This window comes from Rhea americana, unplaced genomic scaffold (assembly GCF_003343005.1).
Source record: "Rhea americana isolate MKP2758 unplaced genomic scaffold, rheAme1 scaffold_214, whole genome shotgun sequence".
Classification (NCBI taxonomy): Eukaryota; Metazoa; Chordata; class Aves; order Rheiformes; family Rheidae; genus Rhea; species Rhea americana.
Genome location: NW_028186299.1, coordinates 1,382,704 through 1,454,792, shown reverse-complemented (window position 1 = coordinate 1,454,792; position 72,089 = coordinate 1,382,704). Strand labels below are relative to the sequence as shown.

At 35.7% G+C, this 72,089-nt stretch overlaps 1 protein-coding gene across 2 annotated transcripts; it reads right to left on the bottom strand.

Annotated features, from left to right (window-relative positions):
• Positions 1 to 12,281: 12,281 nt before the first annotated feature.
• On the bottom strand, positions 12,282 to 53,540 carry SLC6A15 (solute carrier family 6 member 15). 2 transcript variants are annotated; one of them, XM_085304953.1, is made up of 12 exons: positions 53,343 to 53,540; positions 42,249 to 42,716; positions 31,817 to 31,974; positions 31,231 to 31,357; positions 28,840 to 29,021; positions 27,276 to 27,386; positions 24,068 to 24,309; positions 23,770 to 23,962; positions 22,649 to 22,841; positions 19,592 to 19,751; positions 15,380 to 15,542; positions 12,282 to 13,769 (listed from the first exon to the last, which is right to left on the bottom strand). In XM_085304953.1, the coding sequence occupies exons 2-12, from the start codon at positions 42,535 to 42,537 to the stop codon at positions 13,398 to 13,400; spliced, it is 2,190 nt and encodes a 729-aa protein (XP_085161079.1). In that variant the 5' UTR covers positions 42,538 to 42,716; positions 53,343 to 53,540; the 3' UTR covers positions 12,282 to 13,397. The 2 variants fall into 2 exon arrangements, with proteins under 2 accessions (XP_085161079.1, XP_085161080.1); XM_085304954.1 differs by lacking the exon at positions 53,343 to 53,540 and adding an exon at positions 52,651 to 52,667.
• Positions 53,541 to 72,089: the final 18,549 nt, after the last annotated feature.

Genomic DNA, 72,089 nt, shown 5'->3' with positions numbered 1-72,089 from the left:
CTACAGGGATACTATTTCACTGAATACAAAAGCCACCAAAACTATGGGTATCAGTCTTCCTGTGGCAGAGTTTTTCTAAGAAAGAGATATATATCCTCCCATTAGGCAAATAATCAGACCTTAAGGCAAGATTATAAAAYCTGATGGTTCTCACCCTGTCTCCTGAAATGCTTATTTTACCAGAGATACCCAGAAAAAACATAAAAAGGGATATTTTCACAAAAATTTCAGTACCAAATGAACATCTTCCTTCCACAAAGAATTTCCTGCCTGCTACCAGCCTGTCARCTTTGAAAAATGATTACAAAATCACAAGCATTCCTTGAAACCTGCACGTAAAGCTTTCCTTTTATTCTGCAGCCCTCTGAATAAAAGCATCCTTCCCCTGCATTCCCCATTCTACTGTTTATGTGATGCTGACTTTGAATTAAACCCAGAGTAGAACTGCCAAATTATGGTGGTAAGCTGCTTGAGAAGAACTCCAACTAATGTCTGTGATGTTTGCTTTTTCAAGTTCCCATTCTGAATGGGGCAGCATTATGCATCGTTCTAATCYACTCTATACCTGATTACCTCAGGCCTCTTTTTGTAAAACTGAAATATTACGCACCACATTGCATTGAGTGGACTGCGGGCACATTGATGACTATGCTTAAGATAATAAGATAATAAGTCTGCCCAGAATATAGTGCTGCTGTAGTGGAAAAGAAAGGATCAGTGAGATGAACAGCTCCGAGGCCTTTCTCCCATTGAAAGAGATAGTTTTCATGAGGATTGACTGACATCTATCTTTGTAGCTGATATATCTGTCTCCACTATCTATCTCCCAAGAGTAATGTGAGGTTTTGCCAGATGCATTCTACAGATTGGAATCACTGCTCCTATCAGCAGATCTTCAGACTAGGAAACYTTAACAGGATACAGTGAAGGAAGAAGAACAAAACATTTTGCCTTTTAAGGGACTCACCTACAAGAAATGGAAAGATACTTCTGTTAAAAATGTGTTAATCTCTGCTTTTATTAATATTATGTTTTGAACATAGAAGCAAGCTTTTGATTGAAATATTAAAAATTGCTTGAATTTCCTTCTGCCTATGAAGAGGCTTAAATTTTAATATTCTTCAGATCAAATTATTTTTAATGTTTTTGCAATGACTAGTTTCATCATTGTACTATTCTGCTTCTGATTTAGTAGTATCAGTATAAAATTGGAAAAGTACGTCAATGACTTCTGCCCTTACCAAGAGAATTTCTGTCACAACAAGCCACAGTCTAAATCAAAATCAAAGTGAAATAAAATATGCTCACAATTACAGAAGTACAAAACTTGTTTCCTTCAGAGTCAGGGAGAGCATATATTCGTATGTCCAGGTGGCCCCCAGTATAGCTGGCTTAAGAGAGAAGCAGTTTGAACATTACCTGAGACCCCAGGCCATGAGAGTCTACATTAAGGCTACGTTAAGTAAGTGGTGGAGAGAAAAAGTCAAGGGAATCTCTATTGCTTGGGGATCATCATGAGTCTCATACTGGCTACGTACTCTAGCACTTTACTGCCGCTGATCCAATATAACTTTTTTCCACTTGAGTGCAGCTATAGTTTTTTTGTTGTTTTTTCTCCTTTTCCCTTCTTTAATACTAAATATATAGTACTTTCATTAACTAGAATAAGAATACTCAGCATCCTATTTTAACTGTCTTCAGTGGGTCAGTGAAAAATTTAGTGATATAGCAATGTTACGATGCAGGTTGTAACATATTTCTATTTTATGGAGAAAATAACAGATAGAGACTAATTAAATGATGTCACACAAGAAATTTATCTCAAGATTAAGTTTTTAGCTAGTATTCCCTAATGCATAACTCTTCATTTTAACCTTAAGACTTTCATTCCCTATAGTTAAAGCAAATTTCTCCTCCGAGTTATTAAAAGCAATTGTGTCTATATGCTTGTTGTGTGTGTAAAATGGGATTCAAGCTTGCAATTTATGCTTGTTGTGGCATCACTGGTGCTCAGCTATATGGCAGATCATTTACCTTATGTCACAGTCCCACATATACATCACATATAGCATCTGTTGCCATGCCATCTCATTCTCCCAGAGGATAGTCAGGTAATTACATGTCATTAGGATATGCCAACATGCATTTCAATTTCCTACTCTTAAAGAGAAAAGCCTCATTAAAGTTTTTACACCTTAGGAGCAAAAGCAGTGAGGAAAAAGAGTAGTTAAAATCCTCATTCAAACTAAATAATTGTCTGCTCTTGCTGTTAGTTCAAAAAAGCTGTGAAGCAAGTATAGAATAAAACCTAAGGGAAAGACACGGGCCAAAGACTTCAGTGCTAGCCAGATCCCCCTAGCCCTGTGAAACTGCACCAGTATTCAGCATTTCCAATCTCTGCAAAACCCACTTTAAAGTAAGGATGCATTTTTTACTCTTGGCTTCAGAAGAAGGAAAGCCTCAGGTCCTTCCTTTCCTTTCCAATGAGATTTTTGGATCTAGATCTCCCATAGACTTCATCTGTGATCTTTCTGCACTTTCTGTTCCATGCAAAATAGAGAATGTCAGGTCCTATTTCATGGGAGCAACCAACGTCAGAGAAAAGATAGGAAAAAATGTCCCCAAAGACAGGCTTCACAGTACTGGGAGAGGGCTAAACTGTCCTTGAATTCTGCCAGGCTTAAAATGCTCTAAGATCTCCAGTCATAACCCAGGCAATCTGGGAAGTCATGTGCAGGTTGTGCATGGCTCTTTGGTCATGTTTAGCTTCCAAAAGTGCTCAGTTTTTGTATGTACTCTTTGAACTCTTTGTTCCTCTCTCCTGTAGGCCAGTATGTAGCCCTTTCAAGGATAGTGTATTTGATGGGAAGGATCTCATCTACTCATCAGCAGCATCTACCCCAGGAGAATCCTCTCCTGTGTTGGTTTGGAGGCTTTTGCACCACTGCCAAATATGAAGGAATTATAACAAAGATTAAAAACTCAAAATGTTGGTGACAAACCTGTCTTCATAGGAATCAGTGCCCAAACCCCTATTTTTATTCCTAGTTTTTTAAAAGGGATAGAGACACAAAGTTGAAGTYGGAGAAATATGATGTATACAGGCATCTACAAATAATGCTGATTCTCCCCTGTAACATATACTTCTGGCCATTTTTTTTTTTTTTACAAATAGAATTATGTAGTTTTAACAGTATCTTCCAGTGGATAGAACTGACTCTTTCACATGGAAAGGGAATGCTTGGAAACACAAACATTCTTGAATTCTTTCTAATACCATTGATGGTGTAGTTATATTAGTTCAAGATTGGAATGTAAACCTAAATTAGGGGCCATAGCACTGAAAATGAAAAAAAGATACTGGCACATACAGTACAATTTGGCTCAAGTATGTGACATGGGAGCCAGGATGCACAGTACATGAAAGATTCAAAAWGGAAAATCTTCATCATAAATGGTTGCATAGGGACACATTTTCACTGGGCCTTAAGCTSTGTGACACATATTAAAGTAAACAGAAGTTTAAAGTTTAAAACTCCTGTCCCATTTTCAATCTTTCCTCATGGTAACATATACAGAGCATGAAATATAGAACAGCAGACATTTTCCTCTTGAGATCAGCAGTTGATAAATGAGAATTGCTTGGTTTATAAAGTGCCACCTGCATAACTTTCTTAACATCACACAAGCAATAAAAAAGTAAATTAATAGATGGCTTAATTTTTCAATTTTGCAGGGATTTCCCCCTGCATTGTTAAAATGAGAAGGAAGAAAGGAATATAGCTGAGTATCSCCTTCAGCATCTCATTTTGTTGTTGCTGCATTTTTCTCCCACTTTTAACAATTAATTTGCCATAAATCTTATGGGGATAGGCAGGCGCAGGCTGGAGAGGAGCAGAGCCATACTACCCCACAGATTGCTTCYGTCATAAAAGGCAGTTGTAGGAATGTTCAAAATCTCTGAAACCCGATGGGTTCCTTGGCTTTTGTTCTATCAAGCATTAAAGAATTACATCAAGGTCTCACTACAGCTGAGCTGAGCAGAGAGCTCATTTCTCCTTGCTCTGTAAAACGCAATCCTTCCGGAACAGTATCTCTGTCTATATCTACACTACTGTGCACCAGGCCAGACTGTGAATTTTAAGCCACAATGCTTTTAGAAGGATTATTTAGATTATTTAGAAATAGAGTAGGCAGATTGAAAGAAGGGACAGATTGTTTCCATGTGTGTGTTGTGGRGATATTTCTGGTTTGGTACTGCCTTCCACGGTGGGGTCTTACACCTTGGCCAGGGGTCCTGAGATGTGCCAGCAGTATGAATAAAGAGCTGTGGGGATCTGTTTGTTCCCTGAGAGGCTAGGTTTTGAAAAGGGATGATCCGGTGCTCTGCACTGTTCTTCTCTGCATGTGGTATATGGGAGTGTATACAAAGAGAAAGTATAAAGACAATTTTTTTCCTCTATGTTGCTGTTTTCTTGTTCCAAGCAAACAGTACTTACAAAATGGTCTTCCTTGCTGATACTCAGGAAGTTAAAAACACTGGAAATTTTTGTTTCTTTTGATTATATTAAACCAAACTCTATATCTATAGGCCTATATCATTGAGATAATTAATATTTGATCACTACTTTTCTCTGGCTTTGTGTTTTTCTATAACTTCATCTCATAGTTCCCCTTTTATTGTCCAGCAGTGAATGCAAATAAAGCCAAAAAAATGCATTGTATTGCATAAAATAACTATTATGGATCTATAGTTTTTCAGATGAATGTTTACCAAAATGTTCACTAACTTCACTAGCGTAGGGTGTCTTGCTGCCTGAAGTGATCACAATATCCTGATTTCAGTGAGTTTCTGGCTATTTATGCACTTTCCACTGATAATATATTACTGATACRCTGATTCACCGCAGGATGCTAAAACATCCTGGACAACTGCTCCTGAGGTTGCTGAGACAGGCTATATTTATGSCTGTGAGAACAATGTATCACTTGTTGGCATTTTTCTTCAAATCTTCTATCTGAAGAAACTGAACTGTCTGGCAAAGCTGCTAACCTCTTTTGCCTTTCCTCCTGATGATGTGTCTTCAAGCAATAGCTTTGATATGTTGTACAGCAAGCAAATGATTATGCATAGAGCTATTCAGACCACTGAAGTGTTACATTTCATTACAGATCTCTTCATTTCTAAACATGCAGTGTGAAAATTTGTTTCACCACATGCTGAGTTTCTCGACTATTTTGCCTGGACAGCACTCAAGACTTCATGTATATATGTAAATATGCTAGCAGTCAAATGTAAAATCCTGCTTAGACACATTTAGTTCACCTTTGAAAAGAATGGTTCCCACAGTTAAAATAAAATTAGTCATTTAGTATGATGGCTGTAGTGATGATAGGTCAGCAGCACACTCATTACATTGAACAGGCAAACCTACCAAGTCAGTTCAGCAGCAGCAAAAAGCAAACTGGATTAAAAAGCTCCTACCTCCTGCTTACGGATACTTGCACACATTTCTTTGTGTTCTGAATCAAAAAAAAAAAAAAAAAAAAAAAAAAAAAAGGCTTCTGCTGAGTTACTGAGTTGGATCTGCTCTGTGGTCTGATAAATGCCAAAGTGCTCAGAGGTGAGAGTAGGAAGATGAAAACTCCCTCCTCCTTGTGCTCATCACCAAATTGCTGGATTTATTCAGTATCAACTCTTTTTACTTTTTAACATCAGAATAGCCAACAACAGGTGCTTGGCCTAAGAATCATTGAAGGTATTTCAGAAAACCAGGGTTTGATCCCTGGGTCCTTTACAAAGTCAGTGCAGAGAGATGTAGCACATGTATACAGCCTGTGTGTAATCCAGACCAGATGCATTCTGACCTGCGTGACAGGGCATAAGCATTTACTATGCATCATAGAAATACAAGGTCAGCTTCTATGCAAATTTTTATGATTTGATTCACATGTATGTGATAAATTCTGTTAGGCTGCTTCTATAAGTTTCAGGTACTTAACTGTTAAGTGAGTTCTGAAAGCTGCTGATTATGCAATGAGGAAACAACAGAAATGGACAACTAGAAAAAATTATGTGACGTTGCGGATGGAAGAGGTTGGAGAAAGAAGTGTAAGAATTGCAGTTCAATTGTTTTTTGCAATATGTACTTTTTAATAATTATTAATAACTCATGATTTTGTGGCACCAGCTCTCTAGCAATCAACAGTCCCTGTGTACATTAATTTTCAACTATTTGTTAAAATTAAACTATGTAAGACTCTTAAGACCTTTGAATATTTTTACAGTTGCTTTTTTGTTCATTCCACAGTTTTCTTGGGGAGAAATTAGTATTTCTAAGATTGAAACTGAAAGTCTGTATTACTTTCTTCAGGGGCCTTGCAGGTTAAAGCAATCCCCACTCTCAGCCCTTCTTTCCCATCTCTGCACCACCAAATCCATTTTGCCAGCACAGCTGTTTGTGCAGCCAAGGGTGAAAATAGGAACCATCTGAGAAATTCTGGTGCAACAGAAAGGAATCTACAAAATCGAAAGGAAGCTTGTAACAATGTGAGAATTAAACTATATGAGACACTAACCTTGTGCTGGGACGTTTACAGTGTGAAGGGAGGTCTTGTTAAGCGGACCCTAGAAAATCTGAAGTCTGGGGAAGATTTTATAGTTTCTCATGAAGTTTCAAAACATATCTCAAGAAACCTCTTATTTCTCTAATTCAGAAGACCCCTTTTAATCTAATGGCCTTACTTTTAGCCATTTACCAGTTGCTACTTTTAGCCATTTACCAACTTCAAGACTCCTTACAGAATAATATTAACCTGATTTGAAAATAAATCTTCTTGATTAGTAAAGAGAGACCCTACAGGGGTGATAGTTCTATCTCTCTATCGCTCTTCTCTCATGTATGTATATAAACACTCCTTTTTTGATGTCTTGTAAATAGTTTTTCTTCTATGTTTTTACTGCCTGAGGGAGAAGAGAACATTCCTAACATCTTCCTTAAATCTAACATCCATGTTATTAAAGACTATTTTTTTTATTCCAAGTATTTGATAGTTAAACAATAGAAACCCACAAACATTTTAATGTCCCATCTATCTGGCTTGGCAGTTTCTCCAGGGTACCTCAGGTTCTCCTTTTTGCAGATTAAGGAATTCTGCCACAGTTAAATCCCCAGACAAAACGCTGCCCATTTATAGATATAACATTTTGGAACACTTAACTGTCCAGATGCATTGCATATGGAGGCTGGGTATCTGGTTTCCATCCCAGGGACAAGGCAATAAAATGCATATCATTTAGGTGCTTTGAGTTTTTGGCTAATTTCAAGTCTGTGACTAATGACTGGACTATTCATATCTTTGACACTAGGCAAATGCTCAGATTTACTCCAATGTTAAATCACAGCTATACAGTGGTCTACAAGTCAGAAAGTTTAGCTTACCAAATCTCATTTTATGTCACCTCATATCCTCATACATTGAAGTTTCAATGCTTTTAAGTAATTACTTTTCTTCTTAAACCTTAAATTCATAGCAGAATTTCTCTGCTATTTTACCCTGATAGTTTTATCTTCAATTCAGATAACTAAAATAGATTCAATTTGGAAGGTCACATTTCTCAAACATCTTTCCTGACAGCATCTTAAAATGTTTTATAAAAAACAAAAACCAAGCTTTTCAGTATGTCAAAAACATTTATGTACTTAAGAACAAACTGATTCTGAAGCAAACCAAGTCTTTCCTCCTAGTCCAGTTTTCTCTTGTCCTGATTTGTTCTTTTCAAAATCTCCCTCCTCTCTCTCCTCATATGCTACAAAACTTCAGTCACCTCTGATTCATACCTTGCTTTAATAGCTGTAACTGTACACTATTTCTTCTAAAGGCTTGATTGCAACATACTTCACATGGCCACCAGATTCTATTTTCTCCCTAAAGATCCCATTTTCCACACATCTTTATCTTTCTGGCCACTTAATACCTGTTCAGTTTGCACTTTGTCATTCATTGAGTGATGCTTATTTCATTGATATCTTCTTCTCCTGCTTTTCCTTCATTAATGAGCTCCATTTTCAGTTCCATCTCCTCTCACCACTCTGGGACTTTTTACACTTTCTTAGTTCCTCATTCTTTCAACTTCAAACCTGACCGTCCCATATGCTAATATGTTTCCTTTTTTGGAAAATCTGGAAATCAACTAGGCTTTCTTTAAAGCAAATTTCTTTCTTCCTTCTATTCCACTATTTTCTTTGCTAATCAGCTCTACTTCTTTCAGTTAGAGAGAGATTATTTTATATCCTCGGACATCTAGGATATTAGCCTTCAGATAAATCCTTTCACCAGTGTTGATGGAAAACATATTTTTCCACATCTTGAACTCAGATTGGATATGAAACATCCAGATGACATCTCAAAAGTAGAAAAAGGTATAGGACTGAATAAAAAGGGAGAGTGTCTACATCTCTTTTTTCACTGAATAACTTCTTTATTTTAACATCATAATTTACAGACTATGGCATGGGAGCTCACCTGACTGGTCTGTTTACTTTCTTGGGAAGAAAACAGCAACAAAGWTTCATTAACGCAGATTTGAGACAGAAGTGTCCTATTCTAAGATTCTCTCTCAGTAATAAATAATGAGAATACAACACAGATGAAAAATGTAGTACTTCTGTCACTGTAACTACTCAGAGCTTCACACCATCTTTACTGAAATGGTTGAGCAGCTGCCCAAGGCATGTCTTAGCTACACTACTTTTAAAATACTAATAGATATCGCAGTACTTGCTTTCTTCAGTGGCAAAGTTACAGACTTGAATCATATCAGCTGCTGACTCTTCCCACGACTCCATGCTGTCCCTCAGCTCTTGTCTACCTCATTGCGTCTTTCAACTTTTATCTATGCTAGTGAAAAGCATTGAAGTCTTTAACATTACTGCTGTTAGTAATATTATTATAGACTGACACTGTGTTATTCCACTAACTAGTCTGCTAACTGAAGTTATTTGAAAAGCGACCTATCAACAAAAGAGTGATTTGAGTGAGACACGTTAGAAAATTACTAACTTCAACATATTGAATCAAGAAGTTGCTTGCCCTTGAAACTCAAGTATTTTGGCACTGGGATATCGACAGAATGTTGCTGTTTTTCTTAACATTAAAGTTAAGTCTTTCTTATCTTTGATAGAAAAAAAACCCAAATATTAATTAAAGCAGTTAAATGTATAGAAGATTAACTTAGTACTAAGTTTTGACTATCAGAGAGAGAGATTTTGCTCAGTTTGAAGAATTTTCTGTTTTGGTTGAGTACAAGTAAACATTCTCCCCTTGTAAAAAGACTCCTGGACATGTCATTTTACCAACACATATGAACAATGAGCACCATCCAGTGGCAATGGAAGTAAATCACATCTAATATGTTTGATTTTTTTTTTCTTTAAGTCACAAAATCTAACTAGGCATTTAAATGTTTATATTAAATTTCCTGCATTTTTAAACTGGTATAGCTACATTTTTGTTAATATTTCAAAGATGTTGCTGTATGGATGCAAATTCAACATCAGCTAACTGGTCCCTGTTGCTCCCTAAGAAGATTATAATTGTCCGGTCTCTTTTTCTTCTCTGCACTCTGTGAGACAGCATGATAAAATTTTGATACATCAGGAAAGACTAAAAATAGGCAATGAGACTGCATGATCTCTGGCCTGCAATCCACTGAATCTGAAAAGCTCTATTGAAAAGTATGGAGGTAAAGGCACGGCTTTCATTTATGCTGTACCAATGCAGATCCATTCTTTTACCTTCCTTTGGGGAAATCAGATCTCACAAAGCATAATGGTTTCAGAAACCTTAGACCTTCTGCAATAAATTATATTGGTATATTTTCACTTTCCACGTGGATGATTTTGTTCTTAGGCTACTTCTCATTGTATAAGATATAAATAGGCTTTTCTTTAATTTTAACCATGACTGCCTTTTGCAATGATCTTTTTCCTTAACAAAAGACAAATTAATTGTGGTTATGCCTGACATGAAACAAAAACATTCTGGTTTTTAAGTAGATAAATATTTGAAATCTTCCTTTCCTGCCTTCTACTCTTGTTATCGTCTACTCTTTTTTTTTTTTTTTTTTTTTTTTAACTTCTTTTTATCCATACAGGAAGTAGCAACCTGCTTTTAAGTAGAAGAAGATGTAACAGTGCTAAAATAAATTTGTATAGCATGACATCTCCAAATACTGTAGACACAGGCACTGCAATCTCACGTGCCATTGGGTACATCATGATTCTTCAAAATCTGTCTTTCTGGTGCTTATTCTGATAAGAATTGTTTCTTTTGTTTTACCTGTTTTGTGATTTTATTACAACTCATAGCAAAAACATTACTTTTTTAGCCCTGCAAATAAGTCAACATATACAAATAATGAAAAAAAAAGAGTACGGTCATGATCAAATTCCCAAATGTGTGAGGTCTTTTGATTTAAACTGCAGTTGTATATACACTTTCATACTTTATTTTTCAGTGCTTTTTTCATCAATATCAAAGGATTTGGATATTATATTTACACAGTAATTATTTTTAATGTTTTAAAAGCTTCAATTCTAGCTATTTTTTGACTGGTCCTCCTTCTTTAGGCAGGAGAGATGTTGCGTGTTTAGTCCATCAGACTAAATCAGACAAATTCTTCAGGTGACAATGAACTTCTGCACTTCAGACCGCGTTCAGTCATGGTTGAGATTAAAACATAACTCTGTTATCTGGCAGTAGACAGGAAGATATGCATTCAGAGATTTCTCATGCCTGAAAACTTTAATGAAGCTGGGGTGAGAATTGCTAATGGAAGCTATTAGGAGGCAAATGATAGAGAAGCAGTGGTTTAAATGAGTGGAAAACTTAAATAGTGGTTAGAAGTGTTCATGGAGGCAGGCAAAAGGGCAGAAAAAAGACATACATTTCCCAGCAGAATAATCTTCAACAATCTATGTAGGCGGCATTATCTTCCTTTGTCATCCTTCAAACAGAAATAGTTACTGTGATAGTGAGATCTTGCTTACACTTTTTTTAATAGGTGTTTGTGTAGTAGCAGCCATTTGGCCTTCCCTTCACATTTAAACCTAGGATATGCATAACCGAAAGTATGTGTCACTATAGCCAAGTCCTCTGTGGACTGGTCACACAGGGGATCCAGAACAAGTACTCTGAGAATACGCTTCCTTTAGGGGTGGGATGTAACAGTGGAAATCTGCTGCCGCTCTGTCAAAGCAGGAGTATTTTGCACGTGCTTCCTCTGTGTTTTCTAACATTCTGGCACATTATGTACCTACTACCACTGCCAACCGATCAGTTATGAATGAGCAGTCTGCTTAAATCATGCCAGCCCTCTGCCACATGTTCCAATACAAGCATTTTAGTGGACTACTTCAACCCCCTTTCTACAGGCATAATCTCACCTGTGATAGATAAGCCTAGTGTAGGTTTTCTCTCAACCATTGCTATTAGCCCAACTGTTGTTAAGAAGTGGAAATGGTTTCAAAAGATTCCAGACCAGAAGAAAACTAAGAAAACTAGCTCATTTTATCAGATTACTGGATTTTTTTTTTTTTTTTTTTTTTTTTTTTTTTTTTTTTTTTTTTTTTTTTTTTTTTTTTTTTNTTTTTTTGCTTTGTTTAGGATTTTTTATGACATAGCTACAGTATGTGCTGGAACAGTTGTTCCACATGTGGATAAGCAGAAGAGCACTTACTTATCAGCCAGTGCAGACAGCATTCTAAATCAGCATTCACAACTTTCTGCCCATGTCAAAGGGCAAGAGGTTGGCAATAAGACAGGRCAGAGTCACACTTATATTAAGGATCTGTTTCAGTTTTTGACCTCTTAAACAGAGTTAAACTGTAGGGAGGGAGAATAGGATAGTGAGAAATCCATAGCTGATCATGGTTCTGAGACTTGTACTTTACTCAAAGTAATCTTGTTATTAGGCTGATGCTAGGGCAATGCAACTAAGTTCTGCCCTTTGCTCATTAAAGGTAGCAAAGTCAAAAATTTAAAGCTCGTTCGAGCTTTCAGTGTGTCATGGCAGGTAACAGYGCTACATGAGCTGCTGTATTCATAGTAAAAGTCCTTAGCCAATAGTTTCATAACATCTGACTGATTTAGCATGTTTCAGGTTTTTTAATCATCTCCATTCAGCTGGTAAATGCTACTCTTTCAGACAGTCCAAGTGATGGAAAAGCAAGCTACGTTGTAATAATATTATGGAATTACAGAGAAATACTTTGTCAGTATCTTTATTTATAGGTTAAAATGTAACGCCATACAGTTCTTAACAATTACAGACTGAAAAAAATTATCTGCATAAAACAGAAGCAAACAGAAGGAGACTAATTAAAAAAGCCATCTTGCTTCAACTTTTGAGACGATTACACATAGAATAATATACATATTTACATTACAAGTATATTATATAAATATAATATATATGTAATCTTGTAACCACAATAAATATCAAGAAGGTCTTTTTTAGGCACACAGCATAGAAAAAATGCAGAATCTGCACAATCCTTAAGATTCTTGGAGTGACTCACTCTTACATTGTTTTCACACTGAAAAAGCAAATATTTTACACAAAATATACAGATACAGTTTTGCAGTCCCCAGTGAACAGGGAGTCCTTCCTTGCCTTCCCATAAGTCTACTCCTTGATTTTCTAGTACTATTGCTCTATACAGCTATTACATAAGAAAATAGTTTGCAGGTTTGTTTTTTACTCAGCTAATAGCCTAAGTAATTATCAGTGCTAACAAAGTACAGCATATCTACATAAGGTATATACAAATGTGTGCAGAAACACAGGTTTGGTGAACTACTCCAGAGCTCACTTTTAATACTGGGGAATTAACCTGAAAGCAGAAAAAAAGGATTTCCAGTGATATTACCTCAGAAATATTATTGATGGAGATATTCTCTGGAGATACTCAAAGCCTGCCTGGATGCAACCCTAACATGCTCTAGGTGACCCTGCTTGAGCAGGGAGGTTGGACTAGATGATCTCCAGAGGTCCCTTCCAACCTTAATGATTCTGTGATATTACATTATTTGAGTAAGTGGCACCTGGACTTCAGAGATAGAAAGCTTTAAATTTAGAAATTAAACAATTTTTTGACTATGCTAGAAGATGTAGGCTATCATTGATTTTGTATGTATGCTCTTCAGTGCAAATGAAAAAACAACAATTAATCCAAGGGSAGTTTTCTCAACCTGTATGTACTGTCCTGATATTTTAAAGACTGTCACTATGAAGCACCTGAGATCTCACTCTAGTAAGTGAAGCCAACCACTTCTCTTAGGAGAGCCCTGATCAGTGAGAGGAGAAACAAAGAGAAAGCATTTTTCTTCTGCAGTTACAAGTCAGATTCTGGCATATCAGGCATATCTGCCATTAAATATCCAATACCATAGCGCCCATTTGGAGCAGTGTCCAGAGTTGGTGATCCAGTCTGTTTTCGATATATGCTTTTGCCAAAATTTGGAGATGGTACTTCACTTGGACTCTTCCCATGAATCAGACTTGTATTATCTCCCTCCAGATTAATAGGCTCCTTTATTATCCGGCCTCTTTTGTAGGATACAGCTGCCAAACTACCAGAGCTGTCATCAATAAGGTTGCAGCGGCGCACCATGAAGACTATTGGGACAGGCAGTATGGCCAACACCATYAGAGATATACAGATAATCATTCCCCATGTTGGATAGCTGTGGAACTCTTCTATAGCCTGGACAGTCCAAGAGAAAAAAAAATATTAATGTATCTTTGTTTAAAAATGAGCAAATCTGCAGTCCTTGCTAAGGCTTGCAATTTTCAAGTGCATATCCATCTTTTTGTCACCTTGCACTCACAATTTAGGCACAACTACAGTGAGCCTAGCTGCTACTAAACCTACATCTTTAAGCTGATCAACGATTGCTATTTTTCTGCCAGTGAGCACCATCAACAGTGGCAGAGTGAACATGTCCMACAGTTCGAGATGCTCAAAGCACTAAAGTGGCATCCAAATCAGGATTTTCAAATTAGGCATTCTGCTACCTTTGCCTATAGTTGTTCCTGATCCTTTAAAACATGTACAGATTTTAGACACAGGACAAGGGAGCAGTGTGCACTGATATCTCTCTATCTGGCCTAAAAGGCAGGTCCCTTCTCTGGAGGCTAATATCCACCTGGAGTTGTTCTACTTTGTATAAGCTTCAGGTAAACTGTAACACATTTACTGGGCCAGTGACCCCACCTCTAGTGAGTACATGAATCACTGGACAATTGACTCTGTTTAGCTGAATTAACATTTAATTTTATATACAGAAAAGAGCAGCTCAGGTCTGGGAGATGGAAGACCTCTCCTATCATACTGAAAAGTTTGACTGTTAGGGTACTCATGTAAGATGCTTGTGACACAGATTCCAATCCATGCCATGAATGAAGCATGGCAGGCACCAGCACCCAGGTCTCCCCTAATCCAGCTGAGTGCTGAGTCTGTCGGGTGTCCTAAGGTCTTGCCTTTTCTGATTTTTGGACAGTAACATAACAAGTGTTCATGTGAGAATCTCAAGAAAACAACAGTGGTTATCTGGTCAAATGCAGGCACTACTAGTAAAACCACTCACTCTTACTTACGCTTTACCTGTCTTTGCTGTATTTTTTTCCACCTGGCTAATTTGGACTGTTCTCCATTCAGAACGGCCCTTGAGATTCCTCTGCGTGACATTTTATCCTCCCATATTTTGCAGGACAAGCCTGTACAAATAGCTCAGGACTGATGAGCCTACAGGCTGGCAGAACACTTCAGAGCTACGTTGGCTTGATCTCTTTTTGGACCTAACCCTCATCACTGATTCTGCATTTCACACGGACAAGTTTCCTACAAATTCTTATTAGAGACTGATTTTAATGTAGCTGTTACCTACAACGTGATAGGTGTTCCCAAAGCAGAAATTTATAATACAGCTAATCTCAATATTTCGTTGCACATAAAAAAAGATGAAACACCTGGAATGGTTTATTCATTTATGTCACAAAACTTTTATCTGCAGTAAAGAAAAATTTAATGAAAGAGAACAACTGCTCCTGCCCGTAAGAACATTTGCAACATACATGAACAAACCAACAGTCGCATAAATCACAAAGAGTTGGTGTTTAGCAGTTATGATTTTGAAGTAAAACAACCACTATATAATTAAAAATGATAGTTTTAACTTTAATATCACTTGAGATTAAAATAGTCATGYCATTCTCTGTAATAATTTACAATTGCAAATTTTTGTATTTTCATGTACTTCTGAAACACTGTAAATATGATCATTATGATAGTGGCGATATTTGTTAAATACATACCATATCTTCAATCCAAGCATTGTAACCAGGAGGACTTAATCCCATTTGGACAATGCTAGCTACCAGCAACAATAACAATACTAAAGGAGAAACATACTTCCACACGTAGTAATAGTACTGGCTTGGAGAAAACCCAAGCATATCCTTTAAGTCCTCCATAAATCTGTGAAGGGAAGAAAAGGTTATTTGTTGTGTATACTGAAATTCCACAGTTGATAAATGGCACCTAATCTGAGGGATCAGACGAACTAATAAAACATAGAGACAACTGCACTTAGGTTTACTTGATTGTCTGACAAATAGAACTTATATTATCAGTACCAAAGAGATGAATAGAAGAATATAATAACAACTACACAGTGCAGTGAGTTAGTAAACTGYCTTTTCACTTCTGAAGATTTAGACTCAACTCCTAATATAATTAGAAGTGAAAAGGAGACTCATGATCTTTCTAGCCCACAAACACTTTCACTCCAAGTTTTAATGCCTGGTCTGAAGAGAAAATAGAGACTAGAGAAGAAGTATCTTGAGTGCATTAAATGCAGCTTTTGCTCTGATTCCTCCTGGGTGAAAAAGTGAAAAATACCTTTAACTTTCCTTAGAAATGAGATCACATTTTCAGGGCTCCAAACAAATTAACATTCACAACTATCTTTTAATAGAGATCTTACAGACTTAAGTAATTACTGTAGCATAAAAAATTACACCAAGTAATACTTTTAAAAATCTWTTAAATTAGGTTCTAATTACAATAATTCTCTCCACTAACAGGTCTGTGAGCTAGGCAGCCATACCCTTGAAACATAGCCTCATTTAATTTGTGAATTCAAATGATACAGTGCATTTCTATAGATTTTTCTAAAGAGTAATCTTTCATTTAGAAGCAAACACTGTAGCAAAAGAGTAAGATGAAGCTACATTCTCTCTGCTTCCATAAACAAGTTAAGTGTGACAGGAAGTATGTAAATATAGTTCGAGTTTTCTGAAACTCTGTATTGCACAGATACTTGGCACTTGAACCTTCTCCCCTATATTTTAGCAGTGAATATTAGTCTACAACACTAAGGTCTGTGCTAAAGTGTGATTACAATTCGGAGAATTGCATATATCTAACTTTTTATGCAGTATGTTTATCAACGTTATTTGAAGATACCACAAAATTAGTCTTGAAAAACTCAAAATATACAAGAGTGAAGATGATCTAAAAAAAGCAAGGTCTTGGAGGCTGCACCTTCTGATCTGTATTGTATGGCTGCACTCCTCTTCCACGCCATGGGACCCATGGGACTCCCTCCTGATGCAGGAAACGCTCCCTTTCTCCCAAGTACATCTAGCCTCCCGTGCAAACAGCTGCCTGCAAACAAGGGCTGAAAAAGCAGTCTACCCCATCTCCTCACCTCACCCCCGACACAACAAGCCTTCTTGTCTTTCTATTTCTTCCCTCAAACTGTTATGGTAGATGACACAAAAATAATTTCTTGTGTYACCTCATACAGAAGCATGCCATAATGAGAAGACAGAACTATTTTAGGTGTTCCAGAGAGTGGAAGAGGAGGTGAGGAGATTAAGAAGGCAGACTAGATTGCTTACTAGTTTAGAATAAGGCAGAAGTGATCCTTTATGTTCTTGTGGAAAAATAAAAAGAGGACACTGCTTGCTTCTGAGAAAGACCAAATCTAGAAGTAGCAACAACTCTCCCACACTACCATATCCCTACCAGCAACATGAGCATTATAAAGGTGCAAGACTGCTCTGTTAAGGGAGCCAGAGGACACATCTAGCTGTTGTGGATATCAATTCTCCTCACTCTCTCAGAAGCAGGCCTGATGGGAACATGCCTTGGACCAAACTTAGTGTGTGGGCTACTTAAAAGACATTTAAACTCACCTTTCTTTTTACAGATTACATTTTACACCTTCTTATATTGTCTACTGGGCTATTTACTGAGACATATCATCACTTCTGAGTGCATATAAAAACAGCACATCTTTCAGATTCTGCAAAATTAATTCTGAATCTCTGTGTGCTGCTCTGTAAAAAATAACATTATATGTAAGCTGCGGTTTGCATTATGCAAGCTGCTGAAATAAAACTTTGTGAAGACTTAAGTCTGCCTCCTCGTGCCTCAAAACTGCAATTTATGTTCTGAGCAAAGCCCCTATTTTTGTACTTCTTGACAGTGATGTACATGGGTTCCACAGCCAGTAGAAAAAGAGAGAATATTTTTAGAGCTAATTCTTTGAGAGTGTGCACACAAAGCGCCAATTCTGTTTTAACCCTCTTGTGGTTCCATTCACTTTTGAAATATGACTATAAAAAATTTCCCATAGCAATAAATATGCTTTGAAAGCAGTTACACATGTGAAGCTATTGTTACATAAAAATCTAAAAAATTTTGAACTGAATAGTTTAGAGTATCCTGTCCTTTGTTTACAATGCAACGATAAGCACTGTTAAAAAGAAGGTGAACTTATAAATGGCTTGTGCCCTCTGTAGATTGCCTTTTCTTTCTGGGATCTCCAGTTCTTCATCCAATTAAACATAAATCTGTTATGTTCACTTTCAAGGTTTTTCATTATCCTCTTTGTCCTACTTACSATGTTTAAGCTACCACTCTCCTTTAGCAAAACTGATTGCAGTTTTTATTTCCTTCTTCCTATATTTTCAAAAGATATCTTCTGAAGTACTGTCCCTCACTCATAAATACCTCCAACCGTATTTCAGTAAATCTTCTGTTTGCTGTGAAGTCTACCCAAATCTTGATAGCAGCTGCTTTGCAAGACCTGTGTTCATCAAGCTTACCAATACCTTTTCTTTGTTGCCTTCTTAGTTGTCTGTATCCATGTGTTGCCTCTACCCATTGGCTGTAATTGCTTTGGATGCAATGTTTTTTCTACATGTTCATAGGTACTGTATCTAAGAAGATATAATACTCTTGGACCTCAATTTACAAGTGTGACTCTTTGGTGCTACCACATCGTACTTTCATGTGTGCTCAATATAGGATTACACACTTGGTAAGGAAGAATTCACTCTTGCTATGTAAGTAATCCAGGCATTATTTGCATAGAACAGAAACAATTCTTGGAAACTATATAATGAGTTTGCTTACAGCTTTATTTCATTATGGTGAGGGACTGGCTGGTTACTCAGATGTAACAAGTGAAAAGTCAAAGGAAACATTCATCTAATGTTATCCTTTTACATGCAAAAGAGTAAGAGAAGTTTAAATTACTTCAACATGCTAGTGTAGTAAACTGCTGTTTTATCTGTGCATGATAGGAGTTTTTGACATAGACTTTCTCTTCCTTAAAAGTGTGGCACACACCAGAAATCATCAGAACATGTGCACTAAGTGATATCAATGATCTAAACAAATTAGGAGGACCTGATATTCTTTACTCCTTCCTTCAATCATCATTCGTTGAATGTTACTTAACTTCAATATCAAATATGCTACTTCCATTTCAGTCTTGGTAATTTTCTTTGCTATTATTTTCTCCCTCACAACTAATGCAAAGAGCATTCACTACAACACCCCCAAAATAAAGCTAATGAACAAAAACATTCTTATTGTGTTCTGTATGCAAACTATGTATTCATGCAAAGTATGCTTTCTTCCTGCCCAAAATACTGCAAAGTTGTTCAAAGTAAGTACTACTCCCCACCTGCTGCTTAGATCATGGTTATTGCTTCTTGAAATCTTCCCCTATGCTGCCTTGCTTATACTTATGTTCCTCACACTTGCCCATCCAGCCTCTTTTCTACCTCTCAAATCTTGCTTCTTTGGCTGTGTTCTCCTCTCTGTGGATCTGTTGTAATTGTTCTTTGGGTTTCACCACACTGTCCCGATGTATTATATCTTGCTCTAAATCTGTTCCTAAACCTGATTTAATTCAAGTACAGGCTGACCCATTTCAACTCCTTTACTGTATCAACAATAAAATCTTTATATTCACATATACCAGCAAGAAACAACTGCCAACATAAATTCCTGTTCTCATCTTTAATTCTCACTGCTTTCACCTTGTTTTTCTTCTTCCTCCTTCCCTGTCTTTTTATAAAACTGAAATATCTCTTTGGGTTAGGAATATCTTTCCTGTCTTTACGTGCACCACAGAGCAAATAGTTGATGTTACATAACTGAAATAGTAATAATTACTGTAATGAATACTGTTGATATGGACACAGAAATTAATTTCCTCCACTTACTTGTCTATTCCATATATTCGGGTAATTGCAATATTCTCCAGAATGACCACAATTAGCAGAGGCAATGTAGCTGAGTAATCATCAAACATTGTGACAAAATAATTTCCAGAGCGCTGTACAAAGATCAGGCCAATAAGAAATGCTACCAAGCAGCAGATGACTGGAATAAAGGAAATAAATAAATGTGAACTGTAAAAATAAAGATATTCTACAGAGAACCAGAAAATAGAGTAATCAAACACATTTTAATACATCACTTTATATAACCAAAGTTGATACCATTTTCCTTTCTTTGGTCTCAATTTTGTGAATATTAGGAACCCTACATATTTCCTACCTATCAGAAAAAGTCATGGAAATAGAAGTAATTAATGGAATTATCATATTAAGGCAGCCCTGATTAAGCAGAGATTAATCACGGGACTATTTCTCATTAAATATTTCACTTAATATGAATGTAAGGCTAAGATAAGGAAAACTGGTAAATTAAGCACTGTACATGATGTTATTTGGTCACTAAATCTCTTTTTTTAGAATTCAGAAGAGAAAAAAACCCACAAAGTTTAAGAATATGATTCTATATATACATATATATATATATATATATATATATATATATATATATATATATACATACACACACACACTGAATAAAGTCTCCTAAAAGATCATTCACTGCACAATTCAGTTGGCACAAACTTTCATTACAATCTGTCTAAATGTATTTGTTTGCTAAGCAACATTTCTGTCTTTTCTTTTGTTTAGAGAAAACTGAAAATATACTTTTTAAATGCTTGCTCCGACATAATGAATCAATAGATTTTTTCCTTTTTCTCCTAATTTCACTAGGAACAGGATTGAATGCTTAGGTAGCTACAGAATAAGTCAAATTTCAATAAAGTGTGAAATCAGTTATAGGCTAAGCAAACAACACTAGAGACTGATTCTCCCTCTTGAAGTGTTCTTCTTTTCCCCCTCACTGCAAACTTAGAATAAGCATTGCACCTAATCAAGGCTGTCTTGAACTACATGAGGTGATTTAGGCCAAAGTATAGAATATCCTTAAACAGTATACCCACAGCGTAAGTTCCACCCTATTTACTGTTGATTTAAGTACTAAAAGGAAGAACAATATTTCTGTAAATTCGGTGGTATAAAAACACTGCTTCTTTCAACTTTGTAGTAACTATTATTTAACAATGATTTTCAGAGAAGAGAAGTTCAAAATTAAAGAGATCAATAGAAATAGATATGAATTCCAATCGAAGCTGACAAAAAAAAAGAACACAAGCAGAATCTTCACATTAGTCTCATTAATCATATTTAATTTTTTATTATTTACTCTGAGAAAAGAGTAAGACAAAAATTGGGTATATGCGATTTAGATTGTCTTGTATTCTATGTTCTCCCATCATATCTTACCACTGTGTCCAAAAAATGTGCATCTGGCTGTAAATTTAGTCTCTGGTAGATATACTATTCATAACTCAGTACATACACATGAAGACTCAATTTGAAAATACTTGAGCATAAAACAACATTAAGCATGTGAATTGGTTCCTCTGAATTCAATAGGGACTGAATTGGAACAACAATTATACCAATTACAAATGTATTCACATGTCTGTAAAAATTGGAGATTTGTATCTCCTCAGTACAAACTCTAGTGCAGGTACAACCCTTGTTAAATCCCACTGGTACTCTATGAGGTATAATCCAGGTATTCCAATTTTATAAACTACTTATAAAAATATTACATTATGTGTAATCCTTTGAGCGAAATTGACTTAAGTAGCAAAAATCCTGCATGAATAACACTTACAAAAGTAATCAGAAAACAGCAGTTCTCATACATTCTTTTATTTTAATAGGTTTTGTCAAACTCTGTAACAATGAATTACTGTAAAATGGAAAAGTTTATCTCCATATCCGAAAGTATAGCTCCAAGACAATGGTATTTGCTTATATATTTATGTTAAATATCTGATTTCTAAAATGTCATATTATCTATTCAATAGGAATTTAAGAGCTGATTTTAAAAAGGCAATGGTCTAATCCCGCTTAATATCTTAGGACTCCTGAGAAAACATCATATTAATCTTCATGAAGAATTTAATTCTTAGATCTAGCAAAACACAAAACACATGCTTTCTGTTAAATATTCCTTATTACATAAGTATTCAGCAGTCAGGAAGTGCAGTGCTCTGTGATACCAGGAAATCACTATCAGGCAGTATCTTGGTAAACATATTTTTGTAAATTACAGTGATATTTTCTTCGTAAGAGTTAGATAGTGTTCAAATAGCTTATTCTAATTTTTACCCCTTCCGTCACAGATATTGTCATCTGAATCTGCCCATCATATCAAGTCTCTTGTGGCTGTCCTAAAGATTTTCAGGACTCTAGCTTTCACATTTTAACCTGTTTTTTATTTTTTAAAAAAGAAACTGCTACAAGATCATGTGAGCTAAATTAAAAGGCTACACCTCACATACCTTCAGGCTTTTAGAAAAGCAGACCTGCTGTTCAGTGGGAAAAAGTCTATTTCTCTAGACTTACTAGACAGTAAGTGTACTGACTTTAGGCACAGTGAACATTCTACCAAAAATTAAGATTTCATTTGACCTGTATGAGAATAATTTGTAGTAATGGACAATATATTTTCATGCTTTCCTTTTGCCCTCAGATCTTTATCTCCTTGATCTGTGACACAGGTTGGAATAGTGAATATTTTGGAAGAGCTCAGAAGGACTTACTATACAGAAACTTGCAACAGAAATGTTGTATTAAAATTTAAGTCCTAGGATGCTCCTCCTTCTCTTGCAGTATTCAGGAAATAGTTTTACCTGGATATACCAATATGCACGTGTATGGAAGTCATGTGCAGTTTGGGATACTTTGGTTTATGGCTATACTGTATGTTAGCACTGACAATTTTCATATTAAAAAAATAAAATAAAACACACAGAAAAAYGTCATACTCTCCAAGACATTTTTAGCTGTTAAGTACAGCCTTTCATCCTCTACTGCACTAGCAAGAAAATTTGTGAAACTCACCAGTAAGAATTTCTTTCCTCACTTTGAAGGTATCAACAATGGGTGTGATGATGCCTTCAATAGTTCCAAACATACTTCCAAGTCCCAAATTCACCAACATGAGGAAGAACATCACTGACCAGAAAGGAGAAGCTGGGAAGTGGGTCATTGCTTCTGTAAAGGCAATAAAAGCTAAACCGGTCCCTTGAACAGCCTGTCAGTGAGAGAAAAATCCACATACTATAATTAATGGATAGATTTTTTTTTTTGTTTTTTTGAGTTTTGAGTTTTTGTTTTTTGGTAAGTTTGGGTGCAGAAGTCTGATTTCATGTTCATATAGTGTCATTAACTCATTCTTGAAGGTAGAGTGGGGACCTAAGATGTGAATTTCCCACATTTCCAAACTTAATTAATATTATTTACTGAAATGTTGGATTTGGCTGAGAATCTGTAAGTGATTGATATTAACAGCATACTTTTATTTCTTTCACTGATAATTTTGCATGGAAGATACTATACAAAACTGCTACAAATATACTCTGTTCTCTTCACTGAATACATGAAGGACATGATTTCTACACCTATTTGTTTTAGATTAAAACAGCAGGAATACTATAGATAGTCATAGATATAGTCATGGTTTAAAACTGAAAATCCCACTGAAGTAATCAGGCTTATTGTGATGATTTCAGAATAGGACAATGATAATTAAAGAATTATCTAAAAAGAATTAACTTTTTAACTTTCTGATGAACTAGCATATGTAATTAATAACTGTATCTTAAAATTGAAAGACATCATAGTTTGAGATGCTGCATATTCACATCTGCATTTTAGTCCTTGGAAAATGCCTGTGCTGAACTCTTCTAAAAACATGACTATAAGAAGAATTTATCATCTTTTAGAGCAGTAATGTTACRATCAAAATCTACTATAATTCAATGAAGAATGTATCAGATATCAGATCCAAAATGGGGGTTGGAACAAGACCCTGCACAGAATAATGTTTTCATAAGGACTTCTGCAGGTGTACCACTGCTAAGTACATGGTACTGCTTCTTTGTGTATACTTCACATTTGCAGGCTTACAAAAATTCTTCCATTCATAACCTTTGTATTCAAGACTTACTTATTTCTCTCACCTTGTTAAGTTCATCTTCAATTTGACAAGATTTTAGACCAAGAGAATCAAACTCTTCTTCTTTAACTTTCTGAATAATGTCATAAACTAAATTGTAATCTTCTGCTGTAATGCTTGAGAAATTGATATGATGTGGGATCAYATCCTGGCTAAGATTGCCTGTTTTCAAAAGTTTTAAAATCTTCTCTGAATTTCTGTAAAACACAATAAAGAAATCAAAGTGAATGATCTGTRTGATCAGATATGCCATATAAATGAAATATACCATAAAAATGAAAAAAAGAAATGTATATTCATACTGGATAACACATTTTTCATTTATGATATTGGCTTTGAAGCCCAGAACAGCAAACACCACCAAAGTTGCCAGCACAGAAGTGAAAAAATTGATGAAGGACACCAGTACAGCATCAAAATGGCAGTTGTTGTCTCTCTTGTTGTAGCTTGAAAAGGCAATGACTCCACCAAATCCAAGCCCTAAGGCAAAGAACACCTGAGTAGCAGCTTCTCTCCAGACCTTGGGCTCCAGCATTATTTCAAGCTGTTTGAAATTAGATACAATATATGTCAGCTATAAAATGCATTTCTATTATACGAAAAGACAACAGAAAAAAAACAGGAAGACAAYCTACATTATAAAATGCTAATACTTCACTATAAAAGCATTTTCATTATGATAAAACAGAAGCTGAATGCAACATCTAAAGTTAGGTGAACTTATGAGCCAGGATTTCCATTGACTATGCAATACAGTCCTTAAAGAAAAATCTGCTATACAGTATGTCTCCAACAATGAGACATTACTGGACCTATTTGATAATTGAACTAACTGCTAGTTATAGCATGAAGTTGAAGACAATGTTACTTTTTTTTTTTTAACAATATATAGATTGATCGGTGTAAGAATTAAGATTTATTTTGGGATGTAAAGCAAAACACAACATATAAACGCTGGTCTCTGCAATTTGTATTGTAGTCCATGAGTCAAATGTCTCTCAGGTTAGATGCCTTGAACTTACCCCGAGATAAATGGATCATATACTTGAGGGGTAACGAAATCTTGTATCAAAGACTGAACTGTTAGCTCTACATGCATTTCTTCTTCAGCTGACCACATTTCAAGAAAAATCTTTGTTACAGTTAAGTCATAATTTATCTCAGATCTTTTTAGGCAGTTGGTTCCAAAAAAGAGGTGTATGTGAAATTTAAACATTAGATTTCCCCAAGCTGATCCAGAGCCTTCAATTATATGACAGTAAAAGATCTTGCTTCTGATAATACAATTTTTATCTCTTAAGAAAACCTAGCCTTATCAAAAACTGTAAACTAGAAAGCATCAGCCTAGATAYACTACCCATCAGATGACTGATTGCCTTACTCTGAGAAAAGAAAAAATCTGTATTTCCTATTTTTACAATAGCAGTATCACACAGTTATGCTTGATCTTTTCCACTAGAGGGAGATAGAGGCATATTTTCAATTTTACCAAAACTTTAGATATTTTAAATATCCAAAAAGCTTCTCTTTTGTCAACATATTATTCAGCCTAATCAAATATATCACATTTCCAGATGCGCCTTGGCTAGCTTTTCTAAATACWCTTATAAGTGATTTTGCCATTCTAAGATATTTACTGTGAGATTCTGAAGGCTAGATATTTAAACTTCATATATTCCTGTATTTTCTTCGTAGTTGTTGACTTCAGTGGGCTTTTGATATACCTYTCTTTCAGTATTTCATTTAGTTTAATATTTTTCATTTCTGTCTTCATCAACAATATCAAACTGAGAAAATCTCCCCCTCTTCATTAGTATTACACTATCACACCTGCACCAACATGCACCACTCTTCTGCTGTGCTGACACAATTATTCTGTGGGAGTGTGTTGTGATCTGTTTTGCTGAAGTGATCAAGGTTGAAAATAAKGAAGGTTTATATTCATATACACTGTATGTGATATACAGGTTTCCTAAGCTCAAATTTAAACCATAACTCAAATTTTAGGATTCATACCTGGAAGCCAATAGAAAGAAACTAAAAACGTTTTTTTGTTCAAGATTGTTTATCTGAACAGTTTTAACAATTGTGTTATTAAGTTATGAAGTAATCATAAAGTAAGCATCAATTGCATCTTACTTTAAATCTATCTCATGAAAGATTAAATATTAAAATTATCCTTTAATACTAAAACCTCAGCACCCCTCCCTATTTACTTTCCCTCAGTATCTACTGGTATTTCACAGTTAAATGGGGAATAACACTGTGGTTGAGGAATCAAAGTATAATTCAAGAGGTCTATGTTCCATCTCTGCTACAGACATCCTCTTTGCCAGAAAGTGTGACATTTCTCTGTTGCTCGGATTTCCCCAAATTTGTCTGAGCAGCCTGTAAGTTCCTGCAGAACCAAGATTCTGAGAAGTAATGAGAATGAGTGAAGTGCTCACACTCATATATGCATATTTKCATATCACAATACAAGAAACAATAATCTAATTGCTAATGAAAGTCATTTTTATAGCATGATGGTTCTCCAAAGACTCAAAATGCCTGGAATCAAAACACCTGACAGTATTTCTGTCATCTGGCATTAGCCTCTATGTGCATTAATTGAAATCACATTATTATTTAGCTTTCATTTTTGAACATCAGTCTTGTTTATGCTGAATTGCATTGTTAAACTGACTTACTGGAAGTAAAATTATGTATCCCTGAGCAAGCAGGTAGTATAGCTTTGGCTACTCAACCACACTGTTCCTGTAATATAGATATAGTTAAAAGCATTTAATTGAGGTGTGAGCAGAATTCAGGCATTTAGGCTAACCAGTGATTCTTAGCATCTCTCCTCACCCCTATAGCAATAAAATATACTGTAACATAAGACCTTACAAGTAAAAATTTAGATGGTAAAAAACCATATGCTTAGAACTGCTGTTCTCTTGGTGTGAAAGACATATGGAGCATAGTAAGGAAATCTGCCTGGTGAGTACTTACACCACTTTCACAAGATGAGCTGGGTGTTAAGTTTCCTATGTTTCTGGACTACTATGCAAATAGCACTTATTTATTCCTAAAAGAATGAATAACCCTTTCAAAAGGGACAAATTCACCATGTAAATCCAGGAAAACATTCAGTGCAAGGCATTTCACTATGATACCCCAGAACTAGGCATTTAAACTCTACAGTTTAAAATTCACTTCTCTTCAGTATCTGGCCAACTCAGGGAGCTTTCTACACATCCTAAATACTGTAAAGGCCACTTTAATTTGCTTAACRTTGTAAAGGTATTTAAATCTGGGAACTTGCAACCTAAGGGAGATATCTCAACACTGAACCTTGAACTCTTTGGACCTTAGGACTTGATATTGCACCACTGAAGTCTACAGCAATTTTGAAAACTCTCAAGCAGGATCTTCTATGAAGGTAGTAAGCTCACTTGAGAGCATTCATAAATGGTCAAATTGCCACTAAAGCTTTAAATATATTGCAGACAAAAATTAAGCACATACCTTAGGTGTGAACATGTGACGAATTCCATCCACTGACCCAYTGAGGAGCAGTCCTCTGATCAGAAAGCACAAAAGCACCACATAAGGAAAAAGGGAACTAAAATACATGATCTGAAAAACATTAAAAAGAAATTTAACATGACATTCATAGCCTTCATTTTCAGTAGTTTTATTTTCTAACCCATATCTTTTAGTTACATGACTGAACTGATAATCATATGCTCTCNAAAAAAAAAAAAAAAAAAAAAGTACACAAACAGGCTATAGAAATAGCCTGTTTAAAAATGCTTCACTTTATTAATGCATTTTGATCCAAGCAGATATGGTGAAGATATCTGCTGCTCTATGTAGCATGAATAACAACTTATTCTTTCTTTGAAAGGTGTGAAGATGCAGTCAATGGAAAGTACGTAACCAACGGACTCAAATAATGCGCATCTAGTAGGTTTGAGTCATACAAACTARAAAGTAATACTGCTTTGACAGTTGGGCAAAAAGAAACACAGAGTCACGTCTTCAGAGTCCTGAAATGCAGTACTACCCAGATTTCCATGCTGAAGAATGTTTTTGCTATCRTACTTGTGAAAAACAACACTTCTGGGCTTCTGTATCACTTTAACATTTGCATACATTTGAATATCTTTCTGGSACAATGACTGATTTCATCTAATACACAGAAAAAAATGAAAAATTAGTAATRCATTATCTTTCATTCTCCATTATTTCTTGAATAGTAAATTTATTCTGTACTTTGAAAGTTCAGTAAAATGTTTCTCACTCAACTTTGCTATAGCTATTTTTCTAACTGAAATACACTAAAGAGATTGTAGAATCCTATCCTCCTTCTCATCAAAAAGCTTCATGATAGCAAAGAATTGTGTAGATGGCAAAAATTAGATTATTTTTCATTTGCAAATCCCAATTAAATCATCAGCACTAGTAAATCTCTAGCAAATATAACTGATTGTATGGAAAGGAAAGAAAACAAGGTGATGCACTCAGATCCAAAGGGATGGTTAGTCAAAAGAAACAATCCAGAATCCTGAAAAGAATCTGTGATTATTATAGAGAGTATTACAGAAGCATAGAGTCTAATGATTGTAATAACAAAAAGCTAAATGCTAAGCCATTTTGAGGATTAATTAAGGAATTCTAATGGATGTATTACAACTATACTGAGAATATGGACCCATCTGGAGACTTAACTCCTTAGTTTGACATTCAGAAGTTTGACATTCAGCACACAGACACATGCTGAATTATCAGTACAACAAAGCTGAGGTGCGGTTATTTGAAACAGTTACGTGGAATGAGAGCAGAAGTGATTTTTTTTTTTTTTTAAGATGCTAGCTCTCAGGTTTAAACTACTACCATTTTAATGCTTAACTACTAACACTGCCCTACTTAAGATTATACAAATACTGAAGTGAGTCAGAGCTTCAAGCCTGCTCCTGCAGATTTCAACAGAGAGTAGGCAGAGGGTGTGGTGAAGAAAAATGCAGTGAAGTAGATCTTAAAATGTTTTAAAGTAAAACACTATCATTTAGGTAAACAGTATACTCACTTTGCCTGAAGACTGAATGCCTTTGATCATAGCTAGGCATACCATAACCCAGGCAGCCAGCAAGCAGATAGTCATCTTCCAATTTAAACCCCCACTCTCTGAGAGAGAGCTGGAAATATTCAGTGCTTCTCTGTACCAGTAATAAGTGGTTGCAGAACTTTTTTCACACTCTGGCTCCACAACTGTCAAGAAATGTTAGTAAGTCAAGAATGGGTTCAGGACAGAAGTATATTTTCATCATTTCACAACATTCTGCCATTCCCCGCGGTTTGCAACAAYGGCATAATCACTTGTTAAACAACTAAATTCAAAACCTAAATATAGTCTTTAAACGAAATGGTGACTGTGCACAGTGGGAATTTCTTTATATATATCTTTTTTAAAACACTCTTCTGGAATAATATATTCTTCTGCAGATGGTCAATCCAAGTCCTAGGCTGAACTTAGTTCTTATTTCAGTACTAATTGGCAGGCAGGCCTTGAGAAAAGAGATACATTCATCAAACGTGAGGTTAGATTTCCTGCATAYGAAACTGATTTGGATAGCATGAAAACTATCACTCTGAAATTGAAGACTGAACTATATTAATTTTGAAATAAGTATTAAAAAGAAATCTCAATTGTGTCTGCTTTGATATGACACTCAAATCAACAGGCACTTAAATGTCTTTTACAAATGTTAAAAAAAACAAAATATTAAATCAAAAAGAAAAAAGGACTCCAACATAGGTATTTACAAAAGAAAGTTGCTACTTTCTAGCAAAAAGCTAGAAGTGCTTTTTGATTATATTGCAATTTTGTCTTACTATCTTACTTACTGTTACTAGTCTTAGAATTTGTGTGTATGTAGATACGTAACACATATATAGTATGAAATATTAAACACATAATTCTTAAAGAGATTTAATTTTGTTTCTTATACATTATTCATATTTGACAAATGTATCTCTAATCTAGGTCCTGAATTGAGGTAATTAATGAAAAGATTAAAAACATACTAATTTTAAGAAAACTAGTATAATTGTAAGACCTTCACTGAATTAAGCTGTCAAGAGTGATATCAAATATAATAAATCTCTGTGGCTTAGCTTAGCTTAAAARACCTTTGCTTAAGTTAGGCTAACATAGCATATTTTACCATTGAAGCAGGACAAGAGTATGTAAACACTGTACCTTGATCAATAGACAATAATTTATCAAATACAGTCAATCTGACTGCATGCCAACACCCACAAATACTCATTACCTCTTTCAAAAATTTACAACAGAATCAGGTAACTCTGGTAAAGACTAAATAAATATTGTACAACTCTTCAAAGGTTCCTGATCTTCATTAAAGAGGAAAAAGAAAAAAAAAAAAAAAGCTAAAGAAAATTTAAGATCTGAAACAAAAAGAAATCAGGAGAAATGTTCCATATTTCAAGAGCAAGGCAAACACAAAATGTGTAATTATTATGAAATAATACAACTGAGGGATAAGGAACTTTTAATACTGTTGCACAATATGCCCGTATAAGACCATCTCATTATAGCTACAATCMAATCACTAATTCTCTAATTTCTATTTGTTTAAAAGCACACAAAGTTTTTATTRTGTATTTCACTGATGTTTACAGTTTTCCATTTTCTGCTTTGTCAGGAGTACCACATTTCTTAGCTTTGTTGGCAGCAAGTATGTTATACTAAACAAAATATAGAAACAGYCTTTCACCTTTGTTTTTCACCAAGTAAACATAAAAAGCAGTATCAAATCAGAGAAAGTAATCAGAAATTCTTTAATTTTTTTCCCATGATATACTAAAATAAATAACACTCACCTAGTTTAGTTACTCTCTAAAATAATTTTGACAATGATTTTCCTTTCAAAATTCAGTGTATTTATTTCAGATTAGGTTTATTCATTCTTTTTTCCCCAAGTATCATAATGTGACATCCACTTTAAGTGTAAAGCCAATTATTCCTCCTTTTTCTTAAAACATAAAGCTTTTTCTAAAATGTAAGGAAGTCTTGAGTACAACACTTCTCCCTACAAATATCTGTTTAACTTGTGTTTTGTCCCCTTTTTGTTTGAAAATCCTAAAGTTCATATGAATGAACAACAATAGAGAATTAAAAAGGTAACGCACTATATACCAGTTCAATCAACTCTGCAAAAGAAAGTAATTGGAAGAATAAAGAGAAAATATCTTTTTTCAATTCTTTTCACTTACATTAATTATAAGGATCAGCTGTAAAAATAGACAAATGTAAAAGAATGTTTTTAATTCACATTTTCCTGAATAAATCCTGACACAAAGCCAGTGAAATTCAACAGAAAGACTAGCCTTTCCTTAATGAAATCATGTTTGTCTCTGGATGATTTCTAAGAATATTTATATATTGCAGACTTACAGGTGTGAGATGTATTTTTAACCAAAGGACACTGGTCCCATGGTAATGGATGCTGAAAAGACTGAGAAAAGTAAAACAGACTCCATCCAATAATGACATTGTAGTATAGGGCCACGAAGAAACACACCTGTAAAAATTGACATATAAAAAATTACATGTTAAATACATTTGTAAATTCAAGAAAACTCAAAATCCCTAATGCATTTAATTCTGCATATTTCTGCTCACTCAATCTTCACTAAAAATGACAGAATAGAGACTCAATGGCTTACCYCTGTTAACATACTTCACATTTTCTAAATTCTCACTTTCCTCTGTAGTTATCACATAACACCTGAAATATATATGTTGTTATATAGGCTTTTTTCCTCCCAGAGGACTACTCTATTTCCTTGTTCCTACCTTCCAAAGAATCATAGATTACAATATAAGGTTTTATATACACATCCATATAAACGTTTTTTATATACTAGTTTGAGTTTTAAGATCTTCCTAAAAATTACCCTGAATCTCAGCTACAAATCACTCGCTTTTTCTTAYAGCAAGACAGAAAGTTGAAATCACACAATTTAGATTAAAAACTTACTACACAACTTGCAAATCCAATTCCTCCAAGCTTGGGGCTGATATAATTCCATACACCAATACTCCCTCGTCGGATTCTTTGCCCCACAGAAAGCTCCAAGAAAAAGAGTGGAATCCCTACTATCAGTAGCAAGATTAAGTACGGCACAAGATATGCACCTAAAAAAGGAAGAAAATATAAATCAGAGCAAGTGAAAGAAGAGTCAGTCAGATACAACAAAGGGGAAACCATCTAATATCTTCAAGTTAGAAACAGTGTCATCTACTTCAAAATGGTTTTGATCACGTGTAATGTATAATTTTATCTGAATGATGGCTGTGTATCTTTTAAAATCTGGAAAACCCAGAGATGACATACTTCTAAAGCACTGTACATAACACTTTGAGACAAACCTTACATAAAGTGATTCACTATCTACTAATCCAGCTGTTTGTGTGAAATTTTGGGCATATGATCAAACTTTCTAGAGATTCAGTGATTTTATCAGGAGCTGAAACAGTTCTATTACTATCTAATAGAACAGTAAGAGTGAATAWGCAAAGGAAATAGCACAGTGTGCTTGCTACAACATCCTGAATTTCATCCAATCTTAAGCACATTTTCTGAAGACCATATTATTTATTTCTCCACATACTCCTCAGATGCTTAGTAATGGGATTTCACAATGTACAGAATAGTAATTCTATTCAGCTAAATAAGAAACCTCTATCAGCCTCTCTCTACAACACTCCCGACAGAAAGAGAGACATGAAGTGAAAATGAAATGGAGCATCACAGATCCAAATAGTCTACCCGAAGCACTACAAACTAGTTAAACACGTTTGAAAATGGAGCTTTTTTTGTTTGTTTGCTTTTTTTTTTTGTATGTGTGTTTTGTTGTTGTTGTTGTTGTTTTAGACTGATATATATAAAACAACAATTCTTTCCAAGGTTATTAATCYAGGGAAGTAATTACATAAATTTCTAACTTCAAGATTTAAGCATCTCCATTTATTTCAGTAAAATCAATTGCAAGCAAAGATATCTATACACTAAGTGCATGGACAGTTCAGAGACAAGCTTCATCCTTGCTGCTGTAGAGTATTTAAGACTAGAACTAACAAAATATTTAAGCATCAGTAATTAGCAGTGTGGCACCTAGTTTTCAGATGTCTGGCTCTTACACTAAAATATAGAATACTGACTGTCCTGACCACCTACTCTAAGAGCTTGGCGCTCTTGTTCACAAGCATTATCAGGCTAAGAAAGCACTTGAGAGTCAGACTGCAGCATGTCTGAGCAGGCTGCAAAGCAAAAATCTAAAGACTTCAGAACCCGAGATTCAGAGATATAACTACTGAATTGTCTAATGAGTTTATTCACCACTGTGAAGCTGAGCAAAGTTCAGAAACCAGTTCAGGACTGACAGCCTCAATTCTAACTAAGTCCTACTTTAAGTTTCTTCATCCAGCACCAACTTTCTAGTGCTTTTTCAGCAGTCTGTCAAAATACACTGTAATTTGCATAGACCTAATAAGTATTGTATCTCATATAGTAGGCTTTATTTTAGAAAAGATTGACTCTTCTAATGTTGTACAGAAAGCCTCAGATTTTCTGGTACCATCAGCTCCTATGTTCCATTTGCTATTCTGTTCTTCATGAAACAAGATTAAGTCCAACAAAATCTTCTGTATAAATATCTTACAAAAATCCTCAGCGTGGAGTAACTAAAGTCATAGGTCTCTAAGAAAAGAAAGGAAAGAAAATCTGTGAAAAACTGTTGATGGGCTAGAGGAAGAACCTATTGATCTTATTTACTCCACAGTCCATAAGCTATTGWTAGCAATGAAATGGCTGCTTGTATTTTATTTTTATGATTATGATATGATATGCAGTGACTATGCCTGAGAAGCATTTCTACAATAACTATGCCAAGTTCTGAACAACCTACTGTTTTTGAAGTTAAAATTCTACCTCATAGACCCAAACATGATGTTCTATCTACCCACTTCAGCAAACCATTACTCACTACTTAAGGACATGATTATAATTATGATTCATGTTGCAGGAGCAACTACATCCCCAATTAGTGCTTTGGGCTCTCTTGTGGCTGATCTTGTATGTGCACATAATGAAAAGATTGCAAAGAACTTGCTTTCTACTATGAGAAGAGGCAGCAGAGAAACAAATGTGAGGAACATTTACTTTGATAAATGAACAATAACRTACCAAAATGAGTGGGACTATCTCTCTTAGGACTAGGAAGTCTTAAATAATACAGTTAACTATCCTTGATTTATTGTTATTTTTCTCTCAAAATTTCTGAGACAGAATAACACTATTAACTCACATTGCAAATGCATCACAGCAGCACAGGCATCAGTATTTTCAAAAACTTGGTCTTACAATTCACTGTAAACCAACAGTATATAGTTTTTTTAAGCACAATGTCACTACTGTAAATGATATCTGAGGTATCTTAGTTAGGTGTCACATAGGTGAGCAGAGCAAAGCCTAAATATCTCAAAAAAATTGGGGCCTAAGTGACTTACCCTGTATCCCACTGGATGACTGTACTAGAGCAGGAACTGAACCCAGCTCTTCAGGTCCCAGTCCACAACCTTAACCACAAGGCTGCAAAGTTAAGCACACGTTTAAAGACTGGGCTGATGTGGGTGTTTTCTGGTGCAATATCAATATAAGTTGCAAGGTTTATCAGTTAGATCCAGTTAAATAAATGTGGTGTTAAATCCACAGTTTGTTATACATTGTGCAACCCTATAACTTAATATGAATGGCCAGCAGAKATCATCTCTATAGTGCAGGGCTTGCGCAGAGGACATGAAATGTAGTCCTTTGATCATTTAAACCTGCTGAGCTCCCTTTTCAATCCTGCCCTCCCACCAACCCCACCATGGGAAGAAGAATATAATGGAGAATGGTGCATGTCTAAGTTTCAGTGTAATAGTTTGGATATAGCTGGATTGTATAACTGTGCATCAAAGCGGCAAAGCACTCCTGTGTCCTATAGTCCACAGGAAACCACAGCATCTCTRAACAGGTACCTTGTTTCAGCCTTTCCTTGAAGTTAGACATACTTCAATAACCAGGAAAATATCTTCATCACAAAACAGAATCACTTTGGAATTAATTCTGTACGTCTTGTTATTTGCCAGTGCATGAAAACATGGGCCCTTAGAGTTACAGTGTTGAGTAAGGCTCATTCTTATTTGAATTAGAACAAGAAATTATACATGCTGACCTTGAATCGCATCCTACAATTACATACATACATACTCTGCTGTAGCTGCCAGCTAAGCAGCCTTTTGAGTATTATAGTCTTGTGTGGTTCAGAATCTCCATCTCTCTCTTCTACAATTCAAAAACAATTCTACTGTAAAATCACTGGTACAGGCATTTTTTAAACATTTTCGGCCTTTAAAATGGTCTTTCACATAAAGAAACTACCATACACTTTTCATCTCAACATCATAAGGAGAATAAAATGTCTAAGATAGATACCTGACTCTTCTTCACTAGAATTAATGGTAAAAATACAAGTGATTTCAGGGACTGGTGAATGTTCATACTAYGCACTGCATAACTTATTTCTTAAATTTTGTATTTAATCTAGAATTGTAATGGGATAATTGGTAGACGGTCTCATTTGAGATTACCATACATAGTAAATTCAGCAGGATTATTGTTAGAAGGAGAATATTAACATCGTTTTTGATTTAAGTTCTTATAAATGTTCAAGAAACATATAGAATAACATGATTCATAACGGTTAAAGAATTAGAAAATAATTTTAACAGCAATAATGTAGGACAACTATTACCATCTGGATATTACAAGAACCTTCCTTCTCCTAGATGTTCTTGATATAACTCAAATGTAAAAAAAAAAAAAAAAAAAATCCAAATGTGTTTCAACTGTTGCTTCTTACAATTTTTAATTGTCTAGTGTTTGATTCAAGTTCTCCTTCAAAGGAGGAGAGTTTTACCACTGTTTTGAGGAGACATATGCCCCAGTTTTTGCATCTTATTGCTTACAGAAAYTTATAGAACTTATAGAACGCTAGAATGAAGCTGGTATTCAGATGAAGGTAAATTTCTCTTGAACATAGAGGGTGTTAAAATTTTCAAAGTTATCACTAGTGAAGAGCAAAACACTACAAATTTACAGTTTACTAAACTATTTTAAATCAATTTATTTACAATTACAAAATACAAACTGATTTATCAGAAACACACTACATATTTCATGGAATTAGTTTTTCACAGTTTTAACATGTTCAGGTACGCCTATTTCGAAACTCTGCTTAAAGTATGTAACTTCTCTTAGCCAATCAGCTTTAATGAAATAATTTATCTTGCAAAAGAAGCCGCTGATTTTAAGTTATTGATCAAGAACTACATAATGAAGCTACTGAATCCATAATCAATGTTGGACTACAAGAAAATATTTTCTTCACTTCCATTCCACTTAAATTAGACGTTCAGACTGTAGTTTTTAATCACTATGTGAACCAATTCAAACTTTTAACCATGTAAATGTTATTTCCTTAACAGTTCTCAGGAATTTTTTTTTTAACCTCACAGAACAGTAACTGTTTAATCTCGTGGTATTTCAGTAAAAAATCCAGACTATTTAACTGTAAAAAACCTCCTGATCTGTTTCTACTCATGTCAATCTTTTAAAAATGCAGTGGCAAAGTAATCTTCTACAGATTTCTTCATGCTACTCACAGCTATTATCTGTTTATCATGGTTTTCTTGTTTTTTCAGCTTTTTAGGTCACAATACTATTAAAAGGATTGACATCAAAAAAAAATCAGGAAAATTAAGCTAATGTTTCTGAAAGTTCAATAAAAAAAATTTGTGTGCACCATACCTTGCAGACTCTCAGTAACATTTGCAATATTCAAAGCACCTCTTAGAATAAGAGGTACTTAAGTGTGTTTTATTATGAAACCATGTGAACACAGTTATCTAACAGAACAGCCAATATTGTTAGTTTTTGTTAGTTTTAATATATGCATATACCATTTTACCTCTGCTTTTCCTTGGGAAAAACAGCAACAACCAAAAAGAATGAACTTTAAGTATTTCCTTAGTTTGAAAAAGATGAACGATGTGCAAGATGATTCACCAAACGATTGCAGTGACCTGCAGGAAAATACAGGACTAGCTTGTCACTATTTGTTGGTCTCACTGCAAAACTGGATAGATTAAAGCTATTCATTTTTAAGGCTCACTGTCACTCATAGGAAACTGGCAACTTTGAATCTTTTTCACTCTATGTATATAAAATCTAGGCCCAATGGACCACAAGATGGCTCCACAGACTAACAATTAGGAAGATAGGAGGAATCACAGTTTTGAGAGCTATTAATGTATAAAAGTCATCAAATAAAATGTAAACTCTGTAGCAGCTGAACAGTGATCATAAAGCAAGTGAATGCTCTAATCWCCAATTTGTTCCAGTCTTTCCTGAACGGATTGTTGTTCAGTGGACTCTCTGAATTCTAGTTAATTATCTCCTTCACCCAGAACAGCCTTTACTTTGTTATCAGGACACATTCAGAGAGGAAAGATGTAAATTGAACAACCTCAGGCTAAGGAAGGCAAATAAATAAATACAGTCACCAGCAAAGTAAGTTCCCAAAGCACTGGGCAACTAGATAAAAAGGAAACACTTCCTCCTCCTTATCCTGTGTTTTTGAAGTAACTCTGTTTTGTTCTGAAAAGGAGTGACTTTCAGTGCTCAAACAAGAGTTTCAAATGCCACATCATCTCACTGCAACTCAAACCTATATGCTAAATCCTAATGAGAACCATACTTCTCCCTTCAGCATGCCCCCTTGGCTGGCTAAGGCGGGTCCCCACACAACATGCGGTTGGCTATTATTCTAGTCTAAGGATGATTACTTTCGAACTCTTGAGCTGATACTACCTGCCTAACTTAACACTTAGACTCCATTCCAGAAGCCAAATGGTTAGAAGTTAAACTCTCTTGTGCTGAGCTCTGAAACAGCCATGTTTGCTTATAGAATCAGTTCTTCACAGAATGGTTGAGGTCGGAAGAGATCTCTGCAGATCATCTAGTCCAACACCCCTGCTCAAGCAGGGTCATCCAGAGCATGTTAGACAGGATCAYGTCCAGGCGGGTTTTGAGTATCTCCAGAGAAGGAGATTCCACAACCTCTCTGGGCAACCTGGTCCAGTACTGTTCTTAGTTCTATGTAATTCAGAATAGGTGTATGTAAAATGTTTCTGGAATACAAGTCATACAAGTCATACAAAGTAATGCCCAGATTATCCTTGTCTATTAATCTGAGGCTATTTTCTTACTGATAATATGTAGTATTACATTAAAGAATAGGTCCCTTACAGTTAGCTCCTAATATTTGGCTTCTACAGCATACAAGATTTATTTTTACTCTAAAAAAAGAATAATAAAATAAAATAATCTGTAATAATATTACTCTATTTACTTCTGAGGTAATATGCAGAATACAAATTTGGGAATGTTTGCAGTAAAGACACACATGACTGAGTCCTCTAGAAAAGCTGTAGGCTATTATATCATGCATTTATATATAAAATGACATACCATAATATGCATAGAAATAAATTCAAATTAGCTTCAGATAGAAAAATGTAGTTAGAAATATTTAAGAATTTCCCAGCTATAATTTCTGTTTTGCTCTGAAATATGTGATTTTGAGTCAATCTTATAAAGTCTGTCTAGCATTCAGTAGTAAACACAGCAGTTAAATTTCATTCATGCAGCTAGAGTATGAGAGGAAGTGTCCTTAGATGACTCTTACATAAATTTATCCTTTTGCTTCCATGTTACTTCTTCTACTCATCTTATCCTCTCTTAATCCAATGCAATGTTAGCAAAAAAAATGCAAGGGCCCATTCCTACTTTGGTGCTCTTTCTAGTGCTGATGAGACCTCATCATTCACCAGTTCAAAGCACGAGGTTAGTAAAACACATCCAGTAAAAAAAGAAGATAGTTTCTGTTGGATTAATCAGCTGACCAGGGTCATCAACTGGATCAAAAAAGAGTCTGGTAACCATCAAACCAATGAAAGAAGGCAACATGACCATGAGCCTGGGAATAAGGGCAGAGTGAAGTCAAGTGATACGGCAAGCGAGAACTCTCATGAGCAGCAGTTGTTATATCAGTTCTGCTATCTCGTACAACTCATGCAACATCTTAAAAGACTAACATCTAAACACTCATGTTAACCAGTTAATATGATGCTGCGTTAATTATTGCCCTTCTATTCACTCTGGCTACAACCCCAGATCATTTAAGCACTCTGTCTTCTGTGAATTCACTTAAAATTGCTGGTTCAAGCCAGTACTGGATATGATCCACTCTGAGTGGTCAATTTTCTAACAGAAATTATTAAAACATTCATTGTRTTTTATTATTAAAAATCTTTCACTTAAAGAACAACACAAATTAAAAGATAGCAATCCTGAAAACTGCTGTATTATTCAGTTTTACTTTCTGACATGATTTTTTTTCTTAAAATTCTATTATGAAATTGTTATACAAGAAGTGTRTCTGCCTGCCCAATCATATCTATTTCCTTTCACATAGCAAAGGAGTAATAAACTGTATAGTATAAAAACGGTAAGTGTCAAAAACTTTTAAAGCTAAGTTACAGTATATTCAATTCCAGTGCAGACTACCTTTGTGAGGGTCAAGGAAGAAACAGTTTTTATATCCATAAGGCTGAAAGGAATGGAAGAGGTCTCTTAAGTTCCAGATGGGGATTGGTCATTCCCTACTAGGGAGAAGAAGGGAGACCTGCGTGAAGGAGARTAGTGCAGGAGGCAGAGAGAAGGATCCAAATGCAGTTCTAAACGACTTTATTGAACAATTTCAGCCCCTCATTCACAGACCCTAAAACTGCATTGCTCTTCCCAAACCAAGTAACCTAGAGGTTACTAGGTTACTAACCTAGGTGTTACCTAGAGGGCACACCATTTTTTTTCCTTCTCTTGATATTCACTGCTACAGCTAGCTAGAATTAGCCGCTGCTACAGGAGCTACAGCTATTTCCCAACTGCAGCCTGAAGTTAGCCGTAGGAGTGTGCCAGCCTCTCACCTCTCACAACAAACTTCTTGTGGGAAGGAGTCAAGTTCGAAATCCTGCAAAGAACCTCCTAATCTAGATAGGATCAGGAATTTAGACTCTAAATAAGCATATAAAGTACTAAATACTACTCTAACTACTTATAAATTTATATGAATGAAAGCAATAGGGCAAACAGTTAAAGGAACTCAAGAAACAAAACAGAGGAAGTTGTTTTGGCAGTACAGACTAGCTCCAGAATTAGAGATAGGAAAAAACAATGCTCAAAGTTTTTTTTTTTTTTTTTTTTTTTTAAAAAATAATATCACAGTTAAGGTTTACCTTCTCTTTTACTGATGGCTTTGGTTAACTTAATGTTGGAAGACATCTGTGAAGGAAACTTCTCGATGAATAACTATGTCCCCCCCCCATTTTTTTTTCCTCCAACTGGAATACATTTATTGGTTTACTAGTATTCCATAAACTTCCCTTGCCTGAGTTATTTGCCAAATATGAGTTGTTTAAAGGCAGAGAAGAAAATGAGAAATGTTTGGACAAGAGTAGTGTTTGCAGATCTAGTCATATATTTCACTGAAGTCCTTATAAAAGAAAAAAAAAATAAAAACTTAAAAGTTTTCTCACTAAAAGACTACAGGACAGTTCTGATACAGATATTTTGAATGGATTGCATAAAAGTACTCAAATTTAACCTAAAATTGGTTAATGAATTAAACTTGCAATCACTACCATAATATTTGTAAAAGTGACAGATGATACGAACCCAACAGTCTAAGGACACATCAAGATTTTTTCTTTGGTTCAAAAGAGAAATCCAATGGGCTTGCAAAATTCAAAATTAACTACGTTATCAGACTTTCCAAAGGGATCATAACTACACAAAATAGACTGCTGTAATTTTTGTGTAGTCCTTGAGACTACATCTTCACATCATATGCAGGATAAAATGATAGAGAATAGAAACATTTTAATAGTTATATCTGTAACTAAATACAAATCAGTTTGCTTTAAMATTAGATTTATTTTTTTCAGCTAGTAGTATACATGATCAACCCTATAGTGTACGTTTCTAGTAGATTCAGTGATAAGCTATGGTTTTTCAGGAACTATATTCAACTTTTGATTTCTCAGTAACATCCTCATTGCTGATGAAGAAAAACTCAGATTCCACAGGAATCATTRAACTGATCAGTTGAAGACTTTCTAGAGTAAAAGAAAGTTAAGAAAACTTCTTAAGAAAGAAAGAAGTTAAATGAGAGTGAAAACATYTATATTGATTAAAATTTAAAAAAAGTTATAGATTTGAAAGTAAAAACTCCATTTTTATTGCTTTAGCTGAATGACCAAAAAACAAACAAATTACAGAATTACACTCTATTTATACTGTAGGCCAGTTTCTACACTCCTCAGTTATATTAGTTTTGCCATTCTGCCTTTAAAATACAGCATGAATATCATTTTTAATTTTCTCTTCTGTAGTACAGATCTAATTTTTGAATGGTGACAGATTTGTTTTGAATTAAGCTAAGTGATTAGACACATTAGGATGTACCTTAATGTACTGTGAAAGGGTACAATATAGTATAGAATAATACACTAAGCCTGCACTGATAGAAGAAGGAAGGCCTCCAATATCATACTTCATTCTGTGTTCAAGATYATAGATGGACAATAACATACAGGTATTTGTAATCTATTTTAAAAGAAAGATAACTTGTTATTCAGGAAAAGTAAAGTAACTGTACAACAGCACAATACTGTTACCATGCTGATGTATTCCCTTTATATAAACTTTATCATTTAAATTATTCATTAACAAATCATGGTGAAACATTCTAGAAGCTTGAGGGTCAATAAAAAACAAAGGTTTGAAGCTTAGTACTGCTAAATATCAGTTAAACTGTTCTCGTCTTTAAAGTATATGTACATTTATTTTATGTTTATTTTAATGCCTCGATTTTTTCCTCAAAGTACTATAAAGAATACTTTTGTGCAACAATAATAAGGTTCTAAATAATACAAATCCTCCATAAAGTAACAGAGTTTTGCTTAACTAGTGGTTAGGTTCATATCAAGAACCTATCAAAAGGTTCAAGAACATATCAAAATCTTCTACCCTGAAATATATGGAAAAGAAAGCTCAGAAGAGGAATCTGCTACTTTCTTTAGCAGCTTTGTCTCTTTAAATAAAGAGGATAAGGATACGGGTTTTTTTCCTCAGAAGCTCTGGTAGAAACTGAAAAAGAAATCTGACGTGTTGGAGAATGTTTTATTCTTGAATATCTGTGCTACCCTTGAAATGACAAAGCTCCGTTAACTATTGGAAAACTTACCTCCACCATTTTTCTGACACAAATATGGGAATCGCCACACATTCCCCAATCCCACAGAAAATCCAACTTGTGCCAGAATATACTGGAGTTTGCTGTTCCAAGCTGGTCTTTCATCTTCTACATCTGAACCTTCCTCAGCATCTACATCTTTTTCTTCCTGATCATCAACCATAAGTTCACTCTTCTTAAATGCATCATCTGAAGAGTCTTCATTAGAAAGGAGGTCTTTAACTGATTCAATGACCTCATCGTCTACGTCTCTTTTTACTACTTTGCTGTTCTTCGGCATTTGTAATATGTGAAAAACAGTAGGGAGCTCAAGTTTAGACCAGGGTTGAAGAAAGCTCTCCCTCTCCTTAGCCAAAAATACTCAGGAACTAGACAGAAGATGGTGCTTGATGAGTCCGTGATATGACAGAATCAAGAGTAAGGACTTCTGTTTCTAAATGTTTGTTCTACTGAAAATACCTGTGCGGGGTGAAAAAAAGAAAGATGTTATACAACCCAGAAGAAACATAATTTAGAAATCGTATGCCTTGGTTTACCTGTTTCAGTTTATCTCCCCGTGCTTTGACAGGAAGAAAACAGAAAGGGATGCCAGCAATCTGGGTAGGTTATTTTAAACTACTTTAAAATTATAGGAATTAAACCCACTTTTGTAGTCTTAAATATATACGTAAAATGCATATCTTTCACTTTTCCTGAAGACCAATAAGCTAATTGTTCATATTCTGATTTGGCAGTAAAACAACATTCTTCTTAGCAGGTGTAACAGGAGAAGCATTTTACATAAAATTTAGAAGACAAACTCCATTCTTTTTCTGAGTTAACAGTTGTGCTTGTGTTAAAATACTTCAAACAGAGCAACTTATGTTTTTGAGGCCATTTCCTAAAACTCATACAGCAATTAAGATTTTGATATGTAGGATGCATACTAGTGGTTCAAAAGCAAGGGAGACTCAGTGTCCTGTATTCATGAACAAATATAAAATCACAATCCTAYTTTCAAAGGCAAGATGCTCATTTCTTATGAGCCTTGATGCTTTCAATGGTTTCTTGGAAATAGGGAATAATTAAACACATCTAAAACACCTTGAGAAGCTGCAACCAAATCCTTTTAAAAAGCTTTGTTTCAAACATGTATGTACAGACACAAAAATGCCTAAACTTAAATATATGCTTTTCTTTAACACAACGAGTCATTCAAAAGGACAGTTTGACTTGCCTGCAGCTGCCATATTGAAGGTAACTGAAAAATTTTAGGAGGAATATTTTTCAAGGAATTCTCCACTATTCACATGGGACAAAACTGAAATGTGCAAAGCCATCTGCACAATTAAGAGTCTTAAAAGGGATTTAGATTATGTGTTAAGCTTCATGAAAGCCCTACAAAGAGAATATGTTTACACAAGGAGTTTAATCAAGAACTCTTAACTGATGAGAACTAGAAATTACTAGAGGATACATGAACATTTTCAGCTTTTGATTATAGACTTGATGAAGTATCTCAAACATAGGATGCAGATTTATATAATACTCTGGCAAACTCACACATAAGCAGAGAACTGTAAGGTATTACTGGAATGCTAGTACMGGACCTGAGAGATCAAGCTTCTCAATGCTACTTCTCAGGGCCCAGTGACAGATCACAAGGAAAGAAGTTAAGCCACTGGAACATAGCCCACAGCTTATCAAGAAGAGGCTTTGCACACACAGAACTAAAACCTCTGTCAGCTTAAGTACTATCACCAGGCTTGTGTCTGACGATGCAACTACCTTGTTCAATAGTGCCCAAGAATTTTGCAGCTGAACTTCACTCCAGTTGCCTACTCAATTCCCTTCTAACCTCTTTTCATTCATTCCCTCAATTCCTGCAGCTGCCTGCTCACTTTCCCTCTCCCTAGTGTTACAACCTCCCTCCTGTTACTGTYTTCTCTCAGCAATTCCAGCTCTGGCATGCTGCCCAATTTTTTAAGCACCGTAAAGCTTACTGGCTTCTGATCTGCTTCATGGCTCCCTGCAGATGCTGGAAGGTTTCAGGGTCCTACACACCTTCCTTCTAACATGGCAGAACTCGAATCAGGCTTTGTATTGATTAACACCWATTCTTARAAAACCAAAMCAAAACAAAACACAAAAMCAAAAAMCATATGCCTCATGCCTAATGAACAGCTAGACACAGCAGAGTAACTGAAGAGCCCCTACAGAGATGGGGAGAGCAAGTTGTTAGGTAACAGAGAAATTGTAATACTTTATCCTGTATTTCYGGGCTAAATAAATTGTCTTGCAGACCTCTCTAGCTGTTTTGTCCTTTAGGTTTTAAGCCCTTCAAAGGGCTATGTCCTATTCTAATCAATCTATAGTTCAGTAGTTTCTAATTGTCACTAAGATACTTAGGTTATATCAGGATACAAACAATAACAACATATTAAAGCATTTAAACAGTTCTAAGGGAGCTATGGGATTAAAGAGACAGCATCTGTATTTCAACTACTACTTTTAATTACATTTCAAATTTTTCTTTTTCTCTTGTTCCAGTGAGGTAAATCAGAGYAGCTTCTCAGTTTCAGTAATAAGCAATAAGCAGAGTAAGTACAGAGTTAGAATGACACAGTTTTCTCTGTATCTTTGATAAAACAGCTGCAGAAGTGAATCCACACCAGTTTTTGTCCATCAGTCTGAAATCCCTTTCTGACTGTAATAACCAAAAAGTATCTTCAGTCTAAAAGTACAAGCCATGTATCTGTATTTATGAAAATGTTTTCAAGGGGCATACCCATATTAATAAGGTTTTTAGATATAGTAACGTGCAATGCAGCAAATCTGAAGCTATCACTGATGAGTCAATGCCAACAGAAATTGCATCATACTATCTGTATTCTCATGCACTAAACACTCCGTTTCTATACTTTGCACTAAACTGGGTTTGATGCTTTTATTCCTAGCACAGTAATATATTAATTTCCTTTTCATTAACTTTTCATTCAGCAGTATGTTACTAATAGTGGCATTGCTGTATATGCTTGTAGTACTTGCACGGCTTGAGAAAATGTGGGAGATAGAACCAAATATTATCACTTCAATTTGGTTATCTAATTGAGTACGAATCATTGCCCATATCGCATCAAAGATTACATATCTTAAGTCTTGTATCRCAAATCCACAGGTACTCTCCAACTGTCAGATTTAGCAAATTGTTCTCTTTACTAACTAAAAGAGACAAAACGTCCTACCTCAGACACCACCATCAGGTGCAAATTTAAAGACATAGTCACAATTGACTTGTGCAAGGAATCCAGTGTTTTGTTCTAGGCATTCCTAGAAGGCACTTTAATAGACCTGCACAAAACTTACTCTTTGACCCAAATCTAACGGGAACAGAAGGCAAGCACCAAACTATTCAGACTGTGCTAGTTCTGGACATTAATTCTCTGGAAWGAAGAATGAACAGGAAGATTCCTAGTAAGGGTACTCAATAAGCAAAGTTAGATGAAACGGGAATAACTGAACAAGTTTTTTTGGTATCACAATATTGGACTTTAGCACCTCTATCAATCAAAAGCTATTTTAGGTTCCCAAATAATTTGGATGTAGTCAAGTAGAGAACTTAAGCTTTACATTATCATCAAATAATAAGCAGGAAATATCATACCAAATTCTGTTAAGGTACTATTTCAGGTCCATGGCTAACTACCTTCTACAAACCTGTACAGTAACATAGCATTAAATGATAGGATTGTCTCTCCTAAGGATTATTAACAAATGTGACAAACCACCAGGGTTACTAATGAATTGCAGAATAAGATATCATTGTAGACTCAGCCATCCAGGTCATTTCAAACTTCAAGTTCTAAATCTTTTCTTGTATGCTAAAATATAATGATTCTATACAATTACCAGCATCTTGGATTAACAATAAGATGTCTAAAATATAACTTGGCRTAATTGAAGACACTTGGGGGGTGCTATATTTGATCTGATCACAATATTAGAGCAACTGATTTATTTTTTATTTCTAAGTTGTCTCACTCATCCTTTTCATAACTTAACTGAGGTAGTGTGTCAGATGAAAACACTGACAGGACATTTTAATTCTTACATTTACAAGGAAATATAATTTTTCTCTGGACTTTTCCACAAATTAAAGCACCAAAGGTAGTTCCATTCCTTATGTAAATTCACCTTTTTAAAAAAATCTAAACTTAATCTTAAGCTGAGCTGACTTTTATTATTATTATTGTTTGAGAGAATTTAACAGAAGTTGCTGAACAGTACATGGTTCATTTTGAAGAATATTTAGAAAAAAAATACAATGTCTGCATTAACAGTAGTAATCAATAATCTGAGCTGATATACACAAACTTTTCAGAAACAAGTTACTAAATGAAACAGACTAACCAGAATTTTGTGATGTCTTACTAGTATTTTTTCTGCTATGTTAAAATCTTTATTTCTTTCTGGCACTTTCTAGTATTTCTTTCTGGAAAGCTAAAACAGTGCATCTTTGTTGACATGTCAAGCAAATGGCCAATTCAAACTTTATTTCTCAGAAGACAGTGGGAATTTTGTTGTTTTCTCCTGTGCAAGAAGAATCAAATCTTAATGTGTCAGCRTTCAGAAAGAAAGCAACTTTCTTAGCAACCACTTAGACTGCCACATTAGCAGCTTAAGCAATAATAATCTCTTGCAATATGGAATTCAGACCTGAATTAGCTCCATAGGAGATCTGGCCTCACTATAGAGCTTCTATTTCAGGTTCAGGCACAAATTCAAAAATGCTGGCACACGGAGATAAAAATTGTGAAGTCTCCCTTGACCAAACCATGTACATTTGCAGTAGGAATCAAAGCAATTTCATTACTGTTGAAGCACCAAGAAAAAAGTTCAGAAAGATTTTTTTTTAACCTATCCTTTTCTTCTAACCTTTCTCATATTTACTCTCAAGTGAGAGTTTTAACAGTTCTGTCCGATAGTGTCTACTCCTCTTCACCTTTATTTACATTCGTAATGAATCTTATGTCAGATTCCCTTTTGAGACTTATCTATTAGAGACCATCAGATCTACCTGCCAATATACAGACACTGACTAGATCAACACTGTATTTCAAATACTCTCAACTGTGCAGTATCAATAAAAAAGTGCTTTAGATTTTCACAGCCTGTACAGAAAAACATGAACAAAAATATCTTACTGGCTTAAACATTTGAAAGGAGAATAACTGCCCATGTTCTTGCAATTACAGCAAGAATCTCTATAAAAAGTCATTAGTAAGGCACTTTTTACATTTAAAACATTCCTACAATGCTACAGTAACAACTGATACAGCTAAGTACTAAAGAATTTTATCAATGCTTTCTTGATAAAAATTAAAACAAGATTATTTTTATATTGCTGATTTTAAAAAGGAATACACTTCTCTGAAAAAGAACAGATCCAGTAAGCCCTCCGTTCTTTTCACAGTGTATTCTACTTCTTTTATCATCTTATTTTTATACCTGATCAAAACAAGGAAATTCTGAAAAATTACTACATACAGATTTTAATGAATGACAAGTATCCTCAAATCTTATTTGACTAAAACCACCTTCTATCTTCRAGTTGGGAAACAATATTCATAAATATATAAAGAAAGCCCAAACAGAAAAGAACCTCTAATTTTTCAGAAGTCTTGATATGCTACCATAACATCATGAAAATAGAAAAAAGGAASTAATGGGTACCTCTTTAAGTTCAACGTTTGCCCTTAAAGTGAGCTAAAGATTAACATTCTGTTCTTCAGAGCTCAGTGTTCTTCTCTGAGGAAGCACTCAACATATCGACATGTTACTCTGGGGGTGGCAGAATACAATAAACTGCAAGGAGTTCCCATTATAGTAATCTCTGTTTTGAAGGCAGATTGCGGTAGCATAATCTAATAGTCCAATCCCACAAGGTGCTTAGTATTTTATGCTCCTATTCACAAGATCTCCACCTTAACTCCAAATGAAGAAAACAGTGTGATTCAGCAGAGGGCACAGAACAGAGTCAGGATTTTCACCATGACAGACAACATGAAAGATCTTGACTGATACTCATATCAAACGTTTCAGGCAGTATGAAACCATTGGATGAGAATGATATACAGGAGTAAAGATGAGGAGCTTCTGCACCTTGAAGAAAACATGTAAAATTCATCTCATAAGCGTCTACCCTTGTCTAGGAGTTGACAGAAGAATGATGTTGGGAACAACAGATACGAAAAAAAAAGAAAAACAATAAGGAGCAAAGGACTTGCTTTGAGTCTACAAAAGGGAATCAGGCCACTGGTGCTGGCAGGAGAGCAGGGAGTAATAGTCAAATATGATGGCCATTACCTAACAGAAAGAAGACTGCAGAAACAAACTGAGTTTTGTGGGAGTATTATGACTGGGAAGAATGGCAATAGCTGGTGAAATCTGCGTACGGATAATTATTTCAGGAAGAGTTACACTATGTTACAATGCTCAGTTGAACAGACTTTGAATTACTACTGCAATGCAGTAATGTGTTCTTTGGCAGAAATAAGAATACGCAACATAGTCTTCTTGCCTAGTCAAGCCCATTTTTATCCGTCTACTGGAGCAGCCATTAAGCTGTTCCTCAGCACTGACTGTATGATCTATCTAGCATTTTGCCCTAGACAGTCTAATATAGCCTGTTAGAAATAGATGTAGATTCAAAAGGTACCTAACTTCACCATGATGAAAGGTAACTATATTCTGTACAAATAAAACTTATATTTCTCTGTATTCTTCAATGATGTTACCTGAGACATGCTAATTAGCACATACACACTACATTAAATTGTAAAAAGTGTCAGCTTTGGGGCTATAGGTGACTTCAAAGTATTAGAAAATGTGAGTATTTTTGATTCTGGCATCATTTAGATTATAGCAAAACTATTTAAAGGCACACAATCAAATTCAGATTGCTGCAAGCAGAGGCAGTTATACAGACTTCAGTGACACAGCATCTGTTTACTATAGCTGGGAAATTTGCTCCCAGTTCCTACAAAATACTACTCCTGGCTTACTCTTACATCAAGAACCTGCACAGCAATTTGTCATATTAGTCCCCCTAAATTCTAGTTACTGGTGAATACTTTCTACAATTATAAGAGGAACAATATAGTTTGGTAAGGAAAATAAGATTTCTTTCTCAGAATCATACAATGTAAATTAACAGCTTTAAAATTCAGAACTGACTGAACAGAAATTGAGAATGTTAAAACTTAGACTTGTTGAATGGTTTTGCTTTTCATTGCATGTAGTATCTGAAGATGTTATTGCTCTTAGACTATCCTCTCACCAGCTTTTATGGATTTCTCTGTATTTTCTCCTCACTGGTCAATTTTACTGATTTGCATCATGTACCTACTGAAATCTGCTATTCAGACACAGAAAAATTATGACTTGCTCTGTAGCCTTTTTTATTATTATTATTATACAGATAGTTTACTGAAGGATCAAGTTTAGTAGTTATTCTTCCASCTGAAGCTGAGTGAAGGAATACTAGCAGTTCAGAATACACTCAWCTGTGGATTGGTCAAGTTCAAAAGGCAACCTGAGACACAATCTCCCTTTTCTAATTAACCAGATAAGCTACACCATGACTAAGATTTTACCGTAAGATCTTATCACTCTTCTGAGATGGGAGAGGATATGAAAATATATTAAACATTTCCTAGGAAATACTGAAAAGCTATTTAAGTCACAAAATTATATATTGAAAGCTAGGTATTRTAACAGTTGTCCTGAGACCTTAATTCTCTGCCCTCTATGCATCTGAATAGGTTAATGAAAAAAAATCAAGGTGTCCTTGGGGGAAACCTTATGTGATTACACCTGAATCTGTCTTTATATGTAACCAAAAAACACTCAACTATGTAACCAAAAAGACTGAATTAATCACAGATAGGCTAGCAGAAAATTTGCATATCCTCAACTCTGAGTAATTTTGTGTTGTCGTGCTTTCAAACTATGTTACTGTAAAGTCTTAAATCTTTAAAAAGATTAATCCAAATTCCTTTATATCAAATCCAACCGTGTCATCTTTCCACTCCAATTCACCATCCTTTCCCCATTTTGTCCTAAGAAATGCATGATGAATCATTAGCACTGCAGTATCCATTCCTGACACTTGAAATACAAATATCATTTCACTCGCCAGCTACAAAAGTTCATTTTTCCAAAGTGGGAAATGGACTACTGGCACCACAAGGTGGATTAAAGACCATGTTGTTCACAACACRGCCTTGCTCTTTTCTTTTTTCCCCATGATAGAAAAAAAAGAAATCCCTAATCTTAGAATATAAAGTAAGACTCATATTTCTATGTAGACTTCTGGGAAGCTCAGCCCAATTATTGCTATTTCCTTAAGCAACTGCTTTGATAATTCTGATTTTTTTTTTTTTTTTTTTTTTTTTTTTTTTTTTTGCAATTGATGTGTGTGTCAGGTTTTGTGCATCCAGGTCTTTAGAATACTAGTATTCAGTTACTGTCTTTGACATATCTTCCTACATTATTTGAGAACATTTCCTGAGTAACGGCAAGCTCACATTTGAATAAGTTTGAGGGAAGAAGGGCCTCAGTGAAGTTCCAGGATGCCATCTGCTCAAATGTAAAAGTTCTTCTGTAAACAACTGGGAATTCAGAGATCTTTGAAAAGTCACAAAAGCTACTACTAGTATAAAATTAATGGGATGGCAGTATAATTATTGAAAGATTAAAGCCAGGAAAAGAGAGACACGAAAGAACTCTAGGAAATGTATTTAAATACTAAAACTTTACATATAGATTACTTAAATTTAAATCTCACTTTTCTGAGTGACATTATTTACATGAAAGTATATACTCAGAAGGTAAACTCCAATTATCTTCATCTGATGACACTAAATCTCAGTACCTTAGTTTGTGTTTACTATTTTTTTAATGATTCATTGCTATGTTGATTCACAYAGTTTATGAACTAACAACCCAGAATTGTTCTTCCAAAGTTAACAGATATGTTGTCTTTTGCCGGAAGAATATTATTCCTTGGTATGASAGAAAGTCAGTGGCATGGCTAGTAGCCAGGGAAGTGGGTGTTTATCTCTGAATAACCTGCTTTTTTCTTTTCCAAAAAAATCCAATGTTTTAAAAATTCTGTGCACACAGGCTGCTGCAATATATAGCAAAGACAAAAGAGTTGACGGAGTTGTTCAAATTATATGGTTCTCATCTGTATTACTACTTTTTCACTTGCTTGCCTGTAAGAAAAAAGAAAACTCTAAGAATGACAAGGCACTAGAGATCAATATGAATCAGCTTATACTGCAAAAGTAGCTTCAGGGTGCCTTAGCAGTTTCATGTATTTAATTTCAATACTGATGTCACATCTGAACAGCTATAAAACAGCTTGTTTCWTCATCCACAGATCATAAACAATGGGATTTTTTTTTCTTGAACTTGAAGTGCAGAACTGAGCCCAAAGGGAGTGTTACATGTGGACAGAATTAAAAATCAGGCCCTAAAAAAAYGCCTTATCTTAATAGGTTCTAAGCATAAATCATAATCTTGTATATTAGCCAAGTACAAAGCTAAGCAATCATTACTTAGGTATTTTTTAAAAGTTCCCTTTTTAATGGGGTATTGATAATGCATATCTGGGAAATATACTGCTAAATAAAAACGATTTTAGGGTGTTGTCACCATTTTTTAGTAAATGGAGAAAACTGTCTGGATAATACATCCAACACACAGATACAAGAGGGTGTTGTCACCATTTTTTAGTAAATGGAGAAAACTGTCTGGATAATACATCCAACACACAGATACAAGCTATCAAAAAAAAAAAAAAAAAGGAAATCTTCAATTTCCTAATGCATACCTTTCCTGGGAGGGGGAAACAAATTTGGAGAAATCTACATCTCTATCCTATAGTAAATACAGTGATGTATTCACAGTGACATACTATGTAAAAATAATTAGGCTTCTCTTAGAAATCAATACTATGACTGTGGGCTTGCTAAGCAATACCACACAGACAAAATAAAATGGCTGATAAGGACGAGATCTTGGTATCTTTTACAAATAAAGTGAGATTTATTGGAATGGAACAACTCCTTTTTCAGCCTCTCATTTAGCAAGTCAGCGTGACAGCATGGACATATTTCTACAATCTCATTTACTTCCAGGAAAAAAAAAAAGAAAAAAAAAAAAAAAAAAAAAAAGCATTGCAAAGAAATTCTGAGTTTCACTGCAGGACCTCCAGTTCACGTTAATACTAGCAAAATCTGAACAAAAAGAAACAAAGGTGGAAATAAGAATTGTTAAGGAAATTTGAGGAAACTGAATAAAATTCAAAAAATCAGTCACTGCAAGAAGACTGTAGCCGTCAACGTACGCTGTCGCTCTGTGGATACGCTGCAGTACGTGGAGCGCTGAAATCACTGAAATTTGGGGCAGAAAACAAATAAATCCAGGCTGAGGGAAGGTCTTCATTAGCACACCCACCCAAACATGGCTGACAGGGGGGTGCCCCCGCAGCCGCCCGCCCGCGCGGCATGAGGGCGAGAGCATCCCGCCGCCGCAGGTCTCTGCCCTCCTCCATCCTCCTCCTCGGCCCAGGGCTCCCCCAAACCGAAGCCCCCGCAGCCCGCGCTGCCCTCGGCGGCTCCTTCTCGCCCACCCGCGGGGCCAGCGGCGCGCGCACCGCGGCATCGCACCTCTCCGCGGCCTCTCAAGGCGCCCCACGCCACGCGCGCGGCATCAATGGGACGTCTACCATTCACGCGAGCAGAAAGGAAGGAAATTCCCCGCCAAAAAAAAATAAAGAAGAGAAAAAAAAAGAAAAAAAATAAAGAAAAAGAACAAAACGGAAAGCGCACGCAGACATCCGTCCAACCCACCCGCCGCGGAAACCAGGCGCACGGGCCGCTCTTTCGGCGGGCCCCGCTATTGTCTCCGCCGGCGGCAGCGCCACGGCCCCCGGCCGCCACCACCCGGCTCCGGCTCCGCACCGCGCGGGGACACCTTCCCCCCGCCCCCGGCAGCACCCGCTCCGCTCCGCTCCCCTCCCCGCTGCCGCCGCCTCACCTCCGCGCGGGCACCGGCGGAAGAGGGGCTGCGCGGGCGCGGCGCTCAGGGGCGGCTGGCGGCGCGGCACATGTGCCCAGCCCTCTCTGCGGCGGCTGTTTAAAGACAGACATGAGCGCGGCGGGGGCGGGCAGCGGCGGCCGGGGGAGCCGCACCTCCTGACGCAGGGAGGAGCGCGGCGCCCGCCGCCGCCTCCCGCCTCCCACCCGCCGCCGCCGCCGCAGCGCGCTCGCGCCTCCCGCCTCCCGCCGCCTCGCTGTGTGGGGCGCAGGCGGGGCCGTGAGGCCCGCGGGGCGCTGCAGGGGGAGGCAGGCAGGCGCCCGGCCCTGGGTGTCACCAGACCGCATCAAGCTTCTCCCCACCGCTCCTCTCCCACCCAAAAAAGTAGTGGGGTGTGGGCCCCAGGAGTCAGCCAGAGAGCGATGGAGGGGGAGCTGGGGGGCAGGGACACCCTCGTGGTGGAGGCCACCAGGCCCCACGACGTGGCCGGGGACACTCGCGAGGCCGAAGGGATCAAGCGGAGAGATGGGAGGAGCCGTGAGGAGGCTCCCGCCAAGGCCCGTGGTGGCCAAGGCCTGTGGTGGCCAACACCTGTGGTGGCCAAGGCCCATTGTGGCCAACACCTGTGGTGATGCTGCGCAAGCTGTGCAGCCTGCTCTTGTAGTGCTGCCCCAAACTGCACAGATGTGAAACAGGGATATTCCGCTTCAGTCCCCCCCATAAACTTTCCATCATAAAGCCTGTCCTAAAGCCTTCTACTAGAAATAGCAGTTTCAGTTTGAGTTCATTTCTGTGAACTCAGCTTCTATGTACAAAGTACAAAGGAAATATAGAATTTACTTTTTTTCTATTGCCACATCATGAGATACATTTTTATTAATAAATTAACTACTAAAGATAATGTTACTGCGTGACTGTATGGTTAACTGAGAGAGAAAAAGATAATTTCTGGATCCTTTTGTACAGTTAAGGATGAACTTAGATCTGCAGTCATGTCCCCAATAATTTTATGCCACTAATTTTACCATGAGAAAATTGTAATTTARTTTTTAATGTCCACCAAGCATATGATGGACATACAGTCCATCAGTTATTTACAGTTTTCTGCAACAATTACAGTTCCTCAAATACCAATATTGTAAAAGAAGCATGTTTGAAATACCACCTTGGTAAGCATTCTGTTGTATTGTTTTGCTCTTCTTCAGACTTTCTACAAACCAGTTATCTCCATTCTGAATTGATGGACATTTTTTTACTGCTGCTCTTGTAAAGAGAGTATTTTTACTCCAGTTCTTGTAAATGATCTGTATAATCTTTTTTATTAGGTTTACTGGAACTATAAACAACCATCCTTAAATTCCACATTCATTTACTCTTAAAAGGGCAGATATTTCCAGCTTCAGAATTGTGGAAGCAAAAGGATTTCTATTCTTTGCTTCTGAGTGGAAACGATAAAAATATGWTACAAAACTGACTTACTAATTCTTTGTCTTTTTTAAAACACAAGAAATCAATGTATTTGATAGATAAAAAGGTTGCAATTAGCCTTTTTAAGTTTGAGCTGCATTGCAGGAGAGCTTATTATCATTCTTTAAACTGAGTTATGAGCCCCTACATAGAGAGAGTGCCTCATTTGTTGGTCAGMCTGTTAATATGTCTGGGCATGTGACTCAGGAAATTTGAGGATAGTTCAATTGGAAGCAAACAGAGTGGAAAGGAAGAGATGCCAGCATGTGTAACCCTATCTTGCAGCAAAGCTGAGAAGCTCCTGTACAAAATCTCTATCAAAACTTCAGATGAAAAATTTACAAGTAGAGAAAATAAGTATGCATTATTTAGAAGAAATTGTTCTACGCATTTATGCCATTTTTATAAAATTGGCATTTATGTCAATTTTAGTCTTTATTTTTCTTTTAATACCTTGTCACCTCTATGGCAATTTTATTCTAAATACACTTTTCTGTACTATTGTTAGAAGTAAGCACTTATGAAATAAGCCACTCATTATTAAAAAGTACTTTCATGCATTTTCTATCGAATAACTACAATTATATTTAATACTCTCTTGTGTTCTTTAGAAACCTCCTCTGCCCAAAACTATTTGTATTCATTAATTTGATGGTATGCTAGTCAGCAGTAGGTTAAAGTTAGGAGTGCATTCTTGTCACTAGAATGAAGTAGACAAAACACATACCCAAAATATTATGAACAAATAGGAGTCATTAGACACCAATAAATTTGAATGGAAACAATGATAAGTGATTGTCATTATTACTGGTTAAAGTCATCTTTAAGGTTTAGGGCCTAGCACATGACTTTGCAAGACATTCAGTGGTTTGAGCCTGTGCAGGACTTCTCCATAACATCTGTTGCATAGTGTCATTTCTTGTTGAGTCAGCCTTTTGTATACAAATATAGCTAATATTCTCAGGGCACAAATGTCACTTTTCCCTACCCTGACTAACTGTGAAATCAGATAATATAGTATCTTCTGTCTTCTGAATCTGTCGTTACTTTTAAAATGATGTCTCTTTATGTCAGTATTAGCCCAGCACTGAAACTTAACTGGAACTATTGAAATTCAAAAAACTGTGTATTGTAAGCTGACTGATACCRGTTATTATCAGCTATTCTAGATATTTGACCAGTCTTCTATGGCTGCACCATGATGACTTAAATCTCTGTTAGACTGCTTTACACTAATGTTTTGCTGTTACATGTTTTAAACTATGATCTGATACACAGTAACCATGCAGGTGCTACATGCAAAACCCATTAAGTATGTTATCAATTGCAAGTCTAGAGTTTTGTACTTACACAGCAAGTTGATTGTCCTAAGGATCATATTCAGCCTGAAATGTGATGCTGTATTACTTACAAATTGTTAGAAATTGAACAAAAAAATATGCTTAACTTTGTTAATATAATTTGTCAATGCCTTATTCTAGATAGCACTGATGAGAATATATCAGTAAGGATGATATTCATTCTGGCCCTACAATGCTTCTCACCAGGGAAGCATCTGATGACATGAGCAAATTTCCTTGGATGAGGAAACAAAGACAACAGTTGCATTGCTAAGCATTTTTACCGGAGCTGCAAAGATGGTTGTAGACTTTGACGTGGTTCTTTTACAAATGACAAACTGCAAGCAACATTTCAACAGATCTTGATCAGATGAGAAGCCACTGTGATCCTAAGCACTGTTCAGGCAATAGTACACCTAGCAAATGTTCTGCCAACRTTTCACCAACTTCTGTAAGCAGTGAAAAGCTACAGCAGTTGCTCCAACATGTTGCAGTGATGATGGAATCCTTACAGTTCTTCACATTTTCATCTCTAAATGTTTTCAAAGGTATCTACAGATGTAAGAGTTTTGCTACTCTTTGCTGACTTCATCAAAGGACGTGTCCATGTTGTCAGATGGTCAATTGTCTATTAATTACTTTCTATATATAATTTCATTGCAATATTTAAGGGTGTGTTGAGTAGAGGGCTGAAATGTTTTTATGACTGGACCCAGAAATTCTAGCTACTATATTCAGGGGATCTAAAAGAAAAAAAGTGACTGAAAAATCTTCTGACATATTGGCACATTCAACCATAGTGGCAGGACAAGAAGGTGTATAGGATTAGCAAATAAACTCATATTTCAGCCTTACTTTCCCTGCTTTTGGACAGAAAATGCGCTGSATTTCTGTACATAGGATTTCTGTAACTCTACAGCAACACTACAAGAAGTTATCTGTTGTTTAGAATTGTAGTATGTTAATAATCTCTCAGCCCTTGTCTTTTGTGGTGTATATATTTACCACATAAAAGAGAGGGATAGAGAGTGTGGATGATCTCTGCCAGGATCACTGCCATGATCTCTGTCAGGAATGATAATATCTGCCATCATTCCCATCTATATCAAGTTGGTAAAGGAATATCCTAAAGGTTAAAGTCCTTCCTGCAGGCTCAGCAGCTCAYGGTATTAGTCCCTTGGTGCTCGGAAGCAACTAGATTTTATGGTAACTTCAGTGTTGGAACAACCTAMTTTAGGAACTCACTGCCTACCCCATTCTAGTATAGAAAAACACTAGAAACAATTTCCTAGAAGTTCTACACTTTCACAGAAATCTGGCCAGACTAAATGTGTCCTTCTTTCACCTGTTGGGAGAACAAGCAAACAAACAAAAACCTACCATGAATATTTCAGATCTGAAACAATGGGATTATATTGACTRATAAAAGAGAATACTGGATGAGTATGCAAATCAGATGCTCAGAGCACCACATGATTCATTACAGATAAAATGCATCATTATCTTAGGTTAGCATTCAAACTAAGCAGAAGACTCCTATAAAGTCTTTAAAAGAATATATGCAACTTTGAATTGTATTTTAGCAGTTATATCTGACACAGATGATTATACTACTCATGAAAATGTGTAAAATTAAGAGATATTTCTTACATTGGAGCCATTCTCCTACATGTAGACAATGTAGAAAGATGCAACCCAAATTGTTTGATGATAGCAATGCAGAAAGCTAGCAGCTACTTAGAAAAATAGAAGTCACCTTTTCTTGAAGATATAACAGATATAATACCTACAATTTATGTCATGCTGCACAAATCAAATTTTAAAAAGATTTTAAAATAATGTGGTTGAATGGGTCGAAAATAAGACTAGGAACTAAGAAATSCTCTAGCAAATATACATCAATTAGAAAAATAAAATAGATTATGCTAAACATCAGCCACAGTTTCAAAACACTGTGTTCTTAGGCAAAGATAAAATGTGAATTCTTTACCGTATATATTGGAGAGTTAAGCACAGTTTTCAAGAAGGTATCATTCCTTGTTTTTTACATATTTTTTCATAAAGCCTTGTGATCCAGTGGTTCTAAATCACTTATGATTATCATTTCAGAAATTAGGTTTTTATTTTAAATACCAGCCTATTTGCTTAACAATTTTAGTGATCTATTCATAGAAGTCAAAATACATTATCTCCAACAGTAGCAGAAAGATAACAAAAATGACACAATTCAAATGTTTTATGTAAATCATTTATTGCCACTGTTTTTGAAATAATGAATGTGTTGTAAGAGCTGAAGTTGAACAATATAGAACCACTGACAAGTCATTCATCAGTGATGACTTTTTGTTGCAGAATCATGCTAGCTGTTCTTAGCTTTTCAGAAGGTAGCTTCTGGTTAAGATTCAGTATTTATTCAGAACAATGCTATCTCTCTCTCTCTTTGTTTTGGCAGGGTATATAAACTGAGGTTTTGTAGAGAAATGAAAGATAATATAAAGCTGCATACCTCAATTTTAGTCACCCATATCCTGAGAAGTTATTAGCTTGAATCTTTATAGCAGCAGACTTAAGATAGTTTACTACAATATTGTAATAGTGAGGTGTTGTACCTGAGGACAAATTATGTYCCTGTGAAGGACAAAATAGCTCATGCATTCAACACTATGTAGATGTAGCATATGCTATTTCTAGTCATGTATAATCAGAACAAAAGTCCACTTGAACCAGTTTCTATCTCCAGCACCAGCAAAAGGAAGATACTTATAGAAGAGCATAATAATAGGGCAAGTATGGAGTAATACTTACCCAAGATACTCTCCCAAACCTCTGATAAGGAATTCAGGGGCATCCTGAGTCAGAAGTGGAATTTTTATTTAATAACCCATGATTAATCAAATGTACTTGTGAAATCAAATTTGTGCAAGCAATGCATTTTCAACCATTAGCATCTGCAATATCTTACAACAATGCAGTATTACTATATTGTGTGAAGAGCCACCTACTTTTTATGAAATTACTTCTGGTTAGTCTCTCATATATACATGTATTTCTTGCGCCAGAAGAGTTAATAAACCCTCTTTATTCAACACATAACTGTATAGACATTTAACATATCTATCTCTTAGCCAAACTGAACAGTCCTAGTGTGTTTGGCATGGGAGATGGTGCATGTCATTGTGACAAGTTCATTGCACAGTCTTGGCATACCCTTTATTTAATCTTGTAAATGATTTTTTGTCCCTTGATCATTCTAGTAGCCCTTTTGTGTCACTGTTCTAGTTTGAATCATCCTTTCTTGTGCATCCTTATTTGCACAAGAAGTGATGTACACCAATTCTAGATGAGATCCAAACAGTAGCTACAGACTTCCTATATCTGCTTTTGGAATTTTTAACTCTTATGATCACATTTTCAAAATTACTACTATAATTGACTTTTTTTTCTCTTCTTTCAAGCAGCTAAGTGTCCAAGAGGGAGCAAAAAAAATCTTACTAGTCCTCAAGTGCATTACTTTTGCATTCTGAATTTTTAAATTTTATTCTATTATTTTGTCCTTAAGATTGCCCATCTCCTTTCAGATGACACTTGAATCTGTTGCTCTTACTTCAAAGAAATTCCTTCATAACTTGCAATGATAAAAGTTGTCTTTTCATTGCAATTTCTCTCTTCTTTCTTATTCTCTACCTCATAAGTCATGCAAATTTCCTGTTTCAGTGTCAGCAATGATTTTTCTGTTTTATATCAAATGCTTAGTATATTTCAGGTAAAATTTACTATAGTGAAAGGAAACTAGTTTCTCCAAGATAAATATGAAGCTTATATGCCTGAATTATCTTTATTAAACTCATATTGAACTTCCCTGATTTTTATTTCCCTTCAACTATACTTTTCTTTCAAATATAGCTGAAAAATCTGAATATAATTTAAGTCAAATTAATAGGMTCACTATTTGTCCTAACCTCAATAAATGTATTTCCAGTCTTATCTACAATCTTTGATTTGATACCTTTATTTTTTTAAAAATGAATCAGTAAATTAATAAAAACTAAAAAATGCTTAATTTCATACAGAGTACTTTCAATATTCTCAGATGGAAAAAAATGTGACTTTTTTTCTCCCTGAACTGCCTCCAACTATATAGAAATTTAAGTTTTAATTTTGAGTTTTGCTCARTTTTAATCATTTTCATTAGCCAAGCTGTCTTTGCCACTGAGAGTTATACCATCAATTTTGCTGAAGACTTAAGCAAAATCTCATAGTTCTTGCATATTTTACTTAAATAAATTCTATGCCTCTTCATTGTGTAAGTTCACAAGCTTATCTAATAAGTTTCCCTAATTCCTCTAAATTAAAAAAGTCACAGACTTTCTTAACCATTTTACTTATTTGGTTGACCTAACTACTGATCACCTAACGTGATTTTCCGTAACTTTTTCTTAGTTGTTTTTTTTCCCAGTAATGACTTCAGTACTTCCTAAAACAAGAAGTTAATATAGCATCACCTATTTTTGCTTTACTAATTAGTTGTAAAACAAATCTATCGTATGTCGTGCTCAGGAGTAATTGCTACAATATTTCTCTCCAAACTATCTGTAGCTTCTATCTGTATGACACAGTCTTCAGTAGTATTTATCTTGCCAATAACATTATYTATTTTTGTTCTTAGCAGTGTCTCATCCTGAGGGCTTATAGTGGAACCGTGACACTATCACAAAACCAAAAGCCCCTCCGAAGTCCTTTATTTATGCTCAATTCTTATTTAATTAAAGCTTTCAGCTGCAGTTTCTGGAATACTGTACATCATCATTAACTTTGTCTTTGTTCCATACACCTTACACCAGTGATTTTAATTCTTTCATTTTACTGTTAGAGGCTTTTGCATTAATGAAAAAGTATACTATTTATTTTCTCTGAGTTCATCAAATTTCCTAGCTGAATTAGGCAGTTTTCCTTTATCTATCTAAATATTTTGTTATCAAGGAGTTATTCTCTAAATATTATTAAGTAATAACACTGATTAACAACTTCTGTATTTACTCATGAAGCGAGCTATAACACTACTTAATTACTCATTTTTCCATTAAGAAATGTTGTTGCTAAAGTTACACACAAGCTAAGGCTTATAGCACATAGTTTTAAAAGCCTGTTTGATGCTTGTGTTTATGTATTCATTTATTTTATTCTGAGGGACAGTACTTTATTTCTTTAAGAGAAAGGCTAGCATCCTGTCATCTCAAAGGAAAACATATCAGTAACACAAAAGAAAATGTTTTTTTCAGAGTATGTAGATGCATTCATTTCAACTACTGACATGTGAGCACAAGTTATAACACTGGAAAGTATGTTGTATTTATTTTCAAAATCTGCTCCTTTTAGGAGTTCTGCAGTCCATTTTGTGAGTTACAGTAAATCACATTTGATAGTTAATCTTTTAAAATTATATCTCTTGCTTAATATTAATTAGCATTTAAAAAATTTTAAAACAAATTCTATTTTGCAATGATACCTTTGAGATCTAGATTGGACTAACAACATTAAAAATTACTTCAGACATTAAAAACTAGCTCATACTTGAAAATTAGATGCTTTTTTTTAGTCTTTTCATATAGAAAATGTCTGAAGTATGGATGTGTCACAGTTACTTTAAAGGTAGGATTTATCTACCATAGTGTCAACCATGCTAACATTATTGTAACTTGCATACCTGTTGTGGGATGGGATCAGTTATGGATACCTGTTTTGTCTATCAGCTGAAAATGAGATAGAAGTCTAGCTTAGTCCAGACACTTAACTCCTAGGTAGCTGAAAAAATTTCACTCCTACCCATGCACCTTAAGGAATGGCTTTCAGATACCAAGTCTTTCAGTTAGGCTCACTATCACAGAAACCTTTTGACATCATCTTGGGATTCAACCTAAGCAGCTGTATGCTCTGACTAAATCCATTATATATGACTATATACATGAAAGCAAGGGTTAAAAAAAGATGAGGTTAGAATGACATTTTTTACTACGAGACTATGTACAAATGCTGATTTAAAAATATCAGCAAATAGGCCGTGGAAAAATTGGCTGATAATTTCTTTGGATTCCGTATCTAGTTAGTTTGAAGATTATATAAAGGCTACAGTTATTCAAGGTAGTCATAAACCTTACTCAAAATATTTTTTTTCTGAATATATGTTTATAAATATGAGAAAATAGTAATTAATATTTACTTGAAAATACAATAAAAACTTTTCTATAATGCAAACAAATCAAATATGCAATATTTACATCAAAATTCTTGCAGGGTTATTTTTTTTTACAGAGTACTGTAATTTGGTTTCCCTTTACTTCTAGACAACTGATATCTCAAGAATTTTATATTACTTCAGTGAAACTCTTTTATGAAATCATACCCAGGCTTTGAAGAATCATTCTGCCAATGCAGTTTAACAATAAAGTYTTAAAGTAATAGAAACTCAGCTATACAGAGCTTGTGGCTCAAAAGTAAATCTTAAATGCAATTTGCACACGTTTTGGTGCAATTTGTAGGTGTTGGTATGCAAGACGAGGGTTTGTGGTTCTGGATTTGTTGATGTTTTTCTTAGATTTGTTGACTTACCTTGGACTCTACTGGAGGTGAGGTGGGGGTTGGGGGAGTCCCTCAATCAAACTGAAATTGCTAAGGAATAAACTGTGAGTTAAATCCTCTGTGTATGATATTGCCTATCTAACAAGGTTCTGGGCTACAAAAGTAGGAATCGATCATGTGCTTAGTGAAGTCTGTGGGGAAATTTCCAAGGTAAGTAACAGTTAAAGAATCTCCCCACCCTTGGCAATGTGTCTATGTGAACAAAAGCTCTAATTTTCTGCAGGTATAAACTAGCAAGAGATACTCCCCAGCGTAAGAGAAGCAGGCAGGAATGTGCACCACAGGAACACGGACCTCGTTGTAGACCCTTATGGTACCTGGGATTGCTTCCACTTTATGCATCAGTTTGGCTGGGGGCTAAAAGTGCCACTAGTCTCTAGGAAAAACAGTACACAGAACCACTTGCATTTCAGACTTCAGGATCTACCACCTCGGTTAGAGGCTGGGAAAGTTTGACAAGCTTGATATGTTTGTTTAAGTGAAGTATATAAATTAACAAACAGAAAACCTTGTACACAAATACACATTTTGTTCACAAAAAAAATAGTATGTCCAAAGTAAAGAAGCTATTGTATATATTCACGAAGAGATAATTAATGCTGGATTGAAATGAAAGAACCAGTTAGAAAGCTGCTCACGTAGCTGATTTTCCTTGTCTCTTATCTTTAAAATGCAATGGTCTTATATGGACATGACAAATGGGGACCACAAAACCCTGCAAAACAAACCTTATCTACTTTGTAGTGCTGATACCATTGTCTAATTAATGAAAGGATGGATGTTGTTATTAAAAAAAATGAAAACATATTGTTGATTTCCTAAAGGATCCTAGTGAGAAAGTAAGCAAACTGTATCATCATTCTTTTACCTGTGAAAGTAAACAAATTGCACACAATCAAACATTTTTCTTTAATTATGGAAACTGCTTATTCACATTGGCAGAGGGGTACGGACATTYATCCTTATCAAATAGAATTGATAACTGCTATTAAATTAATCTGAGTATTTTTCCAGCTGTTTTGCAGAGATCTATGCATTTCCAAAAGCTTTTGATGAATTTGTGAAAARCTGGCAAAAAATGAATAGAGAATAAAGCTCCTTGCTCTAAAAATTATGCTCACTAATATGCTTTTATTAATTGTTTTTGACTTCATGCTAGCGAAGTATTTTTGTGTCATTTTGGCAGCCAGTGGAAGAATATACATAYGAATGATAAGTACAGTACTCACTGGAACATCAGTACCAATGATGGCAATGATGCTCAGTTCAGCATCTAGAAGAACAGCAAAGAGTGGGCTATGCTGAAAGATGTGGTTTAGTTCAAAAAGTCTAGTTCTTCAAATATAGTGCATACATATATTCACACCATTGTAGAAATAGAAGGTCCTATGCTTCAGTTTTTATTAAGTCAATAGAAATCGTGTTCTTTTGGATATTTTCACAAATTGATTGAATCATCCAGTCCTTTGAATTTCTGTAATCATTTTCCTTATCTCAAGCTATGTAGGTAATGATAATGCTACATTAAGTAACACAATTATGAAAAATTAATACAAAAAGTAGCAAGAGGAGGACTGCGAAAATTGTGGGCTCACGACTGGCAACAAAGGATACAGAGAAGGCAGAATTACTGAATGCCTTTGCTTCGGTCTTCACGGCTAAGGGCAGCCCTCATGAATCCTGCAGCCTGGACATGAGGCAGAAAGCCCGGAGAAGGGAAGACTTTCCTTTGTTTGAGGAGGATAGAATTAGAGACCTTCTGGGCAAGCATGACATCCACAAATCCATGGGCCCAGATGGGATGCACCCATGGGTAGTGAAGGAGCTGGTGGATATTATTGCCAGGCCGCTCTATCATTTTTTGAAAAGTCATGGAGAACAGGAGAGGTGCCTGAGGACTGGAAGAAAGCCAATGTCACTCCAGTCTTCAAAAAGGGCAAGAAGGAGGACCCAGGCAACTATAGGCCAGTCAGCATCACCTCCATCCCTGGAAAGGTGATGGAACAGCTCATTGTGGATGTCCTCTCCAGGCATATGGAGGAGAAGAAGGTGATCAGGAGTTCCCAGCATGGATTCACCAAGGGGAAATCCTGCTTAATAAATCTGATAACCTTCTGTGATGGAATGACTGGTAGGGGAGATGAGGGGAGAGCAGTGGACGTTGTGTCCCTTGACTTCAGCAAGGCTTTTGACACTGTTTCCCATAACATCCTCCYAGAGAAGCTCAGGAAGTGTGGGTTAGACAAGTGGACAGTGAGGTGGATTGAGAACTGGCTGAAAAGCAGAGCTCAGAGGATTGTCATCAGTGGTGTGGAGTCTAGTTGGAGGCCTGTGGCTAGTGGAGTTCCCCAGGGCTCAGTACTGGGTCCCATCCTGTTCAACTTCTTCATCAATGATCTGGATGAGGGGACAGAGTGCCTCCTCAGCAAGTTTGCTGATGATACCAAGCTGGGAAGAGTGGCTGAYACACCTGAGGGCTGTGCTGCCATTCAGAGACCTGGACAGGCTGGAGAGTTGGGCAGAGAGGAACCTCCTGAGGTTCAACAAGGGCAAGTGCAGAGTCCTGCACTTAGGGAAAAATAACCCTAGGCACCAGTACAAGCTGGGGGCTGACCTTCTGGAGAGCAGCTCTACAGAGAAGGACCTGGTGGTGACAGATGACCATGAGCCAGCAATGTGGCCAAGAAAGCCAATGGTATCCTGGGGTGCATTGAGAAGACTGTTGCCAGTCTTCCCAATGGGAGGTGAGGAAGGGTGAGGAGGTGGTCGAGGGAGGTGATCCTGCCCCTCTACTCAGCCCTGGGGAGGCCTCATCTCGAGTACTGTGTCCAGTTCTGGGCTCCCCAGTACAAGAGAGATATGGAGCTGCTGGAGAGAGTCCAGCGTAGGGCTRYRAAGATGATCAGAGGGCTGGAGCACCTGCCCTGTGAGGAACGGCTGYGAGAGCTGGGCCTCTTCAGCCTGGGRAAGAGMAGACTGAGGGGGGATCTTATCAATGTGTACAAGTACCTGAAGGGAGGGTGTCAAGGGGACGGGGACAAACTCTTTTCAGTGGTGCCATGTGACAGGACAAGAGGCAATGGGCAGAAACTGAAGCACAGGAAGTTCCACCTGACCGTGAGGGGGAATTTCTTCCCTGTGAGAGTGACGGAGCACTGGACCAGGTTGCCCAGAGAGGTTGTGGAGTCTCCTTCTCCGGAGATCTTCAAGGACCACCTGGATGCAACCCTGTCTAACATGCTCTAGGTGACCCTGCTGGGCAGGGAGGTTGGAGTAGATGCTCTCCAGAGGTCCCTTCCAACCTTACTGATTCTATGATTCTATGACAAAAACGAAAAAAAATCAAGACAAAACTTTAAAAATCTTAGATTATTTGAATATCTCTCATAATTTTAGCTAAATTACTTTCAGTACCTGTTGGCAGAAAGTATTTATGTCCTTAAAGAAGAATTCAACGTTTTATTTAAAAGCACAAATGGTCTGTCTCATAAATTCATGAGGACAGCTTCTTAGATCATGAAGTTTGAATTTTAATAGGATTAGAATACAGCATTTGAGGATTGGCCTTCTCAGTTAAAAAGTAAATAGAGGAAGAGGAAGAGAAGGTGGTTGCAGACTTGGAGGGTTTATTTAGAAAGTTAATAATAAAAAGCAGATGATGTTATTTTCTATGATGATTTAGCAGATTTGGTTTTTTTTTCTTCTTTAGAATTTTATCTTTTATATAAAGATCTCTTCTTCTATATCCTTTTATATATATATATATATATATATATACACACACATATATATAACTCTACCTTTTACATGAAACTATACACTGTAATCTTTTCTATGCCACCTTCTTTGATGTGAAAGTATGATTATAAATCATATAATTTCTGCAAACAGAATCTGTTAACTACTTTAAAAAGTGGTATAAAAGAATACAGATATGCCACTATGAAATCCAAACTCAAAAAGTTTGCTTTCTAGGAAGAGAATGCRGCTCTTAATACAATGCATGAGCCAAAGGATGATACTTGTTATGAGCAGAAGACCTAACGTGAAAAATTTAACTGTAGCTTTTACACAGATTAATAGGCAAAGGGAAAAAAAAAAGAAACTTAATAAATCTGAGTTCATAATATGGAAACTGGTAAAAAAAAATCTGAGTACAAATGAAAGAAAGGTTATCATTCCACAGATGCACTTAGAAATGTAAGATCTTTGAAAATGATGAGCTATCTGTGATGAAATTAAGTCATTGAATAGGGATTATTRTGAAATGCTTCTGTATAAAATGAAATACATGTGACTCAAAAAACTCAAAGCTCACGGAAAACAAATGGGTTAGCAATGTAGTATGTAAAGTTTTAATTAGCAATTGAACTTTGTTTTATGATTGCTGCAAAAGAGAATATGACTGTACATTTTAGATATTTAGATAGTGTTTATATTATTCATCATCTTACCACTTGTTTCTTTTTCTTAATTGCAAGTCTGGCATTGATCAGATCAGTCATCCTCCAAATGATAGACAGTTAAACTTTTAAAAAGTTAACTATTGGTGGCTCTCAGGAATTCTTATCAAATAACATTGTGGGTTTTTTTTTTACCAGACTTAATGTATATCCTATCTTATCCTATGTATAAAAATATGTTCATAAACATATATGGAGAGAAAGATAGATATCCAATTGTTAGGTCCACTGACATTCACAACACTCAGGATTGATGATTTGTGAAGAATAAGCCTGGGTGTTTTGACAGAAACATGCTGTCAYTAGGCACAATATGGATTCTCTGTCAGGAGATCAGAGAGAGTTAATAGTGTGGTCAAAGGCGAGAGCGAAGCGGATGATGGTGTCCACTTTGGAGCTCTGAATCTTCTTCTGGAAGATCCTCTTCCTGCCCATGACTACAGGGAGCCTGGAGAGACCACGGCACCTAAAAAAGGCTTCAGAAAGAGGTAGTGCTTCACTTGTTTTGGACAGTAGAGCTGTTACACACTTTCCATGTCGGTGTGAGTGCATTCTTGTATGTCTCAAAAGCAGGTCGCAGCAGAGTGACAACAAAACAGCATGAGGAAAATCTATTTAACTGATATATTTGCTTGCTTTTGTTTGCCTGGCTTGTTTGAGCAGTTAATATTGGTTTCGAGGGCATATRTTAGACAACATTATGTCTGTTGTACATAATCAGGAACAGTGATCTCATGCCAGCTTCCCAGTTGCGAGTCATAAATGATATGTCCTCTGGCTACACGAAACTCAAGTTTAGAATGTCATAACTTGCAAGTATGCAGGATTGATTTACTTCCTGCATCTTATTACACTGAATATAAACTTCATCACTTAGTATGTTATTTTTAACTGAAGTTAGTATTATTTCTTTTCCTGTAGAGTAGAAGTAAGTCTTCCTGAAAGCTGTTATGGCTGAGGATCTGTGCCAAATGAATCTGAAATAAAACTGTCTGAAACAAGCAATGAAGTTATACATTCCTCTGGCATGTTTTGGTATATAGATCATAATCATTTCCCTTGGGATATAATCATCTTCTCCTGACAATAGATGTTTGCTCGTGGCTATAATTTTCAAAAGCATAAAACTTACTTCAAGGAATGATTTTTATCAGTTTGAAATGAAGCAGTGCYTCTGAATCATGGAGATGCTTTAAAATTGCTCTCCTTTCACTCCACTAGTACATTCTAATTCTTCAGTATATGAGAAWAAATTCCCTTTTTTTATATGAATCATTTAAATACATGAGAAAATATATCCATTTTTGATACTACACATTTTCTTGCTTTATTATTTAAGAAACAACTTTTGACTGATATATCATTTTCAAATGATAGCATACAGAGTACTCTCACTCTAATGCCATAAGAGGAAATAAGCTTTTTGTGGCATTTCAGACAAAATAGTGATGACAGTAAAATGAAAATATTACTTAACCACACGTTTAAATGACTGAATTGTCCAATAACCTAAAAGCATATGCATTCATTATTTAAAAAAGAGACCMAAAAAATTTCTGAACTTGCTTTTAGTATAAAGATTAATTTTAATAAAATATTCAGTAGTGGGGGTGTGGGGAGTAGGACACATTTTATGTTATCTTAAATGTATTATATTGTGCTAATATATAATTCAGTCAGCTTTTTCCATTTTCTGTTATTTGTAAATTGACCATTGAGTTATGAAGGAGAAATACCTACTACTGCTAGTGTCCACGGTGAAAATAGGCCATGAAGAACTGTCTTGGGGTTATAACTCTGTGGGATGAAGCAAAGCAATCCACAACAGACTAGGTGAACCTTGGAATCAAAGACACTGGGCAAGGCAGGCTATCTCACTGGTGATTCTACATTTACTCCCCAATGCTCCTGATACTCTCCAGAGCCCAGCCTTTTCTTTTTTGAGTGACAATTTTGGAGGGGTAGACAAGCACCATGAAATTGAATACATTGTCCTTCAGACCTGAGAGCATCAGAAATGAGGTCCAGAACTTCATTTCAGATGCCATGTTCAAGGTCGTGGGCAAGGGACATGGCCAGTACACCTTTTCTGCATTATTGCAATAACAAGTAAAAGGTCCTTTTCCTGATACCAAGGAAGTTAGTCATCTTCTTCGCCAAAGTCTGCTTAACAATAGCCCGTAGCAATCATTAGGTGGGCAAATTCACAAGTGGTCTGGTCATAGTCTAAGTATGTAAGAATATCCTTCAAATTCTGCATTTCTGTAAACTTCACATCTCCGGCATCTCAAAGTAATTACCAGAGAGACAACTATTCAGGATCTTCCTTTCTCTGACCTATTTCAAAAGAGGTCTACTAGATATGGCTATATTTCCATTCAAAAGTAAAAAAAGTAAAATAGTAAGCAAGAAACAAAAATTATTATTTAGTGAAAATAAGCTGTGTTTCCATTTAACAAGTTATTTATTTAATTTTTTTACCACTGTAAATCATAATGTAAAATATGTGTGAGTTTTACAATATATATATTCATTGAGTGTAAAAATCTACTTTTCAGATTGCAAATAATTTGGGGGAAGGACACATATTTGCTTAAGCAATGTGGAGCACAATACCTTCTATACTTCTACTTCCAATTTATCTAAACATCACACAGTAACTTTTAAAATGAAATCTAGCTTTAGGTTTATGTTCTTACATTGTAAAGTATAGAAATAAATGTTAAATACTTGGAATGTTATTCACTTTAAAAAACTTGCAAAAATTTAATTTGTGTTAATAGAGGAAAAAAAACAAAAGTTTGAAAGTCACTGTGAAAAAGATTTTCCATCCTGTGCAGTCAAAAAAGTAGTTCATTCTTGGCTTGGATTATTTCAAATATACAGCTCTACTTCCTAATGACAAGAATGTCTGCAGGCAAAGATATATACTAAAAAAAGATTTAAAAATTCTAGCAACCCAGAATTTTCCACAAAATAATATTTCTTTAAGTAATGTCAGTCCACAAGCACAAAAATGAAATCTATCAATTGCAAAGTGCATTTTTAGGATCTAGGAGCTTACATTTCATTCACAATTCCAAATTGTTTTATATCAGCCCTAATTTAGCAGAAAACAGAATTAAAAAAGCAATTATATGAATCAGAAATTGTTTCTTAGACAAAGCCTGGTCAAAATTTAAAAGCCTTATTTCCCTCCCCCAAACATCTGGTACACAGACACATGCGAAGGCAGAAAAAATCTAATGTCTCACAGCTATCAATCCAGATAACAACACTGGCGATGTAAAGGTGATTGAAACTTTTACCCGACAATCACTGCAATAATGGAGGTGGCAGAATACAAGACGCTTTCAGATATTAACAGGCATGAGAGGAAGAGTATCTACTAAAGCAAGAAAAGAGGAAGAAGCACCAGTAAAATATGCAAGGAGTAATGTGGGCTGAACACTTTTTTCCTAAACYTCCTTTTTTTTGCTAAAATGTATATTTCATTAAAACTATAATTTAGCGTAATACTTCATATTAAGCCCATAAATTTTAGCATTTTGCAAAAAAAAACTAAACGTGCATCAAAATTAATGTTTCATTTAGCTTTGGATTTATTATTTCATTTTCTTCTGCTTTAACATCTTGTTAGGAAAATTACATTTTGTTCAAAGTTCATGGCAAGATAACATGTTGCCTTGCATGTTCTAGCTGGGCTGAAAGGGGTTTGTATCGTCTTCTTTTTTTTTGTTTTGTTTTGTTTTTTTGTTTTCTTTTCCTCTTAAAACTGATTCAGTTTAGCTGTTTGCTCCTCCTTACCGTAACTGAAAGTAATAGTAACTAATAGTATTTCATTAACTCTATACATCTGCATTGGAAGGAGGCTATATCATGTAAAAATACAGATAAATACAGATGCGTTAGAGAATTTATAATCTAATGCCTTACCTCTTGCACGTGCTAAGCTGATATTCTTGGATCAGACAAGAAGCTTCCTCCTGACCTTACAAATATTTGCATATAGCACCATGATTCATGGTTCACATAGATTTGTATGAATATCAGCATGCCTACAGCTGCCCACTGCGTGATGTCTGCAGGTAATCATCCCAGTAATGAGTGGAGTCTAGATCTGGAAAATATGAGCTATTGTTATGACTCACATACCTCAAGCAATAAATGTGCTGTTGTGATACTTACTGTCTGTTCTGGGTTTACACATGTATTCATACACGTACATACACATATACACATGTCCTTTTTCTTATTCTGAGAGATTTCCCTACCAGGATACAGCTAACAATGACAATAAGTAAAAGACCCAAACAGCAATATACAGCCTGACGTGTGCCACTTCTAATCCATTTATAATGTTCCAGAGTATAAACTCACTCAGAGTAGTTTTACTTAACAGTGAAGGGAAACACTTGGAGAGAAACCTCARAGAATATTTCAGAAACAACATGAGCTTTTTGATTAATTTTGCTTCACATAGTTTCTTTACAAATCTCCATTGAACTTTAATTAAGTTTTGTGCTGAGCTCCTGAACCTGGAACACAGGATTTTTTTTTCTTGTAATACAAACTTTACTTTGCACATAAAAACAAACAAACAAAAAAACAAGCAGAAGAAAAAACAGAAAAAAAAAACCATAAAGTTATAATCAGCAGATCATAGACTGAAAGAATTATGAGTTTTATACTGGCTGAAAATTTTCTGAATTTACTATCCATTTGTGAGTTTCATGTGCATGTGAAATGTCAAATCAATAGGACCTTATTTCACTTACATTCAGTGTTAGAAGTCTTAAGTGAGAAAATGTAACTTATGCTAAATTTAAGAGCCCTTCAAC